This window comes from Melanerpes formicivorus, unplaced genomic scaffold (genome assembly GCF_026170545.1).
Source record: "Melanerpes formicivorus ecotype bairdi unplaced genomic scaffold, bMelFor1.0.p_v2 SCAF_5, whole genome shotgun sequence".
NCBI classification, from domain to species: domain Eukaryota; kingdom Metazoa; phylum Chordata; class Aves; order Piciformes; family Picidae; genus Melanerpes; species Melanerpes formicivorus.
Genome location: NW_027142357.1, coordinates 10,301,194 through 10,372,587, shown reverse-complemented (window position 1 = coordinate 10,372,587; position 71,394 = coordinate 10,301,194). Strand labels below are relative to the sequence as shown.

General features: G+C 44.8%; 1 protein-coding gene across 1 annotated transcript; it reads left to right on the top strand.

The window, feature by feature from the left end:
- The first annotated feature begins 45,464 nt into the window (after positions 1-45,464).
- On the top strand, positions 45,465-58,580 carry COPS8 (COP9 signalosome subunit 8). Its single transcript, XM_068138065.1, has 8 exons — positions 45,465-45,620; positions 48,879-48,949; positions 50,621-50,669; positions 52,133-52,265; positions 53,678-53,785; positions 54,227-54,289; positions 55,439-55,480; positions 57,150-58,580. The coding sequence occupies exons 1-8, from the start codon at positions 45,543-45,545 to the stop codon at positions 57,227-57,229; spliced, it is 624 nt and encodes a 207-aa protein (XP_067994166.1). The 5' UTR covers positions 45,465-45,542; the 3' UTR covers positions 57,230-58,580.
- Positions 58,581-71,394: the final 12,814 nt, after the last annotated feature.

The window sequence follows — 71,394 nt, the reverse complement described above, 5'->3', positions numbered from 1 at the left end:
TCACTTACATTTTCCATGTATCTCTTCTTCCGTGCACAGCTCCAGGCTTTTTTTCCATATGTGCTCTGGCTCTGTCTGAGTTACTTTGTGAGGTATTTCTGTTTATGCCATGCCAGACAGAGTCTGGAGATCATTTCCTTGGAAGGATAGGAAAGAAACTAGGAAACACTTCAAGTCATCTCTTCCTCTGCCACCCCCCTGAAAAAAAAAACCCACCCAACACCATGTCTAGAAGATGGCTTTGGGGAGCACCACAAAGATCTGTGATGGTTGTGGAGTTTGGAGAAGAGCATCTCTCAAAATGGTAAGCAGAGAGGCTGAACCAGCCACAGGAGACCCAGACAGGGTCCCCCATCTTGATCATGCTGGCTCTGAGGGAAACAGGGGCACTGGCTGGTGAAATGTTCTTGGGGAGAACATATAGAGATGAAAAGGAAAATGACCTTTGAAGCTGTTAGAGAGTGATGCAGTTTTCGTCATTAGAATGGCTAATTGAATTTGTATTACTCAGGAAACAGCACCCAACCCACAAGAACCCAGTCCAAACATGGTTCTTGTGTGGCTGATATAAAAAAAAACCAAACAACTAACAACCACAGCCTTTCTTTTGGGAAGGCTAGAGGAGCCCCCATGTGTGTATTCTTGGCTCCAACCAAAGCAGGAAAACAACCCTGTGATAATGCCAGTCTCTTGGCCCCACTCCTTCCTGTCCCCTTTCACAGTTTTGAGGACATAAATAAAACTCACTCTCCATCTTGCTACATGATGCAAACATTGCTCTGTGCCAGGCAGCTAATAAGAACTCATCTCTTGCTTGTAATGAGGAAACTTGACATAACCTTAAAGAGTGTTCAGGAAAAAGGAAAACGTTTCAAAGAGTGTCTGCAATGGAACATTTCTGGTACTTGAAAGGGCACAGGGCAAGTATGGTTCATGTCAGCAAATGTTTTCAGCTTCTTCTTAGGTGGGGGGTGGGGGAACAGCAAAAGATAAAAACTTTCTGTAAATGTACAATGACTCAAGGAGCAGCTTGGTCTTGAAAAAAAATAACTCATCTACTGTACCAACAAAGTATGAGTAAGATTTTTGGGGGGTGGGAATGTTCCCTCATGTTTTAGCTTTACCTATCCTGAGTGGTCAAAAGCAGCAAGCCCTTAGTAGTGTTTCACCTGGTCCAAAGAAAGCTGGCAACATTCCAGTGCTTCCTTGAGGTACAGGTAGAAATGAAGATCATAGAATGCATCAGGTTGGAAGAGACCCTCAAAGTTTATCTTGTCCAACCCTCCTGCAGTAAGCAGGAACATTTTTAACTAGATCAGGTTGCTCAGGACCCCATCAAGTCTGCCCTTGAATATCCCCAGGGATAGGGCCTCCACTACTTCACAGGGCAACCTCTTCCAGTATTTCACTACCCTCACCATGAAAAACTTCCCCATGATGTCCAACCTAAATCTCCCCTATTCTAATGTAAAACCATTGTCCCTCATCCTATCACTTCATGCCCTCCTAAAGATCCTAATGCTTGATGGACTTCCCCTGGTCCACACTTTAAGTCAACCCTTGTATTCTTGTATTGCATCCCATGTATTGGATTTCCTCAATGAGCTGGGATACCACCATTGCTGGATTATGTAGAGATCTTATTTTGAAGTTCTGATAACTACATGGAGATTTTTATTGCAAGAAGAGAATTAAAATGCCAGCTCCAGCATCAGAGTACCAGGGTTTCATGGGAGCTCTCCAAGGTCTGCCTGGAGATACCAGGTCCAACCTTTGACTACCTCTTGGAATGATAGAATGGTTTAGGTTGGAAGGGACCTTTAAAGGTATTCTAGTCCAACAATGAGGTTGGATTTGATCACAAGGCCTGAGATTCCTCTTGAACACATGAACAGCTACTAGGAAAAGCAGTAGAATGATGCCAGTGTGCCATTCTTAGCTTTAAAACTGTCGATTTAGAAAGAAAATTAAGCTGGGGGATATTTTTACAAATATGATAAATATTCAGCATGATTCCTTTTGCCTTCAGAAGCATCTGATCTTTGTCCTATCCTGGTAACATAGTCTCACAGGAATAAACTTTACAACGCCAGGGAGACAAACAGATTCCAGTGGCTTTGTTGGTGGTTCAGAAGGTCTCAAGTCAAACCACACCCTGCTAGAAACCTCTTGTGTGGTCCTCAGGAGAAATCTCTTGCCTTCTTTTGTTTTCTCCACCTGGACAGCCAAATTATTATTGCTTCATTTTCAGTGAGGGTTGATAAGACACACAGAAGAGACAAGCTGTTGCACCACAGCTTTGCTACTCGTGATGATTGGAAAGATGATTAAGAAAAAACCCCACCATATGAAGCTTGAGTAAGATGAGAAGAGTTTTATATGTGTAGTGCCAAAGCTACTTCCAAAACACACACAGAGGAGGTAACTCTGCTTATTTATCTCCTCTGCAATTGGCAGGTGCTTCATATTGTTGCTGAAGTAGGTTTCCTCTTTGCGTGCAGACAGAGACTTGGAGCGATGCTATCTTACCTTCTGCATTCTGGCAGCCCTCCTGCTACCTCAGCCCCTTTATAAAGATAAAAATTGGCTGCAGTCTCCAACAGCTAACATGCTGCTGTGGTAGGAGTGAGGCTTCAAGGCTGTATTTTCTTGTGTCTCTCTGGTTGCCTCAGACTTAGTCTAACCCCCTGCAATCACTTGGACTCTTCCTTGAGAGGGTGTTAGGTTATGCCCACTTTCCTTGATCTAAATGATTTCCTGTTGGTCATCTCAGTCATCAATTCTGATGTTAATCTTGACTTAAACCCCCTCTTGATGGAAAGAACTCTAGGAGGTGTTAGCAGAGCTGGAATTACCATTCAGTGGAGAAATAGATAGAATGGACTGCCTGGGTAGGTGGCCAAGTCAGATTTCAAACTGCAAATTCCTTGGTTGCTTTGCAAGAAAAGAAGCAAGACAAAAGCCTTGCCTTTAAGTAAGTGAATCAAAACTTTCTGTGCAATCTGGAGTAAACCATTTTCCCTTGATGTTGAGGTTAGCTAATCCTTTTGAGTTTTATTTTAATATTATGTCAGTTTGAGAAGACAAAAAAAGAGAAGACTGTTGAGAAAAACCAAAACCAAACTAGTGTTTCCACTGCCTCAAGAGCCTCTTTCACTTTATAACAACCATCCAGCTGACAATTTCAAGTCCAATGCACAAATGGATTCCATCTCCAAAGCAGACTTTTCCAGAGAAGTTAAGTATTTTCTGAAAACAGCTTGCCCTGTGCCTTATTTTTCACATATGCTGTACACTTCAGAAGCCAGCTTCCAATAGCCCCTAGATTTCATCAGATATTGAGCAGCTTACTCTACATGCTGGCAGTAGAGCCGGGTTATATTTCTGCACAGATAGCAGTGAGATTTAATATAAACTCAGAATTTACAGGACAGGCAGGACAAATTTATTGTTCTGCTCAACACTTCTGATGTCAGTAGGAATTCTTCCACCATGGGCATTCTAGATGAAAACCTTTTAAAAAAATGCATTTAAAAAAAAAAATAAATATCTTAAAATGTTTACATCTGGGACATGTAGTCGAATCTAGCTTAGATGTGCATTTTATAAACCAGATGGTAACATCTTATTTACATTTCCTATACAAAACCATCTGTGCTTGAACTGGGATGATGCTGTCTTCTGCTGCAGTTGGGAGTTTGGCTGCAGGGGGTGTGGTGTCACTTTTGTTCGCATCCAGTTTTCCCCTCTCATTAGAGCTGAATGCGTAATACTAGTTTTATTTAACCTTGTTTTAATTAGAGGGTTGCAAAACTGCAGTTGGCTCTTTCTGCATCAGTTAGCTGGCACTCTGGATTTTGCTTCCTTTAAACAAACCTTAAATTACTTGCCTTGTTTTCCCTTGACATTGAACTTGCAGTCTGCCTCCTCTGTCTTTAACCCATGGTTCCTGCGTCTAGCCTTCCCCACCACTAAATAATTCCTCTTCCCTCTTAGTGTGAAAGCCTGGCTCCACTGAAAGTTTTGACATCAGCTTCAACAAGGTCAGGATTTCTCTCTGGGTGTTTATTTTCATTAAGTACTCATAGTCTGTTAGTCTGTCCAACATTTCCTTGAGCCAAGTTCAACACCTCCATCTCCACCATCTCTGTTGCTCTTCTCCAAATTATAGTGTTGGGTGCCCAGAAAGGATTGTGCTATTTCAGGTGTCATCTAACCAGTAACCTCCTGGAAATACTTCTCTCTTGCTGTTGGCTTCACTAGCTTTTTTTTTTTTAATCCTCTTTTTCCTTGTTTTGCTGGATATCACGTTGCATTTTCATCTCATTAATAAAGATGTAAAAAATGTCAGACCTAACACTGACCTCCCGATGGAATCCACCAACTCTGCCAGCAGTGTACTCTGTTGGTTGCTATTTTGCTTTTTCTCCCATCTAGCTCTTAGCCTTCACAGATCATTCCCATCCAAGCCAATTTGAATTAATCTTGTGTGATACAAAAGGACACCGTAGTGAAGGCTCCATCATGGTGAAAAGCAGATACATGTGGGAACCAGATGTTGTCCTCTATGAAAATGTCCATAATTTGAAAAGGAATTTGAAGGTAAATTTGTCTCCCTTCTGTATCAAAATGGACTATGAAATTTGCCCACATAGTTGTGTTTTGGGTTTGTTTGGGTTTTTTTTCTGTGAGAAAAAGAAATGATTCACTGGTAAAAATGGTCTGGATTACATTTTTAATGTTAATTTGAATTATCTAAGCTTATGCAAAATGAAAAAGACAAAGTACTTTGGATAAAATCAAGCCCATAAACTCTGATCAAGTCAAGCTGTACTGACAGAATGCTCTCAAAAAAGGGAAGGTAGCTCCACAGAACATCATTTCCCAGCAGAAAATGTCCTGATGAGAATGGTATTGACTAACGTTGCTAGGCTACGATAGGTAGTCTCTTCCACCAACCCAATGGAAAAGACGCATTTGCAGAGTTGTGTGGCATTTCCCATCTTAAGCATTTTGCTCTTTTCAAGTCTGCTACAGAAAATACCGAGTGTCTTCAGAAAGGAGGAGGTACAGACCATGCTTTAAGTGTTCAGCATGGAGCACGTTTTCCTGGGGGTTTCCCAGATCACGGACTTGATTTGTGTTTTGGGATAATTCAAGTTTCACTGTGGCTTGCTGGAAGAGGGTTGTGCTGGGAATCTCAGCTGGGGTCAAAGCAGCTGATTTGCTTTGGCAAGCATGGTGTGAGCGTACTTAGATGAGTGGCCAACCACTGCCTTTGCTCTGCATATGGATAGTCCTGGTCATTTACTTTGGGTGGTGGCCAGCAGTTCCTGTTAGACTTATGTTACAGGGCCATGTTTGAACTCATCTCCATCACCTCAGACATCCAGATGTGTGACCAACACATACACACACACCATGCTACAGATGCTGTATATTGGCTGCAGCTGAGATAAATATTATTTCTATATCATGATGAGGATGAAATAATATCTCTGGAGGATTTGGAAGAGAGATGGAGGATACTTAGTCTGTCATAGTCTGCCCTTGGGCTCCTTTTCTCTTTGCTTTCTTGAAAACAGGAGGACAAAACCCACCCTGCTAACAAAGGGGATTTCAACTCTTCCTCAGACCCTGGTCAGGAAAACAGAGCATGTTTGTGATGGCAGTCTCCACCAAAATGGCTCAGGGGCCAGGTTAAAGCTAAGGAGGAAATTCAGTCTGTCCAAAGATGAAAGGTCTGCATGCTGTCTTCCTTTGCCTGCAACAGTTCCCATGCATGCCTCACTCTGCTTGCTGTACCCACATGGTCTGCAAGCCAATGAGAGGCTACAGGGTGGATCACCATCAGAGATTTGGTGCTAAACTGTCTATTACTGATGACAAAATGTCCTTTGGTGGACACACAGGCTGGGTGTGTGTTTGGATGATTGCTCCCAAGCAGAGGTCCCAGCATGAAGCGTGACAAGACTGAGATGTGAGTCCGGAGAGGTGCAAAGGAGCTGGTTGGTGGTACCGGTGGACACAGGGTTGCTCTGAGGGGTAGTTTCCTAGGCTGGCTGTCATGTGGCAGAGAATGAGGAGATATTCAGGTGGACCTCAGGAGAGCTAGGTTCAGATCAGCATTTAAGCCCAGGTATCTCCGCAGACCTTGAGGCTAGTCAGTGCAGCAAAGTGACAGCAGCAGAGCCATGATGCCATAACTCAGCCAACCAACTTTAGTGACAAAAAGACTGTGTTGTATGCTATGCAAACTTTTTTTTTTTCTCCTCTCTGCTATCAAACAAAAGTTAGGGTGAGTGCACAGCTGTGCTACAGTCACTTTTACTGGCCATGTGGGTAGGTGCATCCCCTGCAACTCAGACTCTCTCTGCTGTGGTGGTCCCTAAACTGCTTAAGTTCTGAGATTGAGGGAGGGGAAGCAGGCAGGGGGCTTGCTTCTCAGCAGTCACCTTAATATACACTCCTCTAGTACTTGTTACATAGGCCCATATCAGCTCAGGTCAATGGCCCTGTGTATTATTACCCATCTCTCTATCCTACAGCCTTTGAAAAACACCCCAGTATTAGCCTCTCAAGAGGGCATACAACTGCAGGCACTCCAAGTGCTTACAGACACTTGCTGCAGGAGAGGCAAGTAGCTCTGAAGCTGTTCTGGAATCCTACCCAGCTGCTAATCCTCCCAGCTCCAAACTGGGATAACATTTCCCTTCTCTCACCCTTTACGTCCCTTGGCTGTCAGGATGGCTGCCCGCTCTCCTGTGCTGAGTTTACAGCCACTCAGCTACAATTTACACAGAGCCTGACACCGGGGGTCCTGGAGGTAAAAAACAGGAAAATACAGACTAATCTAATTGGTAAAACCCCTTCCATAAATTGAAAGTTCAGTCTCTCAGCTCATGTTTTTAAGCTCTAAGTGCATCTGGTTTCTCTGCTAAAGACTCTTGCTCTACTAGGAGATATATAATAATTCAAAATCCTATTTAATGTGGAAAAAAGACAACACTTGTGTGGCTGGATTGTGAAGTGAGTTTTGATCATATTCCTTGTCCCATGCCTGGTTCTGTGTGATGTCAAACCATGCTGTGGGATGCCAGTGCTGCTGGGCTTCCCATTGCTGCTGCAGGATTGCCTGCTGCCACACAGGTTTCATGTGCCTCCAGCTCTGCCCCATGAACAGCATGCACAATCTGGGGCATCCCAGATGTGTCACAGCATAGATGTCAAGTAATCAATACCCACTGCAATGACAATGTGCTGGCAGGCTCCTTTTCACTGCCCTTCTTTCATGTAAACATAATAAATTATGTGTGACATCCCACACCAGGTCTGTAAATAGGGTTTGCTGAAAAAGAGAGGGAAGTTTCCTGTCCAGGAAAGGCAGCCAGGGTGGAGGGTGGGCCTTTTGTGGTTCCCCCGGCCAGATGTGCTCTTCTCCCCTTTCTAATGTGTCCTTTCCGTGTTAAGTTACCCAGGGTGAGTAATACTACTCCTCACCCACATCTTCAAAAAAAAGAAAAGAAGAAGAAGAAAGAAAAGAGACCTTCTTATGCAGCTCCTAGACATGCCTGGCCTTCAAATAAGGCAGGAGCAGGTCAAATGATTGTGATTTGACTCCTTCCTCCTATTTACACCCATGCTACCAGAGCTTGACAGTACCAAAAGTTTACTCCCAGTCCATGTGATTTCCCAGGAGTGCCAACTTTGTGCTTTGGGGAAGAAGAATTTTTCGTAGACTTTTCCTTCCAGCAAGGTGATGGATCTGTGATGAGCTGGCAAATCTCAACATACTGCAAACTTATGCAGGAGGGCAAGTGATGCTTGGTGGGACCCTCTCCCAGCCCTTCTCATCTGATGGTCTGATATAAGTGTGCCCAAGTGGCCAGGAAGGCAAATGGCATCCTGGTCTGCATTAGGAATAGTGTGGCCAGCAGGAGCAGGGAAGTCATTGTGCCCCTGTACTCTGCACTGGTTAGGCTGCACCTTGAGTACTGTGTCCGGTTCTGGGCCCCTCAATTTAAGAAGGACATTGAGACTCTTGAATGTGTCCAGAGAAGGACAACAAGGCTGGTGAGAGGCCTTGAGCACAAGCCCTACAAGGAGAGGCTGAGGGAGCTGGAGTTGTTTAGCCTGGAGAAGAGGAGGCTCAGGGGTGACCTCATTGCTCTTTACACTACCTGAAAGGTGGTTGTAGCCAGGAGGGGGTTGGTCTCTTTTCCCAGGCAACCAGCACCAGAACAAGAGGACACAGTCTCAAGCTGCACCAGGAGAAGTTTAGGCTCAAGGTGAGGAAAACGTTCTTCACTGAGAGAGTTGTTAAGCATTGGAATGGGCTGCCTAGGGAGGTGGTGGAGTCAACATCACTGGAGATATTCAGGAGGGGATTAGACATGTCACTTGGTGCCATGGTTTAGTCATGAGGTCTATGGTGACAGGTTGGACTTGGTGATCTTTGAGGTCTCTTCCAACCTTGGTGATTCTGTGATTCTGAGAAAATAGTCTGGTTTTCAAATACTTTTTTTTTAACTTTGCACAAGTTCTGAAAGAGCTCCACAACCAGTTTCAAAACTGAGCCAGAAAACCCCTTTTGGCAGATCTGGCTCCCAGCCTGTTTACCACAGTTAACAATCTGCTAGCCCTGATCATCCTAAGGGCCTAGGCAATTTAAGATACCATGTTTTAGTATGAGCCTGAATTGAAAGTGGAAGCAGCCAGGCACTTCATGTCAGAATACTTGCTGTACAGTCTCTCACTCTCAGGGTGAACATCTCAAGGGCTGGAAGGCTAAAAGCCCTTCCTTGAACCTGTGAGGGCATGCCATCTATCTTGGGAATTGCTCACAGGCAAAGCAATTTTCACCATGTTCATTAGAAAATGAAATGCAGAATAGTTGTCCCTAATGTTGCTCAGGAATAAGGCAGCAACCAGCAGAAAGCAGCTCCAGTGGGCAGGGTTCTGGGAGGCTGCAGTGACGTCCCACCCTGGAGAAACCAGCAGAGCCACCCCTGTGAGGTCCCCTCCAGTTCTGAGATCATCTATTTTGCTGGCTTCCAAAGCTGACTTAGTGCTAACACGTGCTGCTTCTTGGCCTTATTTATTACTGCTACTTGACATCCAAAATAAACAATGCCTGAGGTCCTTCTACCCCTTACCCAAGACGGTACTTCAAATGGGAGCTGGGGGGACCTATACTCCCCAGGCTCCATAGAGGATGATAAATCACCTGGCATGAACAATGTCTTTCAGCCAAGCCCTAACCTGTTTAGTCTAATGGGCAAAGCGAGCTGAAACAAAAGGCTGGTTGGCAGCTCTGGATTAAAACGCTTTGACCGAAGCATCCCCCATCCTCCTCCACAAATAAATCACAGTTCAAAGGAGCTGCTGTTGCAGCAGCTGGGATATTCAGCCAAAAGATGGCTTGTGTTTCAAATCATCCCTTGCCTCTTTTAAAACACAGGAGTGGAGATGGCATCAAAAGTGGGCCTTAGCCCTGGGATGGGTGTAGGACAGCACTCTGCTGGTGGCTGTGGGTGCAGGGGGATGGAGGAGAGGCAGGAATAGGAAAAGCGATGGGACCACAACCCTGGGTTGCTGTTCTTTAGGTTGCAAATCTATCCCAAAGGGCAGCTTGATAGATTTCATTTATGGCTTTTCCTGCCCTACATAATCTCTGAGAAAAGAAGTGCCACTTTCAGTTTGTGTATCTTTCACTGACATGTGTATTTAGCACTCATTAACCACTTACCTTGGGCTAATAATTCAACTTTTGTTCCAAAGTCAAAATTTCTTCATTTCCCTGAGTTGCTGGAGCCAAAGAGACCATTTCTGACAGATTCATTTTGACTTTGTCTGAAAGTTTGCTACAGACTTTTAGTTTATCTGAACAACACTTTGCATGGTTGTTTTTAAAGCTTAGCCATAGCGAAATATCTCATTGCTTTAAACCTGTAAACAGTTCTTACCCATTCCAGGTAAATGCAAACTGAGAACATTGGTTGCTTTTTACAACAACAAAAAGATAATTCCTTACATCTAGGTGCTTTATCCAAGGTGACTGCAATTAACCCTGCTGTTTCTGTCCAAATTCTTTCCTGCTCTGATGTCTAGGGGCTTTCCTTGCTTTGTACTAGGTTCAATGGCTTCATGGTTTATTTTTCATCTATGTAACCTTTGCCAGCACATCAACTCCCAGGAATGACAGGACCTGGTGTGCCTCATCCTTGTACAATACCTGACTTTTAGATACTTTTTTAAAAAAGAAATTGAATTATTCAGATTTCTGTGCTGTAATGGAAAAATGCCAAAGTTTAGCTTTTCCTTTAATACGGAGAAATAACTGAGGTTGAGATGATTTGAATATAAATCTTATGAAGACTGACTGAGTTGTAGACTGAGTTGTCTACAACTACCTGAAGGGTGGTTGTAGACAGGAGGGGTCTCTTCTCCCAGGCAACCAGCACCAGAACAAAAGGACACAGTCTCAAGCTGTGCCAGGGGAGGTTTAGGCTGGAGGTGAGGAGAAAGTTCTTCACAGAGAGAGTTGTTAGCCATTGGAATGGGCTGCCCAGGAAGGTGGTGGAGTCACTGTCCCTGGAAGTGTTCAAGAGGGGATTGGATGTGGCACTTGGTGCCATGGTCTAGTCATGAGGTCTAAGGTGACTTGATGATCTTTGAGGTCTCTTCCAACCTTGGTGATTCTGTGAAGGAGCAGGGGCTGTTTAATCTGAAAAAGAGGAGGCTGAGGGGAGACCTCATTGCTCTCTACAGCTGCCTGAAAGAACATCGTAGAGAGGCTGGTGTTGGTCTCTTTTCACAGGTAATTAGTGATAGAACAAGAGGGAATGGAGTAAGGCTGCAACAGGGTAGGTACAGACTAGACATTAGGAAAAACATTTTCATGGCAAGAGTGGTCATGCATTGGAATGTGCTGCCCAGGGAGGTGGTTGAATCACCAACCCTGGATGTGTTTAAAGGTGGTTTGGATGCGGTGCTTGGGGATATGGTTTAGGGGTGAACCTTGTAGAGTAGGGTTATTGGTTGGACTTGGTGATCCTGAGGGTCTTTTCCAACCTGAACATTTCTGTGATTCTTTTTTTTGGTTCCTGTTTTAACTCAACTATACTTAAGCACACACTTAGACCTGACTTTGATGCAACCCTAAGCCTCTGCTTCAAATAAATGCAGGCAGGATTAGGGGAGTTCCTTGGGGATCAGCATTAGGATTGGCGCTATACAACATTATTGTTGGTAGCATGGACAGTAGGACTGAGTGAACCCTCAGCAAGTTTGACAATGACACTAAGCTTGCGATATCTAAGGGACAGGATACCATGCAGCTTGTGAGGTGGGCCTGAGTGGATTTGCATGAAGTTCAGCAAGGCCAAGGTTGGGTCAGCCTCAAACACAAATACAGGATGGGTGATGAGTGGGTTGAGCAGCCCTGCAGAGGAGGACCTGGAGGTGCTGATGGAGGGAAAGATGGACATGAGCTGGCAATGTGCACTTGCAGCACAGAAGGCAGCTGTATCCTGGGCTGCATCAAATGCAGCATGGCCAGCAGGTCTAGGGAGGGAATTCTGCCCCTCTGCTTTGCTCTGGTAAGTCCTTACCTGCAGTGCTGGGTCCAACTCTGGGTTCCTCAGCACAGGACTGACATGAACCTGTTGGGGCAGATGTTCAAGTTTCTGTGTCCAGCTCTGCTTTGCCATGATTTCTTACCTGGGCAGAAATGAGCCAAAGCAAATGCAGACTGCAGCACTGTTTTTTCCCTCCAGACTCAAAGAGAATCGACAGTCAAATGTCCTCAACTCAAACCAGAACCAACTTTCAAAGCACAGAAGCTAAATTGTTTTGCAGTGCACACATCTGGTGCAGTCCCTAGATCTCCTCAGGCAGGGAGCCATAGTGCTCATGGGATGCAGGGTGCATAGAAGGGGAGATGCCATATCCCCTTCCTGTCTGCTGGACAGGTGCCACCAGGCTATTTGGATAGGAACCTGCCTGGGCTCTGGCAAAGTTTCATCATCCCAGCTTGGGGGAATGTCTTGATTTCAGCAGGTCAGCATTTTTTTTAAGAAGTGCTTCACTGCTGAGTTAAATGGTTGGGAGGGTTTTTTTAAAATGTTATTATTATTTCCACTGCTCAGGCGTAGAATGAGGGATGTTGCACATGAATAAGAAATCCTCCATGGACCACAGGAAAACAATAAGCAGCCCAGACTGAGTAGGAAACCCAACTCAGAAAAATAAGAAGTGAAGCATTCATCCTTGGCTTGACTCTGTGCCCAGTGATGCTGCTGGCTGGGCTGTCACCAGTTGCAGTAGGCTTAGGCCAGATCTGGGAGCTTCTGAGGAAACCCAGTTGTAGAGCAATGCAGGGCTTATTTAACCCTGTATTTCCTCCACTCCCATGTGATTTTTTCCCATTAAACCCCATGTTTTCTACCCATGTGCCACATAATTCCCATTTTAAATAGCTGTGCCAGTGCCTCCAACCAAGGACTTCTCATTTGGCCTAAATGTTTCACCTTCCTTTCCTAGGAGCTCAGTGACACGGCAAGAACAGCCCAAGGGTGTGGGATGAAGAGATTTTCAAAGTCCTTAGATGCAATAAAAAATAATAAAAGTATTGTTTTACTTTTCTGACTTCTCTATACAGCAGTGGAACAAAACGCAGTGCCAGAGCAAGCCAATGAACTGAAGAGGATATTTTTCTCTCTGGTTTAGGTTATTGCCCTGGGCAGAGCTGGCGCAGGGGAGGAGAAAAGCTGGAAGGAGAACTGCATGATCTCTGAGACTGGAGACACTCATAATCATCCCACTGGGCTGCTCTGCTCCAGCTTCTGCTGCACAACTCACCCCTGGGCTGCACAAACATGGCTACCAGCAGGATCCCATCTGTGGAGCATGTTCTCTGGTTGTGTCATGCTAATTTGTGGTTTTCAGGGGAAACTATTGGAAAAGAGAGTAGCAGTGTGAACCCAAGCCAAACTTGCTAATTTAAGCTGGTGTTCCTCATTCTGGATTTCAATTGCTGTTATATTTTTGGTGGTTTTACTTAAAAACACAGAAATGCAGGAATAAGAAAAAAAAAATGAATTAGATTGTGAAGGTTTCCATTCATGACTAGGACTCACTCTGAGTATTTCAGAGCTCTGCAAGGACAGGATATCCGCCTCCTTCTCCTTCCGTTTTTTTTTCTGATACTGAATTATGGTTCATAGTGGTACTGGGTGGAAGAGTAAAAATCAAACCTTAGCATGGCCCACCTCACATCTTGAGTTTAGTCAAATTAAGCTTAAGACTAGTTTCACGTATTGCATGTTCTGAACCAACCTCTACCTGATGTCAGCTGCCTCCTCACAGGAGAAACCTCAGCACTTTTAAACCTCCTGTACATTCACCCAGGGTGTGGTGGGTAAATGTACATTCTACCACTTTCTGTTCAATGGAAAATTTTCAAGGTACAGCCTAGAACTACCACACCAGGACAGGAAAACATATGTATTTTTTGGTGCTGGTACGGCTTGTATTAAATGTAATGATGGAAAACCTTCTGTCCTTTGAGGTGTTTATGAGAGCTGGAGAACTTAGGCTCAACCCATCCTTTTTTTTCTTTTTTTGACTAGAAGTTATTGATTTTGGTGCAGATTTAAATGCAAAGCTTCCCTCAACTGGAGCATGCACTGCTGGATGGATGTCCCAAGGGGTGGGCACCTTGGCTAAGCTGTGGTGGGTAGAATTTCATGGTGTGGCACCCAGCAGCACAAGTCAAAACACAGCAGCTGAGAATAGTGTTTGTTGAGCTCGAGGTTAAGGCTGCATCTGCTCATTGAAAACAGATTTAAGAAGCAGATGAAGGATGCAGCGAGATGGCAGGAATATCAAATCTGTTTGCTCAGGGAAGGGTCATTTTCCATAACACCTGCTTGTTATTGTCTTCTGCTCAGCGTGGAGTCCTTTTACAACCTTGCATTTACGGAGCTTGGCTGGGCTGCCAAAAAAAACAGAGAGGATCTTTCTTTATGAGCCATCCCTTCCTCCCTTTTATGTTGTTAGGAATTTCCCCGTGTGTCTCCCTTTCACAAATTCCTTTTAATTATGTTGCATCCAAGTGAAAGTAATCCATCCCAGTTTGGCTTCTCCAGTGCTAGCAAAAGGAGCTCTTGGTCTTCTCTCTTGTCTGTTTTTTAGGATTTCCAATATATCAGCCCAATGGCCTGCAGAAGAAAAATGATCTCAGGCGAGAACCAATTATCACGGCTGCCTGTGCTGGCTGGGAGGAAATGTTTACCTTGAATTCTACTTAGTCGTGGGGTTTCGATTAGGAAGCAGCAGTCCATCTGCTGAACACACGCATGACGACGTGGGTGAAGTGTGATTGCACCCAGCCTAGCTTAAAGACTGCCTCCACAACTAGAGCAGCAGGGACATAGATCTGTGGGTGAGATAAGGGCTCAACACAGCAGCGACTTGAAAGTATAATCCTGGGATCTCAGCCCTGCGCTGCTGCAGTTGAGATTGCAGTACACAGAGCTGAGTTTAAGCCCCTCAGTTTAAGAAAGACACTGAGTTGCTGGAACATGTCCAGAGAAGGGCAACAAAGCTGGTGAGGGGTTTGGAGCACAGCCCTATGAGGAGAGGCTGAGGGAGCTGGGGTTGTTTAGCCTGGAGAAGAGGAGGCTCACGGTAGATTTTATTGCCATCTACACCTACCTGAAGGGTGGTTGTAGCCAGATGGGGGCTGATCTCTTCTCCCAGGCAACCTGTAACAGAACAAGAGAACACAATCTCAAGCTGTGCAGGGGGAAGTTTAGCCTGGATGCTAGGAACAAATTCTTCACAGAAAGAGTATTGGCCATTGGGAGTGTGACCTGCCTAGGGAGGTGGTGAAGTCACTATCACTGGAAGTGTTTAAAGAGACTGGACGAGGCACTTAGTGCCAATTTAGTTAATTAGATGGTATTGGGTGATAGGTTGGACTTGATGATCTCAAAGGTCTTTTCCAACCTGGTTAATTCTGTATTCTGCAAAAGCAGTGGTTGAACATTTTCCAAGGAGATTATTTCTTATTTATTTTTTCTCCTCTGGTAAACTCCCCTTTTGTCAGAATGAAAACTTTCTAGGAGAAAAATCAGCTTACAAAGAATTTTGGTTGAGTCTTTCATTTGTTTATTTCCAAATGTCTTTTTAATGAAGTCATTGAGCCATATCAGATTTTGTGAAAGTCAGAATGAAACCAAGATGTATCTGTTTCACCATTAAAAGCAGAGCTGGAAAAGAAAATTAGACAGCCCATTCCCCTGTCCCTACATGGGATTTAACATTTTCAGGATACAGATAAAATGCCAAGAAATGTTGCTGTTTCTTATGCTTTTCTTTTGTCCCCTTCCCTGCAATCTCTGTGTTCATACCACTTTGCTACTGCACATTACATGCTCTCCACTCTCTCTGGATTTTAGCTGATTAGCACAATTACAAATCTGTATTGGAATATCCCACCCTGGAGCAGAGCCCCTTGCATGAGATACCATCCAGTGGTGTTCTCCTGATCCCTGCCCAGGCTTCTGCTCTTCTCTGGTCCCAATCCCACCCATGATCCTGGCACAACCTTTCCATGGCATCTTTGTCACCTGCTTTCTAACCAGGGTTTTACCAGCTGACTGAGGATGCATTTTATAGAAATGCTATAGAAACTCCTCTATCTCTAACTCCTCTATCTCTATTAGATGTTTAAGGCAAACCCACACCATTGCTACTATTCAATCTGGCCAAAAATGGTAATTTAATGAAATGCAAACATTTTGGGAGAATGTATCAATTTCACTTACAGGAAATTATGGAAACATTTCCATCCCATATAGTCCAAAACATTCCTTTTGACCACTGCATTTGCTGTTTTTCTACCATGACTAGAACATGCAGATCAGTTGATGTTCAGATTTCTATCTGACGTTTTCTTAGTGTAAAAGTCAAACCAAACCAAACATTTCAGCTTCATTGGTAATTTGCTTCCATTTGTATTTGGAAAGAAGAAAGTTGCATATTCATACCCTTGCTCCCCTCAAGACAAATTGCTTTGGAGAGCACTTTTTCCTGACTTTAATGCTCAAAAGCGTCAAGGAAATCTGAGTCACTCGCTTGCTGTGAACTGTAAAGAATAAATGGGCTTCTCAACCCCTTGGGCTGTTTCAAAATCTCAGCCAGAGGCCTCTATTAATAACCCGGAGAGTTCCTGTATGACACTTTCTTATCCCCATCTCACAGATGGGAACGCAGCGTGGTAGTGATTCTCCAAGGTCACCCAACAGCGGAGTTGCAGTCAGAGTCCAGTCCTTCTCCTGCTACCCACTGACCTACTTCAACCGGATAAGTGCATCATCCTCTTACACAACAGCTTTTCCATCCGTGCATACCAGAAAACTAGGGAATTTCTGATGGAAATTTCCAAGGGGAATGCTCACTTTCCTGGTTGGAAGTATCTTCCTTGAGAATTTCTGCTTTTTCTCTAAGGAAGTTTGAAACTGCAGGGAAGTGGGGGTTACCTTCCAGTTCTCCGCTCCCCCACATTTCCCAGTTGGAGAGGTGATCTGTACAAGCAGAGCTAACCATACAGCTGCAGCGATTTCATAATAGATGTTTTTCTGCAAACATATGAGCCAAGAGTACAAGACTTACTACAAGATTGCTGCTAGCTGTGCCAAGGGAGTGCTTGTAAAATCTTTAGGTTACACCCAGTTATCTTGTGTTTTTGCAAATGCCATATCATGTCCTGGAAAGCTTCATGGTTTGAAAACCCAGTGAAGTCACCCTTTCAGACTCCTTTGCCTGAGGAGTCTAGTGAATTAGGCTTCTCAGACCAAATCCCCAAAAACTCAGAGTGATAACAAAGAAGACATTATCACCATCAGGTTTGAGAAACAGAGAGTTCCAAACTACTTCCTGATCTATCACCTTCAAGAGATTCAGGTCTGATTTCCCTCTGCCAGCTGTAGGGATTTGCTGGCTGTCAGTGTTACTTGACTCATAGGGGAGATAGGAGACAGATGACTCCAGTGGATTTCTGTTAGTTTTTTGAGCAGCTGCTTGGGGTGTGCTCTGTTGGAAGGAGCAGCTGGGGTGGCAAATAGGACCAGATTCTTACTCATCAAGCTACATTGTGGCTACGTGCTTGATCGCACCAACCCAAAATGAGGTTGGTACCAGCTCACAGCCTCTCTGCAGAACTGAGCATGCTCAATGTAAAGAAAACAGGTCAAGAGTACTGTATGTGAGGACAGGCAATGAGGAAAAAGGTGGAAAATCAATAGAAAGCTGAAGGGATAGTCCAGCTTTTCAGAGTGCCAGGACAGCCTCACGGCTGTTGAATTATTTAAGGAAGACATAATCATTCTTCCAATGTGTGCATTCTGCAGTGAGAGTAGATGCAACCAATCCAGTGGATCAGTGACACCAATGTGACAGTGGCCTCTGAGCATGATGGGACCCCTTAACAGGGACATCTTTGATTCTTCTTTTCTGGAACAGGCTGCCCATGGAGTGTTGTATTCGCCCTCCCTGGAGGTATTTAAAAGATGTGCAGATATGGTGCTTAGGGACATGGTGTAGTGCTAGACTTGGCAGTGCTAGATTAACATTTGAATTCGAGGATCTTAAGGTATTTTCCAACCAGAATGATTCTGTGGCTTTGTTTCATGGCACAGAATGCAGTGGCAAAAGCACCATTAAGACAGTTTTGAATGGTCTTGGGCATAAAACTCACAAATGAGCCCCTGGGAGACCCTAAAAACCATGTCCTGTAGAAGCTCTGGCATGAGTAGGGCTCTTAGGTGGCTGTCTGATTCAGGCTATTACCCTATTACAGGAGCAAGGGAAGAGGTGACTGCACCTCACCCAGGTGCTCTGCATGAAGGCAGGGCTGGGCAGAGCCAATTAGGCAGCAGTAGCTGCCTATGAATGCCTGGCTGAGTAGCAGGTTGACTGGTTGTATGAAGAAGCAAACAGGGATGGGTGGATAAAGAAAGACGTATATAGGTGAGTAGAGCGAGCTCAGAGCAGTAATTTTCTACTGGATTTTCTCCCGTTTGCTTTATTAAAAATTGCTAATCAGGATGCTGGTCTGAGCTGGAGCTTGGCCAGATGAGGGTACTTTTCCACTGGTAGAGCTTTTAGGGACCTTGCAACACAAATGCTTAGGGTTGTGGGGCTCCTAGGGGTGGTCGGAGGCTATTTAATGCATAGATTATTTACTGCTAGTTAGCACTGAGCAGGCAGCCTGCTCTTCTAGCATGGATGCAAAAAGCTGCTCTTGACACAAACTGATCCCTTCTTCAGCAAGTGCTCTTAATGGAGTGGTCTTCTTCAGAAAACATGTAGGATTTCTGTCTCTCACATTAAGGGTGTGAATTAGAAGGGAAACAATTTCCCTGTATTTTAAATAGTTGAACCTGAGTGTTTGATAGTTTGGGTGCTGACCAGAGCTTGGTTTTGTAGAGGTTGATGGGGATACAAGTGGCAACTGGAACAGACATTGTAATTTATATCAGTGCTGGATGCTCCCTCATGGATGCTCCCTGGGCTACAAATCAACATAGTACATTTTCATCACCAAAAGTTAGACCTCTCTTTGCTGTTATGCTGGTTGCTAACACAGTCTGATCGTGTGAGTGGATTCTCACAAGGGAATGCTTATTCCAGGATAGGAATAGACATCTATTTTAAACTCCTCCAAACTGAGATCATCTGCATGAAAATAGGTATTTGTATGCCAGGATAAAAGTGTCCATGTGGGAAGTTACATCAGTACATGCAGATGTCCAAGAACTTGTGCCCTAAGTCAGTTTGGCTAATCCATCCACACAAGTACACAAAGATGACATCCAGTGCACCCTGTTGAGTGAGTGAGGCTACCCATATATGAAATAGTCTCTTATAGCTCCTCTTCTTGTTACTGCTTGCTTGTATCTTTTAAAATAATAGCAATTTCCTACTTGACAGCCTGTGGCTCTGTTAGACTCCTTGTAGGGTGGCCTTCTGAAGGCTGTGTGTCTGGTTAAATGGAACAAACTGGTTACTGTTCCAGCACTCTCATGGCTTGTGGCTCTGTGCATTATATCTTGGCATTTTGCATCATCTAGCATTTAGGAAAATGGGAACCTCAGGTTTAATGGGTTCCTTTGTATCCCCAGGATGCAGCAAGGAAGGGCCTGCAAACCTGACTAAATATTCCCTGTTCCTCAGCTTTCTGGGATATGCTATATTTGTCCTAATTCATAAGCACCCCAGGTAAACAGGGCAATGGAAATTATCATGGGAAATGGGCACAGCTCAGGAATGGCATCACAGGAAACATTTTGCAGGTTCTGGTTGCTGCTACATGGATGAAATTTAGCATCATAGCTTAACTTTGCAAACTGGGGGACTTGCATCCCAAGGAAACTGAAATGAAATTGAATATTACTTGACTTGTGGGAGTGTTGTGTTTTTTTTGTTGTTTGTTCCAAAGGGAAATGGATTCTCCAGAACGGTTTCCCACAGAAAACTCAAAGTTTGCAGGAATTGCATTCGCCTGCCCAAAAGAGCTATTTCAGTGGAGAACTCCCAGCCAGCTCTGAAGCTCAGTTATTTAGGGGTGAGCCAATGGAGAGATGTCAGTGATGCAGCCAGCTATTGGCTAAGTTAGCTGCAGTATTTGGTCTCTTGCATATTGTCTCTTTAATAGAAACAGAAGCATTGACAGACTTGGTGGTTATTTATATTTTGGGAAAATGCCCCTAGTTTGGGGGGAAACTTTGTCATTCCCTTATGGCCAAGGAATGATATCTTCAATGCAATAATTTTTCCATCTGATTACTACCATAAAATAGTATGTTGAGGTGGCAGAGGCTCTTTCTGTGTCTTATAAGCTCTCTCCTAGCTTTGCTGTGGAACATGGCCCTAAGTCATGATTGTTTGGGCACAGCGTGGGGCAGCATGTGGGCAGCCACCCACCCATGGGGTCCAGGCTGCAGTCCTGCCCCCACACCACCTCTTCTTGAATTCCCTAATGATGACCTTACTGCAGCTATTTCCATGGCTGTAAATCACCCTGCTCACATGAGGGGATGCTGTTAATTGGGTCATACAAAGACACATTTACAATGTGGAGTAACAGTACAAAATATTCCTACTTGACACGACATGACATTTCCACTCAGCAGGCTGTCTGTAAATCACTGCCAGCTCCAAGTACCAGGCAGACAGGCTCTTCCCATCCACCAGCAAAGGTTGTGGTTATCTGTGCTGACATGCTGAAAGAAGTGAGTGCTCAGAGCCTGTGAGCCAGAGCCTGAAAACTAACCACTCCAAGTGGATGAAAAAAAAACTTGTCTGTAGATGCCCAAGATGCTGAGCACCCTGATATTCTGTGTTGGTGGTGCCATGGTTTCTACTGGGAAAAAAACATCTTCTAGCACCTGAAAACATCATTTATCCAGGAGGGAATTTGCTCAGGATGCATTGGCTGAGGATGGAGCAATGACTTAGGTGTGTGGTGGCCTCCAGCTCATTGTCCTTGTCTCTCTGCTACTTTGGGTTTTCATCAGTCTTTAGTCATCCCTCATCTGGAGAGGATCAGGACAAGTGATGGTGCTGTGGCTCAGACAGCTCCATAGCCTGGAGGCAGCCCTCACCTTTTGTATGTGACCTGGAAAGCTTGGAGGGGAAATGGGAGACAGGTAGTTACACTGGCATTTGCTTAATGGAGCCGGCAAGTATGGCCAGACCTGTAATTTCCCAAAGATCAAAGGCACAGCTGAAAGCAGCTCTTTAGCACTGAGCCAGAGTGTTCCAGAATGCATTTCCCGTACCATTTATTTCCAAAGAAAGGCCAAACTGACCTTGCATATCTCCTAGGGCATCACCAGAGACACCTCCCTGTTCCTACCACTTGTTGACCTTCAGAGTTTCCAGCTGAGGAGATGTCAGCCAGATGTAGGGGCATCCTGATGGGGAATGCCCAATAGTTTGGCTACCCTTACCTCAAGAAAGGGTGTCCAAGTTCAGCTGTCCAGGAGCTTCTTAGGTCTAAAAGCTACTCAGTGTGGTTTCCCACATGGACATTTCAGCAGAACAAGTTTTGGAACATCTTCAGCCCTTTCTGTAAAACTCTTTTGCAATCAATGCTTTCAGGAAGCAGTAAGTCTAGGTTGAGTGCCAGGGAAGTACTGCTAAAAGAAAACTGACAGTTCATGAATTATCAGTTTAAACAACAGATAAGTGAGATACCCACCATGGCATATGGTTATTTTCCCATTTCCTGGCTTTCCAGTCGTTTCCAAGGCTGTTGCTGTGCAAATCCCTTGAGCAAGCATCTCACAGTACTGTCCACTTGCTCACTACATGGCGTCCAAGAGTCGGGACATCCAGGCACCTCTGTCTTCTATTCAGGTCCAGCGCTTCTGGCTAGCCCCTTCTAACGAGGATACCTTCCAAAATTTATGGCACTTAATCTCTTGGCTGTATTCAGTATAGGCCTGTGGTTTTCCTCAGAACAGGAAGGAACATCCATGACATCCACAAGCAGCACACAGGAAGGCAAAAGGCATGCCAGAAAGGGCTTTTTCTCTCCTAGTCCATCTTACTGAACAGTGCTTATTGATGTGTGCCTTCTTCCACCACTTTCTTGCTTATACTATGTTTCTAGCTGTCTTGGTTGACTTTCAGCACAAGAATTTCACTGTGGGTTTTTGTTTGTTTGTTTCTGTGTTGTTGGTTTGGGTTTTTTTTTTGCTGGTAGCCAAAATAGAGCTGGGTTGGTTTCAGTGATGCTATCTACCCTACTGCACAGTGCCGTTGGGTGGGCACTCTTTTGGGGAAGCATTGTCAATGGCAGGTTTCAGGAACTGGTGGGAGACTACCACTTCCAGGTCAGAGGAGCCCAAAGGACTTGCATGAATACAGCATTTGCTGCTGGTGCTAGTTTGTAGGTGGAAACCTTTAGCTTTGAAGGGTTCCCATGGCTTCTCCAAGGCAGGGCAAGTCCAGAGAGTGATCAAAACCCTTGCCATGGATGCAGCAATTGCTCCTTATGCTAGTTTGTAGGTGGAAACCTTTGGCTTTGAAGAGTTCCCATGACTTCTCCAAGGCAGGGCAAGTCCAGGGAGTAATATCAAAGCCCTTGCCACAAGGACAAAACTTGCTCTGACAGGCCTAGGGCAAGCAAAATGCCTGAAGGCATGCTTGCCTGGAGGCATGCTTCCTGCTTTCACAGAAGCTGTTGAATATTCAGGGTCCTAAACCTTCTGGGTGCTCAGGGCATGCTTTCTTTGCTGTGGATGCATGGGATGCCCCTAAGTGTGGTCCCACAAATGGTGGGAGGACCTGGCACATCCTGAGTCCCCATGGACATCCCATCTTGCTGATTTGTCAGGGCATGGCATCCCTGAAACTGGAGCTGCTTGACATCACCTTGATTGTGGTGGGTTTGGGTGACTGTCTTGCTTCTCATGCTCCTTCACATGGCTGATGAGACAGCCCTGGTTAAAATTACCCTGGTACAATGCCTTGGGGCTTCTAATTTTTTGATGCTGTGTATGGAAGGCAGCTGTCAATTAGCAGCTGAAAAAACAGCCTGCAGTGCTAATGAGAGCAAATCTAATAGAGACCTCTTCCAAATTGTTTCCACCTATTTTTCAGGCTTTTAATTGCTGTCATATTAGAAGGATGCCAGAAGGAAAAACACAGGGGGAAAAGCTCCATTTGGAGGTAGATTCCCCTCTGCCAGGATTGACTTAGACACAGCCCTCTTCCCTGAATTTCATTTACAGGAGTTTCTTGAGTTGTTTCCAAAGTTACATTTGGAGCTGGGTCCTGGCCAACTCTTGCAGTCCCTCTTTCCCTGTAGCAAGGATGGGGCCAGGGTGTTATACCAGCCACCACAGCTGGAGTAAAGGCTGGGGGCAGATTCAGTCTTCCACCCACCTGCAGTGCTTGAATTTTACTGTTTTTAATTTTTTTTTTTAAAGGGAATATGATGTACTGAAACAGCAATGGTAAAATACTTAATATTTCTGAATTCTTACCAAAGAAAAGGCTTTCTAATTATTGTGTGATGGAGTCACTGCATTAGCCATTGCAGGCAGACAGTGAGAGGAAAACAAGACAAAGAGCAAAACATGGAGAGGGCATCAAGAACAAGAAAACAAAGTGATTTATCAAACTCTTTTCTATAGACAGAGAAATTTACCTCTAATCCTGGCATGTATTTACACATATCCACTTATCTATCTCTGGCAGTGGATGTATTTACCTGAGGGGCTTTTCTTAGGCTCACTGTTTGAAATGAGGGGTGAATGGCTGCTGTCTCATAGTTACAGCTGTGGGGTTTTTTTGTGGAAGGATTAATGCTTCTCGCATGATACAGGCAGCCTAAGATGTATTATATCTCCCAGCATTCATTTTCTTCCTCTCAAAAGCTTGTGGGTCCTTAAATATAATTAGCTATGTGCTTGTCTGCCTACATCACCATCACAGTTCAAAGGTATCCATCATCTGAGGACCTGCTTGTTTTAAACCTGCTTGGGACATGCTTTGTCCAGCCCTTAGCTAATACAAAAGCTACAGGACTATGGAGGGCAAGGGAATATATACAGTTGAAGATCCTTGAGAAATAAAGATTAAAAGCATGTGTTATAGGGAGATAAGGGGTTGTGCTCACTCCTGGTGTTACCCTGGGGTACACTATAGGAGATGCTTGACTTGGTAAATAGGCTGATTAAAACACAAACAATACAAGAGTTGTCAGAGGAGGCATCTGGCTAGGCTTTTGGGCTGACACATGCTCTTTATTAACCTATTTCACAGTTAATAAGGTACCCAAGAGTTTGCACAAGTATGTTAATGCCACAAAAGTGATCAGAGGGCTAGAACATCTCTGCTATGAGGGCATGCTGAAAGTTGGAGCTGTTTGGCCTGAAGAAGAGATAGCTCTGGGGAGACCTTGTTAAAGCCTTTTAGTGCTTAAAGGGGCCCTATAAGAAAGATGGGGACGGGCTTTTTAGCAAGGGCTGTTGCGAGAGGACAATACGTGATGTTTTAAACTAAAGGAGGAGAAATACAAACTAGATGCAAAGAATAAATTTGTTACAATGAGGGTAGTGAGCAACTGGCCTAGGTTGCCTAGAGAGGTAGTAGAATTCTCATCCCTGGAACCATTCCAGATCAGGCTGGATGGGGGCTCTGAACAATCTGATCTAGTTGAAGATGTTCCTGCTTACTGAAGGGGGTTGGACAAGATGACTTAAAGGTCCCTTCTAACCCAAACCATTCTATTCTTTGCTGCAGAAGAGAACGAAGGGTTCCTCTGGATGAAGGCAGCATCACCACAGGGTTTATAAATATAGAACACTGATAAGATCTTGAACCAAAAAAGTAGATATTGCAAAAGATTGGGCTAAGGGCGAGCCAGTCCAGCATGCCCTAATACAGCCATTACAAGCACATTAGAAATGACTTAGAAGGCTTCTGACAGCAGCCACAAGACCATGCGCTGTAGTGGCTCTGGCACTGGCATCTTCCTGCTGCCAGTGGCAGATAAGGAAGCCCAAAGCAAACACATTCCTCTCCATGCTGGTGCTACAAGTTCAATGCCTCTGCAAGAGCTCAGCCACTCCCAGGGTCAGCTACAAGCCTCAAGGGATGCTGCAACCCATGAAGAGGTTCCCTGGGTAGAGCATGTTTTGCCTGGCTCCACTGTAAATCACTCGGAGGGAAGGGGACAGGAAGGGAGGGGATGCTGCTTCCTGATGCCATGGAGCCTGCTGGGATAGAGTCACATTGATTGAAGAGTCTTTCATTATTTCAGTCTGTGGGACAGTGCATGCTGGTGCCAGGGGCTGAAATCTCATCTGGGGAGGCTGCTGCCATGAGTTTTCCAGTGTGGGGCAGCCCCTCCCTGGGGACATGGGGCCAGGCCATCCATGCAGTGGGACACGACCTCTGCCATCTGCTGCTCAGGGCGTCAGGATCAACGCTGGTGGCAAGGATATAGGCGTTGGGTCTGAGAGGCACCAGGGCAAAGGGGCAGCACATCTTTTTGAGGCTCACCTAGGAAAAAAAGGAAGTATTTCCTCCTGGCTTTGCCATGACCCTTGCCCCATCCTGCATTTCCCCAGCATTGCTTAAAGAGGGGCTAATGGACCAAGTGTGTCTTAAAAAACTTTGGAACAGTAGCAGCTTGGCAAAATAAACTTTCTCCAGCTGCACTGGTCTGGAAACAAGCCTGCTCAGCTGCTTCCTGGGCTGGCCCCTCTTTCTGGACCTGCCTCACAAATCTGGGCCAGATTGGAACAAACCAGGGATGATCCTGACCAAGGGAACATGTTGTTCAAGGAACACAGGGTTCTGCCTACTAGGGCCCTGGAGGAGCACAGGGGGTGGTTTTGACTTATCAAGCCTCCTCTGGAGCCAGCATGGACTGCTTCTCAGCACAGCCAGGCTGGGATGGCCTGGAACTCTGACCTGGCTGTAGTTGGACGTGTTTGCTATGACATGATGGCCAGGGTGGAAAATCAGACCTACATAGCCAAGGAGAGCCAGGCACTCAAAAAAGGGGCTCTGTTGGCCTTACCAGGACAGGCACAGCCCTGGATGGGAAGGGGAAAATGTCAGGAGAGGGCTCTAGGCTTTATTTATGTTCAATAAGTGCCAAACAGAATCAGGGAATAGAAACCCATGGGGTCAGAGAAACACTAGGAGGCAGCTCAGAGTGGAGAAAGGTTTCAGGTATATGCTGATGTTTTGGGTTTGTTTTACATATGGTTGTGGGTGTTCTTTTGCACCTGTATTTCCAGTTCTATGCTCAGCCATCTGCTTTGTGATATTTCATACCTCTCTGTGGTCAGTGTTTATTGTGGACTCAGGTGTTACCAGTGAGCTAGAGGAAGAGAAACTCCTGGTAAGCAGGAGAACGGGTCTTGGAGCAACAGAACTGCTCCCTGGTGCAGAGGGGACATCCAGGACAATGCATGCCAAAGAGACTTGAATGCTATGTGGGTACACCCAGGGGTGCCCATATTTGCACCAAGGGCCAAGAACAGCAGGAGATACACAGTAGGTGATTAGAGTCCATCCATCCCCAAAAGAAGCTGTGTCAGTGTTGGTTGGTTTTCTCCCTCTCCCCTGATGAAGAAGGTGCTGAATTAAATGTGAGGTGAGGGCTCTTTACTCCTGTGGAACACAGAGTCTAAACCTAACTTTTCCCAAACTGAGATGAAGCAAGGATTTTATTCAACCAAGGTCCTGGCAGCCTTCCTGGGGGCATCTAGTCAGAGGCATCAGTGTCAGCTGTTATAGTCCTCCTTTGCACACAGTCCCCTTGCCTACAGAGCTGGAAAACAATTCAGTTACATCCTTCACTTGGCCACCCACCTTTGACTGTGCAAGCAAGAATGCAAGCAAGCAGACTTGGCACCCTGGCCATGCTCTGTCTTTACACCAGGGACTGACAGCAGCATCAAAACATCTCATGATTGCTGCAAGAAGAGACATTCCTGCAATGCTTGGGGCCTGATGCAGTCTGGAGGTGACCAGGACTCTCAGCCTTGGGAGCAGGCAGCATTGAGGACAGTTCTGCATTGATATGTAAACACGAATTCATCTTTTTGCCTGCCCTTCTGGGGATTTCTGACCTGTGCCAAAATCAGCCTCAGGCTTGGACTAAGCCTTATCCAGCACTCATTTGCAAGCTGAGCTGCTGAAGAACCACTTAAACCCTTAACCTTGCTGGCAAACATGGAGGAATGGGCAACCATGGCAACCCCACAGAGGAGTCAACTGAGGTACTGCTGGACCCTTGCAAAAACACCTTGGCAGGTTCGTCTGAGGCAAACAACATTTTGGTGTGTGGTGAACATGGGCTGAATGAGCTGCCCCTCAGAATTGCACCAGGGCTGTTGCTGGTCCCATTGGAGCAGCCCCTCGGATCCTGTGATTGCCATTGCCCATGAGAGCAGCAGAAGTGCTGGAGGAAGCATCTGCCCAGATTTTTCTTTGCTTTTTTTGCCAGATGTAATATGGGAGATGATGATCTCCCATTGTCTGAGACATCTTCCTCTGCCTATTAAGATTATTCTCTGTAGAGGATTGCTCAATATCAGCCTCAGGTAGTTTCAGATGTGATGGAGAAGAGTGTTAAAAGACCTGCTGGTGGCTTAAGCCTGTGGTGAAAATTATGATGTGTTGAAGAGATGCCTGCACAAGGAGTGCGACTTGTTGGGAGATGGCTGTGCCATGATCTCAGACACACTTCATGCTCTCCGCCACCCGGGAATGGCATAAGGTGCTCATCCCTCCACCCATCCTCCAGGCTGAAGCCTCTGCAGGTGTTAAAGACATCTACTGACTAGCCTCCTGCTAGTGTTTTTCCATCTGTCTGTGCTCAACAGATCGTATTTTTCAAGCTGTAAGATGAGTGTGAAGAGTAAGGGGGCATTGCTGGGGCACCCAAAACCTAAATAACCCACAAGTGGAAAAGAGTTGGGTCTGGGACCGCACAGCACCAGAATCTTCCAAGACATGGACTTGGAAGTGACAGCTCTAATGATGTTCAGTGAGGAGAAAAAAATGCAGCGAGCCCTCCAGGCTTATGTCAGTGGAGCAGCAGGAGAAAAAGTGATTTCTTCCAAGAAATCAACTTAAACTTCCAGTCCAAATTACTTTCTGTGCCTTTGCTCATCTGCTGTTGAGCAAGAATCTCCAGGAGGAATGGTTTTCTTCTCAAGAAAGGCAGGGGTTTCACAGGGAGGGGAAAGATGTGGGCAGCAGCCAGGTTTGGGGGTTGTTTGCTAAAAGGTGGGGCCTTCTATCTCAGCCTGAAACCTAGAAATCTTTTTACCTCATCCCACATAAAATAGCTTCCCATTGTTTATCCCAGGTGCCCTCAAGCTTGCCAGGATCCTGATGAAAAAGATGTCAGGGAGATGACAGTTTCTTGCACCATCTCCAGGCTCCTGGGAACTCTCACCTCAATCCTATCCAAGCACAAGTGCCTTTACATCTCTTCTGTGCCTGGATCGAGGCTCCCATGGGCGCACCTGTAGTCAGGTCTAAATCTCCTGCCCTTCATTAAGGGTTAGGCATGTGCTTAAAGCCAGGTGATGCTGGATGTTGTCCACCTCCTGCCGTGCCCTTTCCCTGCAGGAAAAGGCTTCTTGTGTCAGTAAGTCCTTCTGGAAACATGTTGGGGTTATGTCATCTCCCTCACCTCATCTGTGGGTGTAAATTGGCACAACCCCATTGACTTCGAGGGAGCACTTGGCTCTGAATCCACTTCTATAATCAGCTCTATAAATGAAAGAAGAAGGAAAATGATAAATGACACTCAAAGTTATCCAGCCAGCCGGGGTAGATTACTCACAGGCACTGTGCATAAGTGACCTTGAAAATAAATTCCAGCTAAATTCTTTTAAAAACTTAAAGGGGGGGATGGTAGAGAGGTGGAATAAATGAAGCTTAAAATTCATACTCCCAGACTTTTTAACTCCTATCCAGCAGAAAAGGGAGCGGTCAGTCCCATGTGTCCCCTGGAAAGGGCAGGATATGATGTCAATAATCAGTATCTATCACCTGTGAGGGTTTCCAAAAGCAATCAGGGCTCACCAGCCCTCCAAGGGTGTTTTGCAGCCATTTGGAGGGAAACTGGAGCAGATACAAGGGCTTTGAAAATCCAGCTCTAGAAATGTGCTTCATCAGGACAAAACAGAACTTAATTAGGGCCGGCTGGAAGGTTTTGGTTTTTCTTTTCTTTGCAAAGCTCCTCTCGTGCAAAAGAGATCTTTGGTCAGAATGGGAAGATTATTATTGGGGATTTTAGAAATGAGGCTGATGCTGTCATCTAACAAAAAAAAAAAAAAAAAGAAAGACAAAAAAGCTCCTTTGGGGGCCTTGAAGTGATTTGGTTATTTATTAATTTGACTGCCAATGAAACATTTTTTTACAGAAAACAACCCTGGAAATGGAGCCTTTCCAGGCATGGTGGGGGTGATGGATGGGTGGATATTTGGTATGAAAGTCAGTTAAAAATTTTCAGCCTCTCATTCAAGCGGGAAACTTCAATTGCTGGCACAGCAGTTGATCAGTTCACCCTCGTGCTTTGCACTGAACCAACCCCCAGCAACCCAATAAAGATAAATTTTTAATATATATTACTGGTTATATGTAGTTTAACAAACACATTCCTCCTGCTCTTTTGCCTTGCTTTCCACAGAAGACACTTTAACAGCTTGAGTGATGTCGCATTTACGGTGCACAAGCCGTTTTGCTAAACAGCATGATGAAAGTTTGTTCAGGCAGGAATTTCATTAACTTCAGGGTCCTTGTTGCACTTGGCGGCATCGGGCTTGGCATGAAGGAATAATGGGTTCCAGGGCCTGAAATTTCCATTATTTCCCATCCCAGTTTATTTAAAAATCACTGGATGGGTTGCAAAAACTGCTGAACAATGAACAAACTGTTGTTTCTCATTATTTGTTGCTGTGCTCAGATGTTTGATGTTTCAGGGCTTCCTAAGAGCACTTTGGGGTGCCACAGAGGGAAATTAATCCTGTGAAACAATTCCTAAATCCTAATTTTGTCCTCATAAAGCAATATGTTGAGTATTTGTGAATGGTATCTTCCAGTACCTGAAGGGGGCCTACGGGAAAGCTGGAGAGGGACTGTTTATAAGGACATGTGGTGATAGGACAAGGGGCAGTGGTTTGAAACTAGAGCAGGGGGGATTTAGATTGGGCATTTGAAGAAGTTCCTTACTATGAGGGTGGTGAAAGACTGGAATAGGTTGCCCAGAGAAATTGTGGATGCCTCATTCCTGTAAGTATTTAAGACCAGGCTAGATGAGGCTTTGAGCAACCTGGTCTAGTGGGAGCTGTCTCTCCCCATGACAAAGGGTTTGGAACTTCTCTTTAAGGTCCCTTCCAACTCAAGTCATTTTAAGTTTCTCTCAGAACTGATGGTTCTTCTGAGCATTTGGTGAGCATTTGCACCATGTCTCTTTGGTTCTGCTTTGCACAGAGCCCCACAGACATTCTGCTTCAGAGAGGGGGAAACTGAGCCAGGGCAAGGAACATGGGACAGACCTGGACATGGGATTCACCCTTCTTTTCCATCCCCAAACTAATATTTTCCATGTGCCTGTAACCAGATCCTTCTTGAAGTATGTTCATCACCAAGATGTACCTGTATCTCTTCACCCCCAGCTTTGCATAGTCTGTGGGAAGAAGGTGGTAGCAACGAGTAGTACAGAGCCACTGGCCTTATGCCTCCCAGCTAGCTCCCACTCGTGGGAAATATGTTTAAAAACCCTTCATCTAAACCAGCTTTGCTTCCAAAGCACATCTGTCTGGTCCATCCAGAGCACGCATTTGTAGGGGAGAGATACATAGGACCTTACAATGGCCATGTTGTCAGCGCCCTGAGGCTGGCTCTGCTACACTCACCAGCCTTTTTTTGGGTCCTTGCCCCGTGGTTAGCATAAGTCAGACAAGGCTCCAAAGTAAATAGTCTCCTCCTTTGCTCACCAGCAGGTCATATGTGTGGGGAATGCCACACACTGTAAATAAGTGGCTAATAAAAGTGTAGTGTTCTTCTTGCAGAATAAATAGCTCCAGGGCTTAAATTAAATAGTTAAGTGAAATATGGAGATGCTGAGCGTATCCCAAAATATTCCCCCTGAGAATAGCTCCTGGGCGGTCCCACCTTCAGCAGCAGTGGAACTGCTCCTCTCTGCTGTATTTCCTCCCCCAGCCCTCTGGAAAGTATGGATGTGCTTGTAGGGTGGTTTCAGTTTAGTTTGAGACACTGTTCCCCATTCAGAGTGTTTAAGTTCCAGGTGCTGTGCAGGGAAAGCTGTGAGGAGGAAAGAGAGCAGGGTGGGAAGTGCAGAAAGTAGTCCCCATCAAGGCCACAAGGATGATTAGAGGGCTGGAGCACCTCTCCTGTGAGGACAGGCAGAGAATTGGGATTATTCAGTCTGGAGAAGAGAAGGCTCTGAGAAGAACTTATTATGGCCTTCCAGTATCTTAAGGGAACCTACAAGAAAGCTGGGGAGGGACTTTTTAGGGTGTCAGGTAATGATAGGACTGGGGGGAATGCAACAAAAACAGAAATGGGTAGATTCAGATTGGATGTTAGGAAGCAGTTCTTCACCATGAGGGTGGTGAGACACTGGAACAGGTGGCCCAGGCAGGTGGTAGAAGCCCCATCCCTGGAGGTTTTTGAGGCCAGTCTGGATGCGGCTCTGAGCAACCTGATGTAGTGTGAGGTGTCCCTGGGATCCTGGAGGTCCCTTCCAACCCTAACAATTCTATGATTCTATGATCTTTAATGGTGGTGGCTTATTTGCTGTCTTCAAACAGGTGTCGTCAGAATTAAGATATGATGGGTATGACATCAGTGGCAAAACACAGATTAGCACAAGGAGAGCCTTTCCCAGCAACAGTGTCATTCAAAGAAGTTGGGGGTATGGGGATTTGGGAATAATTTGATAAGATTATATGTAGAATCTCAGGACTGTTTCTTTTGGGAAAGACCTATAAAGATCATTGAGTCTCACTATTGACCTAAGATGACCATGGCCATTAAACCATGCTCCCAAGTGCTGTATCTACCTGTGTGATGAACACCTCCAGGGACAGTGACTCCACTACCACAATAGAAAGAAGGGGAAAGAACAACTTTCTATTTAATTTTTGAGTGGCTGTTTTTCCACTGGCATTGCTCTCTGGAAGCTCTTACAAACCAGGAAAAAACAACAATAAAAACCCAATAAAAAACACCAACCAGCCCAAAAGCATCGTCAGAAATCCTGGCATCAAAAGGTAATTCTGCTTGCAATGTTTGCCAGGCGAAGGATTTAACTTCTCAGCTCTCCCTACTGACAACTGGGAGGTATCTTGTGTGGCAAAGAGGAGACTCAAATGGAGTTAGCAGTTTTTGCCAAGGGCAGATGGACTTTTGAGTTTTTCCAGAGCTTAGGCCTTTCCTCAGGGCTCGTGCCATATTATGTGCCAGTTCAGGGGCAGAACTGAAAGGTGAATTTAGGGATCTTGTTTATTGGTTTCTTGCTCCAGCCCTTGGTCTAGAAACCATTTGAGGAAAATCTATCAAAAAAAAAAAAAAAAAAAGAAAGTACTTGATGCTTATTTTCATAAACTCTTCCAGTTCTCATTTATCACAGGATCATTATGGTTGGAAAAGACCTTCAAGATCAAGTCCAACCATTAACTAACCCTACCAGGGTCACTACTACACCATATTCATTGAGCACCATATCTAGACAGCTTTTATATGCATCCAGGGATGGCAATTCAACCAGTTCCTCAAGCAGCCTTTTCCAGGTTTTGATAACCCTTTTGGTTTAAGGAGTGTGTATGTTTATGTAGAAAGCTGATTGATATTGCTCCAGTCTTTCAAACAAGTATTCTTCAGTGATATTTATATTCCTTTTAAATTCAATGGCCCAGCCTGTGCTACAAGCCCATCTCCCTGGGCTGCCACCACATTACTAATATAAAAGGGGTTGTTTCCAGCAAGAGAGAGAGAGAGCAGGAGTGGGGTTGATATTCCCCAAATCCCACACGTGCATCCTCCCATCATGCTAATTAGGAAATTATTCAGAAAAGCCAAATCCCAACTTCAGACCAAGATGAGCCAGTAGCTGTGCCTCAGTTTCCCCTCCTTCAAAGGACAGTCATGGCAGCAACCTATTTCTCCTGGAGGCAGGGCTGTGCTCACAGAGCAGGCTGTGGCAGTGTGGGTGATGTGTATGAGTGGTGCTAATCGCCTGGCGAGATGTTAGTGCTCTGGGGATTCTTTTCCAGCTGGCTGTGTCCAGCCTTATCCTTTCCGACAAGGAGGCAGACTTCCAAGGGGGATTACGCTGGCTGCAACTTGCTGCTCCCCTTGCCAGCTCTTTGCAAACACTCCTGCAGGATGTCCTGTGGCAGTAGAGGGCTCATGTCTGTCTAATGATGGGAAACCCACCCTTAAAGACCTAAACATAATCTCCTTTTCTGTCCTTTTGTTTCTCATCTGTATCTAACAATGCTTAGTCCATTGATGCATCCAGCCCATGTATGAATTGAACTTACTCTGGCTGAGGCTCCTCTTAAAGGCTCAGGGTTTAGGCTACTCAAATTACTTATTTTATAGGTGGGTTTTGCTTGCTTTGGAGCCCTGCATCACAACAGGCAGAGGTGGAGAGCGGCTACAGCAAGTGGTAGCAGTTGTCTCCCCTCACCACAGGCTGTAGGCTTGATCTTGTGTCCCAGTGAACATCCTTCCCACATCCCACCACACCTGAGCTGGGTCCTTTGCACTGACCACCAGGCAGTGACACTTATCTTGGAACATGGGTAATTCACTCTGAAACCAATGCTCACTGGCATAGTAGTGCAGAACAGGTGGTGGGCTCTGGAAATGCCCAGTGTGGTCCAGGTCCCACTGATGATATTTGTCCAATGAAGGGCAACAAAGCTAGTGAAGGGTCTGGAGCACAAATCATATGAGGAGTGCCTGAGGGAACTGGGGTTGTTTAATCTGGAGAAAAGGACACTCAGGAGAGACCACCTTTCTACAACTATCTGAAAGGAGGTTGAAGCAAGGTGAAGGTCAGTCTCTTGTCCCAAGTAAAAGGTGATAGAACAAGAGGAAATGGCCTCAAGTTGTGCCAGAGGAAGTTGAGGTTGGACACTAGGAAAATTTTTTTCACTGAAAGGGTAGTCAAGCCCTGGAATAGACTGTCCAAGGCAGTGTTGGAGTCAGCATCCCTGGAGGTATTTAAAAGACATGTAGATGTGGTGCTGAGGGACTTGACAGTACTGACTGGGTTGTCAGATGGACTCAATGATCGTAAATGTCTCTTCCAACCAAAACAACTCTAAGATTCTCTTTTTTCTTTTTCTTTTTTTCCCCCCTTTCTTCTTCTTTCTTTTTCTTATTTTTTTCTTTTTTCATGCATCCAATTCCACATCCTGCAAAACCCTAAGATCCCAAGAAAAATGTCAAGAGCCAGGTGAGAGGGTGGTGGGGATCTGTAGGGGTGCAGTGGCCAGAACATTTTCCCTGCCACTTGTCCTTTGGACATATGCAGCACAGCAGGTCTGATCCCCGTGCTTACATCCCCATGGAGATAATACCCCCCTATAACCAAGGAAATGGGACAAGACCCTCCTCAGCCTGGACAGATAGTGGGGACAGAAGGAAGTCTGTACGTGTCTAGGCTTGCAGCAAAGATGCTGCAAAATTATGATCTTCGAGGTGTGTGGGGTCTTCAATATCACACTGTTGCAGAATGCAAGGTCATGTCTTGTGCAAGACAGGAGGGGAGTGCTGGGGACATTATCTCTTCCCAACACAGGAAGCCACCAAGTGATGGGAAGTGACCTCTCCATCACAGAGGCTTGGGCTGAAAGCCTGGGGCATGCTTGCCTGCATCATGAAAAAATTAAACTGTGTGGTATTCTTGATTTCTTTTCCAAGTTTTTTTTTCCCCTCTCTTGGTTTATATTCTTCTCTCTTCCTTTTCAGACCCGCCTTATTACAGTATTTATGGAAAATAATATGACAAAACACCAGAAAGGGCCTTTGAAATAGTACTTCCCCTTGCTGTCCTGCAGACAAAGACTTGTGGAAATTAGGCATGGAAAAGACTTGCAAGGTTGGGGTTTGTTCTCTTGCCAAGGCAAGACTTATCAGGGTGATACAATCTCCAGTGCTTTGGTTACTCAAGATTTAATAGACCCAGGTATATTGTAGCTGCAGGAACAAAATCTCAGGCATTCCAGGACAGGCACATGGAGACACAAGCATGTCTTCTCCTAAAGACAGCCTCGTGGCCTAGGCTTGGCTTTGGGCTGCCATTCCATGGCTCCTTGGGGAACATAGTGGCCGCCAAAGGGGTTGGCTCAGGCTGAAAGGCACTGTGGGAAGCTGCAGCCTTCCCTCAAAGCTAAATTCTGCTTTACTGATGTTAATGGAAAGCCAGAAAAAGTCTTTTTGGATGAAAAATCAAATCTTGTCCCACCATGTCCTTCTCCAGTTCTTAGTTTGCAGAATAGAAGTTGGGCCACCAGCCCACCCAGCTCTGTTGCTAAATGTGACTTCAGTTTCAGCTTTGCTTTCTCACTGCAGGCTTTGAAAGAGCAGATGCTCAGGACAGCTCATCCTTGGATGTGGAGAAGTCTTTAGTCTGATGTTCCTGTGGTGGCCCAGATGCAAGGTAGGATCTGTCTCAGGTGACAGCTTGGGGTGTTTGGAGTGGGGGCTAAGAACCCAGGGAGGCTGTGATGTAGCCATATAACCTTGGAAAGGCTTAGAGGGGAAAGCTAACATTGAAAATGGACAACAAACTGCTGGGTACAGCAAGGAGTCAGTATCTCACTCTTGCTTCTTCCATACTGAGAGCTGCTCAAGGTTTGAACTAACAGTGATAGAACAGTGATAGATGCCATTGAGCTAGACATCAGGGACCATCAGGTTGAGTGCCTGTGGGTGAGAATTAGAGGGAAGGCCAACAGGGCTGACATCCTGGTTGGAGTCTGTTATAGACCACCCAACCAGGAGGAAGATGTTGATGAGTCATTCTATAGGCAGATTAAGGCTGTCTCAAGATCGCCTGACCTTGTTCTCATGGGCGACTTCAACTTGCCTGATATCTGCTGGGATCTTAACATAGCAGAGAAGTGGCAATCTAGGAGGTTCTTAGAAGGCGTGGAGGACAGCTTCTCATCCCAGGTGCTGTGTGAGCCTACCAGGGGCAAGGCTATGCTTGACCTCCTCTTCACCAATAGGGAAGGGTTGGTGGGCGATGTGGTGGTCAGAGGGTGCTTAGGGGCCAGTGACCACGAGATAATTGAATTCTCAGTATTTAGTCAAGCTAAGAGGGGTAGCAAGAAGACCTCCACTCTGGATTTCCGGAGGGCAGACTTCAGGCTACTCAAGGAACTAATTCAGAGGGTTCCTTGGGATAAAGCCCTTAAAAACAAAGGGGTCCAGGAGAGCTGGACCTACTTCAAGGAAGAACTGTTGAAGGCGCAGGGACAGGCTGTGCCAATGTGCCGGAAGATGAGCCGCTGGGGCAGACTGCCAGCCTGGATGGTTAATGAACTTTTAATAGAACTAAGGGAAAAAAAGAGGGTACATCATCTTTAGAAGAAAGGTGAGGCAACCCATGAAAAATTTAAGGATGTTGCTAGGTCTTGTAGGAAGAAAATTAGGGAGGCAAAAGCGTATTTGGAGCTTAGACTGGCCTCTGCTGTGAAGGACAACAAAAAGTCCTTCTATAAATACATTAATAGCAAGAGGAAGGGCAAGGACAACCTCCACTCCTTGGTGGACATGAAGGGGAACGTTGTAACAAAGGATGAGGAAAAGGCAGAGATACTTAACACCTTCTTTGCCTCAATTTTTACTAGCAGGACAGAATGTCTTCCAGACAGCTGGCCTGCAGAGCTGGCAGAAGGAGCCAGGGAGCAGCATAGTTTTCCTCTGTTCCAGAATGGGGTAGTTGGTGATCTGCTCAGCTGCTTGGATCCCCACAAGTCCATGGGACCAGATGGGATCCATCCTAGGGTGCTGAGCGAGCTGGCAGACGAGCTGGCCAAGCCGCTCTCCATCATTTTCCAGCAGTCCTGGCTCACTGGCGAGGTCCCAGAGGACTGGAAGCTGGCCAAATTGGTGCCCATCCACAAGGAGGGCTGGTTGGATGAGCCAGGGAATTATAGGCCTGTCAGCCTGACCTCAGTGCCAGGCAAGATCATGGAACAGGTCATCCTGAGTGCAATCATGCAGCACTTAGAGGATGGCCAAGGGATCAGGCCTAGCCAGCATGGATTTAGGAAGGGCAGGTCCTGCCTGACCAACCTGATCTCCTTCTACAATCAGGTGACCCTCCTGGTGGATGTGAGGAGGCCTGTGGATGTAGTCTACCTGGACTTCAGCAAGGCCTTTGACACTGTCCCCCATAGCAAACTGCTGGCCAAGCTGTCAGCCCATGGCTTGGACGGGAGCACACCGCGCTGGGTTAGGAACTGGCTGGAGGGCCGAGCCCAGAGAGTGGTGGTGAATGGTGCCACATCCAGCTGGCAGCCAGTCACTAGTGGAGTCCCCCAGGGATCAGTGCTGGGCCCTGTGCTCTTTAACATCTTTATTGATGATCTGGATGTGGGCATTGAGTCCATCATCAGTAAATTTGCAGATGACACCAAGCTGGGGGCAGGAGTTGATCTGCTGGAGGGTAGAGAGGCTCTGCAGAGGGAACTCGACAGGCTGGACAGATGGGCAGAATCCAGTGGCATGAAATTTAACACATCCAAGTGCCAGGTTCTGCACATTGGCCACAGCAACCCCATGCAGTGCTACAGGGTGGGGTCAGAGTGGCTGGAGAGCAGCCAGGCAGAGAGGGACCTGGGGGTGCTGGTTGATGGTAGGCTGAACATGAGCCTGCAGTGTGCCCAGGCAGCCAGGAGGGCCAATGGTATCCTGGCCTGCATCAAGAACAGTGTGGCCAGCAGGAGCAGGGAGATTATTCTGCCCCTGTACACTGCACTGGTTAGGTCACACCTCGAGTACTGTGTCCAGTTCTGGGCCCCTCAGTTTAGGAAGGATGTTGACTTGCTGGAGCGTGTCCAGAGAAGGGCAACAAAGTTGGTGAGGGGCTTGGAACACAAGCCCTATGAGGAAAGGCTGAGGGAGCTGGGGCTGCTTAGCCTGGAGAAGAGGAGACAGGGGTGACCTTATTGCTCTCTACAACTACCTGAAGGGGGGTTGTAGACAGGCAGAGGTTGGTCTCTTCTCCCAGGCAGCCAGCACCAGAACAAGAGGACACAGTCTCAGACTGTGCCAGGGGAGGTTCAGGCTGGAGGTCAGGAGGAAGTTTTACACAGAGAGAGTGATTGCCCACTGGAATGGGCTGCCCGGGGAGGTGGTGGAATTGCCATCCCTGGAGGTGTTCAGGAGGAGACTTGACAGGGTGCTTGGTTGCATGGGTTAGTTGATTAGGTGGTGTTGGATGATAGGTTGGATGCAATGATCTTGAGGGTCCCTTCCAACCTGGTTTATTCTATTCTATTCTAACAATAGGAAATGGCCTGAAATTGCTGCAGGGGAGGTTCAGACTGAATATTAGGAAGTATTTCTTTACTGAAAGAGTGGTCAGGCATTGGAATAGGTTGCCCAGGGAGGTGGTAGAATCAGCATCTGGGGTCACCATCCTGGGGGTGTTCAAGAAACATGTGGCCATGGCACTTTGAGACATGGTTTAACAGCCATGGTGGTGTTAGGCTGACAGTTGGATTCAATGATCTTAGAGGTATTTTCCAACTGAAACAATTGTATGATTCAAGGATTGTATGATTTCTATTGCCCCTGGAAGTCATGGTACTATTCTCTGGCTTTTTGATCTCACTCATAGGATGCAGGTTTGAGCTGAGCACTGGAAGTCAATGGGTGAACAAGCCACGCATTTCCTCTTCCAGTCTCACAAAAGCACGTCATCAGAAGCAGCTTTAATCCCCCATCTGCTCCAGGCCAGCCCTTTAGCTGACAGCATCCTTGCACAGGATGCAGATCAAGGTGGAAGAGGCACTCTTCTCCCTGTGCAGAATGGGAAGCATCTCTCCCTCAGGGTCCCCCAGAGATGTGCACAGAGGGTCCTGTGCGGTGACCCGCATCCTGGCCGCCTTGTTTCTCCCTCGCCTGCATCCCAGCACAGCTGGATGGAGAAGCCAGCTGTTGGCAGGCAAGGCTGCAGGAACAAAGGGGCCATTGCAGTGTGGACTTTGAGTAATCGAGAGCAAAGCCCAGCAGCTCTCCGCAAGCGTCGGGGCCGTGAAATCCAATTCGCGCCCCTCTGCTCGTGGCGATGGAGAAGGGACCCTGCAGGCAGCGCGCTCAGGCGGCGGGGAGGGACAGGTGGCTGCAGGCTGGGAAGGAGGATCGTAACAAGGCGGCATGGACACAAGATCTTCTTTGTTAGGATGTTACCAAAGCAGAAGTGTGACTGCGGGAGAGGTTTTGGCACAGCTGCCTGAACTCCTTACCTCCTGGAGATCAAAGGCCTCCGTTCTAATTGCGGCTTTGATTACGCTCACCCAAACGCTGGCCCCCGTACCCCGGTGGCTTTGCGGGGCCAACAGGTGTCTCTTAACATGCCTGCGATTGCAGGAGATTAACAGATTTAAAAGCATGACCCAGGGGACACGGCAATGCATCATGCTCCCGTTAAGACGGGGGATGCTGAGCCAAGCAGGGAGGCTTCTGCAGGAGCATCTTCCTCCCTGGCACAGGAGGCTCATCCCATCTCGCAGGTGGCCAATGCCGTGGGACAGCTCAGGGTACAAATGTGCCTCCAGCCAGCCTCATACAAGCTGAGAGGCCAAGAGAGACCACAGGGCCCTGAGGAGGTCCTGGTGTGAGACCGTGAGCAGCATCTCTGGGATGTCTTGAGCATCAGATGGAGAGTAACTGCAGCCTGCAAAGGGATGCTCCATTCCCAAATGCTCCAGCAAGAGCAAGGGACCTTCCCTCCATCCCCCAAATGCTTCTATTCATACCCCTCCCAAAATCCATGTTGGACCATGGAACCCCCTGCTCCATTAACCAAATGTCCCATAATAAATAAGGACCCTCCACTTGATCCTACCATCTGGGATCTTCCCATTCTATGTCCTATGCTGGGTGATTGAACCCCCAGAACACCCGATCCGGGACCAGGGATCCTCACACTTTATCTTGCCAGATTTGGGGGATTCCAGTTATTTCCAAGTGCAGGAGCAGTATGATGTGGGATACAGGGAGGAGACATTACATTGCTCAAAGATACCAAAGGTCTTTGCCATAGAGGATTAAAATATGCAGAGAACAAGAGCCACTGACCCAGGAGCCAGGGAGTGGCCAGAAACTTGGCTAAGGATCTCGCAGAACAAAGCAAAAACAGGAAAATGCACAGACGTGCCTAGAAAGTAATAAAAACAAAGTTTAGGTTAAATACACACAGAGTCTCTTTTCCCCTTGATGGGTTCAGAAAGGGCACTCTTTGCCTCTAGAGCTGCTGGCAGAAGCCATCACTCTTGCTTACTCCCAGGAAAAACAAGAGGAGGTGGATGGTAGTGTTTATGAGTGGACAGAAAGGAGCTCAGCTGACTCTGAAACCTCAGCTCATGAGGCAGATGGACACATAGCCTGACAGGCAAGGCCAGGTGCGTGGTCAATCCTCCACACCTTGTACCACACCAGTCACTTTGCTAGGGCTGCTGTGGTCTCCTAGAAATCCTCCAAGCTCCCCAGATTTCCTGATTTGGGGATTTTCCTTTAATTATACCACCATGCTGTAGTAAAAAACTGTGTAACTGAGTCCTCAATTTGGAGCTGATAAAACAAGGATTAAGGATGGGAGAGAAAGGGGGGGGGGGGGGGGGGGGGAAGTAGTAATATCCCAGAGAGCTTCTTGTTTATCACAGTTGGAACCAACGCCCCCATCAAAATGAAATGATAAAGAAATGATTGTTTGGGGAAAAGCCCTGATAATTTCCCCTCTGCTGCTCACTGTTTCCTTTCTGCTGGGCACAGCTCCTAAACCCGAGGCGTCTGTCCCCTTTGATGGTTGGTGTACAACAAGCTTTGATGTCATGGAAGGAAATAATGTATTTAGATATAACCTTTGCTCAGAGCAGGCAGAGCTAATATAAATCAGGGTACTGAGAGGATCAGGAAGGGTGTGGAGAGGTTCAACTTGACCCTTTACCACCATTCTCTTTAAGTTTCACATTAAATTAACCTTCCTATTGTTCCATATCACTACATTGCATCTTACTTTCCCCATTATGATTCTTTTGTTCCACTGCAAAGTTTTGGAAGCAAATCATTAAGGGAAACCTCTTACAATCATCTTTCCAAAGTGTAACTCCAGATCATGAGGAGCACATGGAAAATAAAGTCTTGTCATGGCATCTCTGCTAATCTTCCTTGGAAATGCCTTGGTTAGGGCTTTGGAAACAACCAGTAACTCATTTGAATTATCCAGGATGGCAGAACTGGAATCTATTTCCATCACTGATTTAAAATTCATGCAACATGCAAGGGAGTTACTGAGATTTTTGTGCCATCACCACCAGGAACTGTATAAAAATCACATTACATTTACATAACACTTCTGCAACAACTGGCAGCCACATCTTAAAGTGCTTTTCCAGCCCATGGGCCAAAGAAAAATCAGGATCTTCTCAGCTGAAGGAGTTTTCCCATTAATTTAACCTGGATGGCTTTGCCAGAGGACAGATTTTCCAACATGCTCAGCTGTTTTCTGAGCCTGGCTGCTTTTTTGGGTTCCTGAATTGAAGGGAAGCTCCTGAATAAAATTAATGACCCTGTGATTTCCCAGGATGCTAACTCAGCAGGTCATGGTTATTGTCTGGAGGTGCTGAATTGATGCCGCTGTACAGGGGCCAAGCTCATCCCATACCAGCTCTGGACAACCCAAGGAACAGCATCCAAACCTCCCAGACTTATAATAATCTTGGAAAAATGGCAGATTTGTTGTTTTTTGGTGATGCAAAAAACCTAAACTATGAAAAAAAAACAAACCAAACAAAACCATATTCCCTTCCCCTCCCTGAAAAGGTTATCACAGCTTTGGAAAAGGAGAAAGGGAAGCTGGTCTCTGTGAGAGGTACCCAGGAGTTTCTTTCTTTGTGAAGGGCTGGTTTTGTTGTAAGTTGACTCTTTAATATTTTAATTTTTCAGAATTAAAATACACTCAGATGTCTTGGCCCATGACCACATGACAAACCTCCTTGGGGAAATATGTCTTAACCAAGCTGCTGGTGACACCTCTTCAGGCATGGCTGTGCCGCCTTTCCCTGTACTGACTGGGAACTCAGGCCATGCTCCTTTATTAATCATCTCTGGCTTATCCTGAAACAAATATTTGGTGTCTTTGGACATTCCCAGCAGACAACATCACCTGGCCCATCACTGAGACATCAAATAAAGACCTCTGAAACCATCTTCTACGCCAGGGCTGAGGAAAACTGTGTTGGCAATTGTGTGGAAATTGCTCTTGCTCAAGACACAGTCTCAAGCTGCGACAGGGGAGGTTTAGACTCGAGGTGAGGGGAAAGTTCTTCACCGAGCAAGTCGTTTGTCATTGGAATGTGCTGCCCAGGGAGGTGGTTGAGTCACTGTCCCTGGAGGCGTTCAAGAGGAGATTGGACGTGGCACTTGGTGCCATGGTCTAGTCATGGGGTCTGTGTTGATAGGTTGGACTCGATGATCCTCGAGGTCTCTTCCAACCTTAGTTGTACTGTGATACTGTGAAGACAGGAATGCTAGAGAGGCTGCTAGAGCCTCTCACTCAAAGGGGGGACCTCCTAGCCATGCTACTGGGGTTTCTTTTTGCTTACAGGGCAAGGAAGAGGTCTGAAGATTCTGCTGAGCTGGTCTGGCAGCATCCCCAGCTCTTACAGCCACAGGGTTTGCATCTCATGCACACAGAGGAAACAAAATATCATGGTAAGCCAAAGCAAAGCTCCAAAATTGGTGGTACAGGGCAAGTTTCTATCAGCAGAGGGATTTTTCAGCTTGGTAGGTGACCTCATGGGGAAGCACATCCCCTTCAGCAGCTGAAACATACATTGCAGCTTGGTGCAGCAGGAGCATGGTCAGCACAGCACCTTGGGCATCACGGGGATATGTTCCCTGGGGTGTTAAAGAAAGGTGAGTGGAGAGGGATGGAGAGAAAAAAAATTTAAAAAAAGAAAAGAGAGGAGGAAAAAATTTTTAAAACGAGTGAGAGAGGAAACAGCTTTTCCTGCTGCCCCCACACCACGGCATTGCTTCCAGAGAGGTCCTGCTAGCTTTGGGAGGCTCAGATAACCAAACTGGAAAGCAACGCTTCCTTTGTTGTCCCCAAAGCTTAATGAAATCCTGCAAAAAGAAATATGGAAAAAATGAAGAAGAAAAAAAAAAAGAAAAGGAAAAAGGAAAAAAAGCCTAACTGCTCTCAAATGGAAAGTTTCTTGCATGGAAAAGACCCTGTGATGTTTGAAGGCAGACACAGCCCCTGCGCCTATGTCTTTCTTAGCAGTTTTTCTTGCAGCTAGCGCCCTCTTGCGGAAGCCTCTCATCTGCCCAATTTTTAGGCTTTTTTCCCCCAGATGAAATTATTGCCCTGCAGAAAGGAGCAGGTCCAGGCCCAGTATGGCTGATGGTGCTGGAGGCCAGTTCGCACCTTCACATCCAGCACTAGGAAGGATGACTGCATCAGGATGAAGGATTGCAAGCCTATGACATCCCACTGCAAGAGGAAGCCTTCCCAAATCGATATGCTCCATGGTGGCAATACAGGCTGCTCTGATCCTAACCCTGCCAGCACTAAGGGGAAGTCTCCTGCCAGCACCAACACAAGATGCTGCCTGCTTTGCTCTCTGCTTCACCTCTAAAAAAGCACAAGATAATTGGGAATTGGAGCAAAAGGTGAGGACAACATTCTTCTCAGGTGTCTGAACATCAAAGTGATGCCAGCATGGAGTTGAGGGCAACAAAGAGCAATCAAGGTCGATACAGCTGGTGGGGATGGAAACAAGATGTGAGACTGGTTGCTGGGAGCAGCAATGCCTAAGCTGGCAGAGCAGCAGTGCCATCGCCTGGAGCCCTCCTCCGGATGCTCTCCTTGAGGCAAATCCCACAGCAAACACAAACACAAGTTATTTTTATTGCTATACAGTCAAGATCTCTCATGGAGATTCCTTGGAAAAGTCATCAAGTTTTCTGCCAGCCTTTCTTTATGCTGACGCATGGAGGGGCTGAGCATCCCTTTTATTTCCCTTTTTTAACCCAAAAGCTTGGGGAACATCTCTGGACCACCCTGCCACAGCTGGGTCAGGCTTGCACAGGGCACTCTAATTTTGCACTGGGGTGGTGGACAGCTGGGGAAAACTCTCTGGTGAAGGGCTGGAGGATTTCCTGGCCAGATATGAAGAATAAATGGTTGGGGGGGATACAAGGGTGAGAGGGAGTGCTGAGGTCAGGCTTTGTTCAGGGGATACAGGGCTGCAGATGATGGTGGAAAGCAAATTCATATTATCAGAAAGCAAGGGTTTTCAGAAAATAAGCCCCTCAGGTAAATTTTGCCATTAAAAAGAAAAAAAAATGTTTTGATCTGTGGCCCTGCTAGTTGCAAGTATCTGGTGAATATCCTGTCATTTTCCAGCCTCAAACCAAGGCTTCTGCAAACATATTCAAACCCCGTCCTTCAGGAAAAATCAGTTTAAAAAAATCTGTGAAACCGTAAATACAGTTCCTGAGCCTGATCTTGGGGAAAAGCAGGCAGGACTGGAGGGGTCTCTGCAGATGGAGCCTCACTGAGGGCAGGAACCAGAGCCATGGGAACAGGTGGTCCTGCTTATAAAAGAGCATATATACTGTTATGCACTAGTTTAGCATTTTAATGTGCTATTTTGGTATACGTGCTATTTTATAGGAGTTCTATGTACACATGCAGAAATTATGTAACGTTGTATATCACAGAGTGGAAGGAGATCATCCAGTCCAAACCCCTCTGCTAAAGCAGGTTCACACAGAGCAGGTTGCCCAGGATCGTATCCAGGCAGGTTTTGAATCTCTTCAGAGGAGACTCTACAACCTTTCTGGGCAGCCTGTTCCACTGCTCTGTCACTCTCACAGGAAAGAAGTTTTTTCTTATGTTTAGATGGAACTTCCTGTGTTCCAGTTCGTGTCCATTGCTACTTGTCCTGTCACTGGGAAAGTCCGGCTCCATCCTCTTGGCACCCACCTTTCCATCACTTTTGCAATCCGTTTGTCTGAGTGTTTATTGTTGCCAGGGGTGGGGAAGGGGGCTGCCTCAACCCAGCACACTGGGGCAGAGCAGGGTGCTTTGCAGGTCAACCCCTAATCTGTACTGGTGCAGGTGCTTATTCCTTCCCAGGGGCAGTGCCCTACCCGTGCCCTTGTTGAACTTGATGAGGTTCTCCTCTGCCAAAGCCCAGCCTGTCCAGCTCTCGCTGAACGGCGACACAGACTTCTGTTGTCTCGATGTGCCAGCTACTCCTCTCAGTTTGGTATCATCGGCAAGCTGGCTGATAAGTTAATAAAGAATGTCGGACCTCTGCATCTCGTAACAGACACAAATGAAAAATTAAACATAAATGTGTTCATTGCACACAAACACACAGAAATAATGGAGGGCAGGGAGGGAGGGGAACGTGTAAGGGACCACCCCTTATACCACCCACGTTCAGCGCAGAACCCCCACCCTTGGGGCTGCTGACCCCGCCCCTCTCCCCTTTGCTCACGCCCTCCGGCTGGGCGAGCCGCCCTAGGTCCCCGCCTCGCAGTCCTCCAGAGCATAGAAGCGAACGGCTAGAGAGGCTGCAGGCGGCACCTGGAAGTGTGCGTTGTTCGCGACGGAAGTGACGTTAGGCGCGGCCGCCTCCTAAGGGGAGGCGGTTCTGGTTCTAGCTGGCGGCGGCGGCGGGCGGCGTGAGGGGAAGATGCCTGTGGCGGTGATGGCAGAGAGCTCCTTCAGCTTCAAGAAGCTCTTGGAGCAGTGCGAGACCCAGGAGCTTGAGGTACCGCGGGTCTGGGGGCAGCGCTACGGGATGGGCTCGGAGGTCCCGGGGCCTGGCTGAGGCCCCGGTGAGGCTTCGTGGCTCGGTGCCGCCCCGCAGAGCTGGTGGTTGGGCACCCAGGCGTTTCTGGCTGTGAGGGTTAGAGGTGACGGTAACACTGGTCTCGGTAAGTGCAGGCTGTAGCCTGAAAGTGCTGTTTCGAGAGTCTGACCTGACCCTGCGAGGAAAGATATTCGTGGTTCTCTGGTTACTTCTGTGTGTGGTGGTGGTGAGTTTGGTGAGCATTCAGTGTTGAAACTTCTCACGTGTGCTATAGTCCGCCCGAAAGCAATAGAGAAACTCGCCAACTGCAGGAAAATGAGTGCGTTATGATATAATTACCAGGGTATTTTTGGGGTGTGTGTGTGTGTGTGTGGTGTGTGAGAGAGTAGTTGATGTATTCCTGTGTTTCATGTGACTGGGAAAGATACTGCTGCAAAGGGGAGTGGGGCACTGAAACAGGTTTAGAGAATTACTCCTACATCGATGGTGCGTGTAGATAAAGAGCTCACACTGGAAGCTTTTTCTGAGCTGTTTTCTATTCTGTTGCTTGGCGAGTTTTCAAGTCTTGACTGTGTGTACTGTTGGTGCATCAGACTACAGCCTATGGTAAATCTGCATAGCACCACGTTAATGCTAAGAGCTCTTGCTGGGCACATCCATAGTCTCTCTATCATCCTGCAGAATTTCCAGTGCTTTCTAAATGTAAAACTCCAGTGTCCCACAGTACTAGTTTAAAAGAAAGAGAAAAATTTGAATTTTCTGCTTTCATGTGGTCTTTAACAATTCTGATTTTTAACTCTTGCTATCCTAGCAGTTGAAGGGAGAGTGTGATCATTTGCTACAGCAGACCTTTAGTTCTGTCAAACTGTACAGAGCAAAACATAATCCTTAAATGGAAGGTATCCCTGCTTATGGATGTGCATCATCAAGCTTCGGCTGATGTTTCTGTACACTATTCATGTGCTGAGCCCATGTGCCTCTTTTGTTCTCAACATGGTGCTGCAGCTTTTTGGTATGCCCTGAGTTCTGTACAATCATCACATAATATAGGTTGAATGGGATCATTAAGGACCATTTAGTCCAACTGCCCTGCAGTGAGCAGGGACATCTTCAGCTAGATCAGGTTGCTCAGACCCCTGTCTAGCTTGATTTGGAATGTTTCCAAGGATGAGGCTTCTACCACTTCTCTGGGCAATATGTAACAATATTTCACCACCCTCATTGTAACAAATATCTTCCTTCTATCTTTTCTGAATCTCCCCTTACTTTTAAAACCATCACTCCTTGTGCTGTTGCAACAGACCCTGCTAAAAGATCTGTCTCTGTCTTTCCTATAGACCCCCTTTTAAGTACTCAAAGGCCATAGAAAGGTCTCCTAAGAGCCTTCTCTTCTCTAGGCTGAACAGCTCCCAGTAGTCTCAGCCTTTCTTCACAGGAGAGGAGTTCCAGATCTCTGGTAATTTCTGTGGTCTCCTCCGGACCTGCTCCAAAAGTCCATGTTTTTCTTGTACTGAGTACTCCAGATCTGGACACAGTGCTCCAGGTGGAGTGTTATGGAGCTGGAGGGAGATTGTTTTGCTGAAAATGAGCTGACTGCTGCCTCACGCAATGGACGGATGACTGGAAGGAAGCAGAAGAGTGCCCTTGGACTGTGTGGGAGAGTCAAGTGTGGCTATTCCTTCATGCTGGCCAGTCTGAACCTGATTTGTGATGGCTTTGCTGCCTTTTTAGGCTTTGTGGAGTGGCAGGAGGATTGTGTCAAACTGAATTTCAGGGATGGAGCCTGGGAGGCTTTGGGTGTTGCTTCTGCAGCCATCAAACAAAGTTTAATATGGCCTTCTCAGTTCCCTGCTGCAGAGCATGTGGTATTGGACCTTGGTGGGTACCTGGGAATTGTTACACAGCCTCTGCATTTAGTCTGTGCTCTATCATCACAGACTCCTGGAGTAAATGACAGCAGATGCAGTTCTGATAAACTGTTCTCAAAGGACAGTAAGTTGTTTGCTGTGTATGACTGCATCCAGGTCGAGGCCCCATCCCTGGGGGTGTTTAAGAGCAGGCTGGATGAGGCTCTGGGCAGCCTGATCTAGTGTAGGGTGTCCCTGCCCATGGCAGGGGGGTTGGAACTAGATGATCCTTGTGGTCCCTTCCAACCCTGAATGAAACTATGAAACTTTTGTGGGCAATCTGCTGACTGCCTTTGTGTCAAATCAGGAGTTGATATGCAAGCCGATTTCCTTGCAGGATAGATGCAGCTACCTAACTTCCTCCAGTAAGACTGCAGGTTGTAAATCTGGTTGTTTTGGTGGCAATTGGTTTTCCTTTTTGTGAATGTGTTGTGGTACAGAGACTTTCCAAGGGTGAACTTACACAGTTTGGACAGGTGATATGAACTGACTTAGCTTTGTTTTACTGGATGAAATCCAAGGAGCAGTTGCAGAAAGTGTTGTATTTTTATGTGGGTAAGCCTTGGAAACAGGATAAGCACAACTGAGGACTGTCTGCTCCATGGCACAGTTAATTGCCTGCTTTTGACTTGGCTTAAGCCTGTAAATCACACATGTAATTAAATCGTTGCTGCATAGTTGGCTTTCTGTGAGTGCTTACTGCACTTTCCTCTGATAAATTGCTAAAACCTTACTGGAAATCATTTCAGCTTTTAAAAAATGGCAGGCTTTCCAAATTTCATTTTAAATTTTATTTTAACATCATTTCAATGCATTTTTACTGTCTGTGTGATTTGTGAAGCCTGCTGAAGTGTGGCAAGTATCGAAGATTAGACTGGATTTTTAGGAAGGGCAGCTCAAGTGAGCGAAGCAGCTTTACTCTGGTAGGGTGCCCTGAATTGAACTGAAGTTCAGCTCAAGATAAATGAAATTGTGAGTGCCTCATCTCTTTGTGAGGGACTGAAGCAAGGTGGCTACTACTTTCATGAGCATAAGCTGGAACATTAGAGTAACAAAAGATGTAACCTTACTTTAGTCAGGCAGCAAAACAAAGGTTTCTAAGTAAAACTTCTGGTGTGTGCAAATTGCTCTTTCATTGATACAAATGCATTACAACTGTATAGCAACTCTGACTCTTTGTGGTGTAGAAGAAAAAAATAGTTAGCTGTCTTGAAGTGTTTGGTTTCCATTAAAATTGGCTTCCAACTATATTCTGTAAGAAATCACTCCTAAAATAAATAACCAAATTATTTGTGCTGTTCTTTTTCAGGCCCCTGGAGGAATTGCAACCCCCCTTGTTTATGGCCAGCTTCTAGCTTTATACCTGTTGCATAATGACATGTAAGTGGCTTGTCTTAATCTTTAACTTCAGATACTGAATTTGTCACTGTTAGCTTGGGCTCCAGTTGCCAGAATATTAGTAATTGGTGGTGTGACTAATTAAACGCATGTCGGCAGCGCTGTGGTGTAAAAACAATTGAAAAAGTCATGGAATTATGTATTTCACCCCTTGCTGTCAGGAAAATTACTTGCTTTTGCCCACCCTTTTGAACTGTAGGGAAGCAGACTGGCTTTGGAAGGAAGTTCTGTAAGTAGTGAAACTGACTCCTTGGAAAGTGTTGACTACCTAGGTGTTTTGATTTGTGGCTTCTAAAGGCTGCATTTGTTTTGAGTGAGATGCACCTCTGCTCCTTGTGGTTGAATTATAGCAGAATAACACTAAACTGTCCAGATTAAAAAGGAGGGATACTGTTGGCTTGAATGAGCTAAATCTGCATGAAGCTGTAATTCTTTTGAGTTCAGTCTGGTATCTTATTGCTACATCCCTGTGTGAACTTGATTCACTGTGTTTGGGGTTTTATTGCTGATTATAGTTCAGGCAGAATAAACAACACTACCATGTTTGATTGTCAAGCCAAAGTAAGCATTGGGGTGGGGGTTTTGAAGATCTGAACATTCTCTTGCATAGTAGGTGTATATTCTCTCAGGGCAAATTCCCTGGATGCTGATACTGCTAGGTTAAATGCAGATAACCTTGGTTCAAGTCACTTTGAAAGTCAGAATTGTGCTTTAATGAAAAGCTTTTGAGGCTTTTTCTCTATTTTGCATCTGAAGTCTTCCTGAGAATTTTAAACTGCTTCAGTTGGACTTCAGTGCTCTAAAGATCAACGTGTAAATATTTCAGTACATTCAAATCTCCAGAATGTGTGTGACAAAGCTGGGCTGGGAAGAACAGTCTAAATCTTTGGTATTCAGAGTGAGGTGTGGGCACATGAGGAAAGGAATTCCTAATAATAAAAAAGGAAATAAATGCCATTTAAAGATATTTTTATCCTTTTAACGCCCACATGCTGTGTGCATTATGGAGCACGTGGATGTAGTAGTACCTGTATGTAATGTATAAATATGCAATAGATCAGGGGTTCACACTCAAATGTGGTTTTGCTGGAAGTGTGTGATCCATGTTTGGAAACCACTAATCTAAATGGGCACTAGCACTATGAAAAGTTACTGTCTGTACATGTGTTCATCAAGGATGGAGTTACACTAAAACAGTAAAACTAACATCTGTGAGATGCTGCCCGGGGTAAATAAATGAAAACCTGTTTCTGAACTGGTGTTAAATGAGGCAGTTAATGAACTATTTGTTGTATTGTGGCAGCCAGGTTTTCTACTTGAGAGTCTTTTTTCTACTTCAGTAGACAGGGAAGAAATCATAGAATCATTTTATTTGGAAAATATCTCTGCAATCTATTCCAACCATCGATCTTACACCACTGTGGCCATTAAACCATGTCCCAAAGTGCCATGTGTTTCTTGAACCCCTCTAGAGATGGTGACTCCACCACCCTGGGCAGCCTATTCCAATACCAGACCACCCTTTCAGCAAAGAAATTTTTCCTGGTGTCCAATTTAAAGCACTAAGTCTGTAAATGATAGCATCTAAACAAACCTTCTGCTATCTCACTGTAGCAGATACTTGGTTACTGAGAAGTACTTTCATTTTTTTAGGAATAATGCAAGATATCTTTGGAAAAGAATCCCTCCTGCTATTAAATCTGTAAGTACTTCAGAAAACGCTGCTTGGATCTTAACCAGTTCCATATAACCTTGCAAATAATGACTTTCCCTCCAAGGATTCTGTTTGAATAGCTTTTGGGCTGAATTCTGTGCTGTGAACTGCTTGCCCAGCAGATGGCGTAGTGGACTTTAATATCTCTAATTGCTCATCTGTTACTGCTTTTACTTTACACAGAATCTGGTGCAGCAGAGTTCAGTTAATCCTTAGCCTTCGTCATAGAAATGTTTATCATGAAGGGTAGTCATTTGTAGAAAAGCAGTGGGTGAGGCTGTATTCCCCATGAGTGTACAGAATACCTTGTGCATTGAAAAGTGACTTCAGATAAGATGTATTTTCAATTGGATTACATTTCTGAAGCTGCTTGTTTTGCATGGCATCTGAATCAAAGGTGTGTTTTGAGGATTTAGCTAAATACAATACCAGTAATGCTTTAAGACTTAGTTGTTAGGATTTTTAGCTTCAGATCATACATTTTACAAGGAAACAAGTGTTCTGGAGTCTTGTGTTAAGAATCCTCATGGTCAAGATGAGACTTATCAGATGGTTCTGAAGTAAGTTCCTTTCTCTTTCAAGTAAAAAGTAGGTATACCAGTGGAATTAAGTTATCTGAACCAAATTTTCCTTGGCCTTTCTCTACAACCTGTTGCATTTGTTGCACAGTGATATTCTGTGAATAATCTGGCTGTTTTGGTGTAACTTGTATTTTGCATGAAGCATCATTCTGGCAGGGAGAAACTTGTTGCTTGGCATATATGTACTCATAGCATCATGTGTAAGTGATGAATCTCCTGGTAATTGAACCAACTAGTAAATTAATTTCAGAAACAAATCTCTTCTCATTGGAATTGAAAATATTACTCTGTGACCCAGTTTGGTGTTTGGTTACTGTTCTTGCATGGTCTTTTGGAGTCTAGTTTACCAAATGATAATATCTAACACAATGCATTGAAGTAGCCCTTAAAACCAATGTTAGGAGAGCAGTATGACACTGTTCAATATGTGTGACCTGTTGTCAGGGTTGCAAGACTTTAAAGTTGAAAATTGCCTTCACTGTGCAAACAGCTGCTGCATTTATAAAGGCTCTGCTGAAGAGGCAAACACCTCTCCAAGGAGAAAATAAAGCTATGCCTGTCTTTTACCAACTCCAGTCAGTAGCCTGAGTGTAGATCATGTGCTGTTTGAGCTGATGTGTCAGCCTGGATTAATATAACTGACCTGTGAGCAGACTTTGTGGGTGGTAAAGTTTTGGCAGAGGATAGATTAGGGAGCTTGCAAGGGTAGCAGCTGCAAGAAGATTTCCCAGTGCTTGTCTGTTCCACTTCACAGGTGCTGGGATGTATTCTTGTAATGGGGAAGGGAGTAAAAATGAGCTTGTGCAGTGTGGTCACTGTAGGGTATCCACTGTTCTCGATTAACTGGGGTTGCTTTTTTTGTCACTTCAGGCAAATGCTGAACTGGGTGCAGTTTGGTCAGTAGGACAAAGAATTTGGCAGAGAGACTTTCCAGGAATCTATACAACAATCAGCGCGCATCAGTGGTCTGAGACTATTCAACCAATCATGGAAGCACTTAGAGGTACAAATTTGGCTTCTGTAGGTAGCATGGGAATACATGTGGTGTTAAGTTACTTCTTTGTGCTCAGAGATAGACATGCAGTCAGATGACTACTTAGGAAAATCAGAAGTGAATAGGGAGATTATTGGCATGTTTTTTTAGGTTTTACTTAAAGGATTTTAGGTTTTAGGTATCAGGTATAGATAAGAAGCTCATTGCAAAAACTCCAGAAACAAACTAAGCTGTCTGTTGTGTATGCAGTTGTATGTTCTTTCATATTGTAATTTCACGTGCCATGTCTTGCTATGTAATAGCAAAAATCATAGAATCAACCAGGTTGGAAAAGACCTCAGAGATCATCAAGTCCAACCTATTATCCAATACCTCATGACAACTAAACCATGGCTCCAAGTGCCATGTCCAGTCCTTTTTTGAACACCTCTGGGGACAGTGACTCCACCATCTCCCTGGGCAGCACATTCCACTGGCAAATGACTCTTTCTGTGAAGAAATTTCTCCTCACCTAGAGCATAAACTTCCCCTGGCACAGCTTGAGACTGTGTCCTCTTGTTCTGGTGCTGGTTGCCTGGGAGAAGAGACCAACTCTCACCTGTCTACAACCTCCTTTCAGGTAGTTGTAGACAGTAATAAGGTCTCCCCTGAGCCTCCTCTTCTCCAGGCTCAGCAACCCCAGTTCCTTCAGCCTCTCCTCATCGGGCTTGTGCTCAAGACCTTTCACCAGCCTCATTGCCCTTCTCCGGACATGTTCAAGTGTCTCCATGTCCTAAAAAATAGACTGTGAGTTGTCAGATCTTACCAGACTTCTAACCAGAAATCTAAGGAAATTGGTTTGGCATTTCAGAGCCTTGTGACACGGAGGAAGAGTGTTTTTTCTTTAAATGTGGCTTTTTATAGACCATGTAACAGTAACGTGCAAAGTCTTGCTACTAGAGGGCAGTGCAGACTGCTGAAAAGGCTTCCAAGGTATTTCACAATAACAAATTCTCCATGGCTTTAAAAACAACTGATGTTTAGGTGCCTCACTATCAAAACAGATGTGGTGAAAAACATGAACAGTTTAACTGGGGTTTTTTGGTGGATTTTTTTTTTTCTGATTTGACCCTACTTGAGACACAAATTTAATGCAAACAGAAAGCAGCATTTCCTAAACTGTTTCACATGTTGGTAGTAGTACCCAAGGTGCTACAGACTGCAGTTGGAAGTTAAATGTGGTCTCTTGGGAATAGAGCAAGACATTGTCTCTGGCTTCTGACTGTGGCACTTTGAATTGCAGGAAGGGACAGGTAGCTTCTAAAGTGCTAGCTTTAAGAGTGGTAGTGGTTTTCTGAATGTCAGGATGGCACAAATTTTCTCAGCTTTTCTAGTTATGGAGATTGGTCTACCATCTGCTGACAGTGTTTGTTTCTTCTTAGATGCAACTAGGAGACGAGCCTTTGGGTTGGTTTCTCAGGCATATACCTCAATAGTTGCAGATGATTTTGCAGCCTTTGTTGGGCTTCCTGTAGAAGAAGCTGTCAAAGGTACTTTTTATTTGTTGACTAAAATGCTTTTATACATAATGGGGGTCAGAGAGCTGTAAGTGATGGTAAATAGAAGCATGTATACAAATGCTGAGACTTGATGGGGCAGTGAATAGAGAAAAATGTCTTGGTTGTGCAGAACTTTTTTAATTATTTGCCACTAGTTACCATTGGTTATTCTCCCCTTCTATGTGTGGAGATGTTAACACAATTTAGTGGTGAGGGAAGAGCAAAGACAGTGGATTAAGCTAGTTCCATGTGCAATTACTTTCCTATTTGTTGAACTACATGCCAAGCTATAGGCACTTTTAGAAGAAATAATCCTGGAGTTATACCATACAGGCAATGAACTGAGATACTTTTCTACTGATCTTAAATATTGTGCACTTCTAACAAACACATAAAACATCTGCTCTTACAACTGTAAAAATACCTTTTCAGGTGTATTAGACCAGGGCTGGCAAGCAGACTTCTCGACTCGTATGGTAATGCCTAAGAAGCCAGGTAGGTGGAGCTGTTATTTCACTAGATACCGAGTTTAGCATTTTCTGGTGACGAGGTGTCAGTTTGTAATTAAAATTTTGCACAGTCTTCTTGAAATGTTTTTATATAGAGGCTTATGCTGCTTAGAAACATGGAATGTTTATAAAATGTAGGAGGCACAATGTAGTGGATTTGGTTTGGGGTTGTAAGTAGTTTGGATTAAGCTACATCCTCAAACTAACTTTTTAAACAAAGGCAGACAGGATGTGCAATGGTTTCTCCTGCTCCTCCTCTGCTGCTGGCTCTGACTCAGTGGAACATAAGTTGGATGACCTCAAATGACATGTCCTAATCTAATAAAGATGAGTAAAAATTACACTATTATGAACCTGAGAATTTTTTCAGGAGTAGAATTTTTCTGGGCAAGGTTCTAGTGGATCTTTATGTTCTGAGGAGGTCCAGGTACTGGCCTAATTTCCTTCGCTTTAATTTATCCTGCTGGCTGTATCTTTTCTTCACTCTTGTGGTATTGGTTACAGAGTATCTGTTCTTGCAAAGCTCAGGCTGCAGAAATACTTGGTGTGTTGTACTGTGGCTGAGGCAAAAATAAATGTAAGGCTGTGAAGGCAGGATGAAATGACTGCTCTTAAACTGCACGGTGCTGCTCTGGAAGAAAGAGCCAAATTACAGCATTCTAGAAGAGCAGCAACTATTAGGCTAAGAAAATACACTGTTTGTGTGGGCAGCATTTTGAGGTGCTCAGAGCCCAGAACGTTATAATAAACGTGTTCCAGGCAAGGTGTTGAAAAGTATCCCTTGAGCCACATAACCAACCAGAGCCCTGAGCTTTTGTGTGTGTTAAGGGGTGTGTTTTTTTAAATAGTTGCTAAATATGCAGTGCCTACAAGTACTGGGAACCAGATATGTGTGGTTCTTTTCCAAAAGGGAGTGCAAGAACTACTATTGAAGCAAAAGAAATAGGCAGGAGACTAACCTGTTCTGAAGCTCCATGTCTAAACAGCTTTGAGTATTCTGCTTTTTAGCTATGAATTAAACCTGTTCTTTTATGACCATTTTAACTTTAGTTAATGACCTTTTCATCCAGTTTTGACTTGCAATGTAGAACTGCTTAAAATTGGTTCACTGGGCTGTGTTTTTTTTCCCCTTCAGGTGTGCTGGAAGCTTCCTTTAACAGATTTATTCCTTCATCAGGTACTTTCTGCTTATGTATAATCTACCTACAGATACTGAAACTTGTATGATTAACACAATTTCACCAGCACCGGAAAATGGGAGTTGGGTCCTAGAGAACTGAATTTTGTCATTCTCTTCTCAAAAAAACCTACCCCAATCAGGTGCTGTGTGAACATCTTTTCCTTTGTCTTTTCCCTTATGTTTTAAGGAATGCCTGAGATTGCCATTTCCATAGCTGAAGTAGGGAGCAGACTGCAGAGTAGGGGTAGACTGGCCTTGTAAAATAAACAAACCCAAAAAAGCTCCTGGAACTTTCTGGTCAAGTGGAAATACTGTCAGTCTTTTAGTCATACCCCAGTGTAAGGGAAAAACAAAACCCCAACCCTGGAGGCTGCTGACAACTGGAACTTGTTACAGCTCTTTGTTGTTAGTAACTCTTAGGTACCTAATGTGCAGATAACAGAAGTAATGTCAGCTGAAACTGCACAGATAGGAGATACAGTTAAGATATCATAGAATCAATAAGGTTGGAAAAGACCTCAAAGGTCATCAAGTCCAACCTGCCACCCAAGACCTCATGACTACTAAACCATGGCACCAAGTGCCACATCCAATCCCCTCTTGAACACCTCCAGGGATGGTGACTCCACCACCTCCCTGGGCAGCACATTCCAATGGCTAACAACTCTCTCTATGAAGAACTTTCTCCTCACCTCGAGCCTAAACTTCCCCTGGTGCAGCTTGAGACTATGTCCTCTTGTTCTGGTGTTGATATTTGGCCATGGTAACCCCATGCAGAGCTACAGGCTGGGGTCGGAGTGGCTGGAGAGCTGCCAAACAGAGAGAGACCTAGGGGTGCTGATCGACAGCTGGCTGAACATGAGCCAGCAGTGTGCCCAGGTGGCCAAGAAGGCCAATGGCATCCTGGCCTGCATCAAGAATAGTGTGGCCAGCAGGAGCAGGGAAGTCATTGTGCCCCTGTACTCTGCATTGGTTAGGCTACACCTTGAGTACTGTGTCCAGTTCTGGGCCCCTCAGTTTAGGAGGGACATTGAGACACTTGAACATGTCCAGGCCTTGAACACAAGCCCTATGAGGAGAGGCTGAGGGAGCTGGGATTGTTTAGCCTGGAGAAGAGGAGGCTCAGGGGTGACCTCATTGCTCGCTACAACTACCTGAAGGGTGGTTGTAGCCAGGAAGGGGTTGGTCTCTTCTCCCAGGCAGCCAGCACCAGAACAAGGGGACACAGTCTCAAGCTGTGCCAGGGGAAGTTTAGGCTTGAGGTGAGGAGAAAGTTCTTCACTGAGGGAGTTGTTTGCCATTGGAATGGGCTGCCCAGTTTGGTGGTGGAGTCACCATCCCTGGAGGTGTTCAAGAGGGGATTGGATGTGGCACTTGGTGCCATGGTTTAGTCATGAGGTCTGTGGTGACAGGTTGGACTCGATCTTTGAGGTCTCTTCCAACCTTGGTGATACTGTGATTGCCTGGGAGAAGAGACCAACTCCCTCCTGGCCACAACCACCATTCAGGTAATTGCAGACAGCAATAAGGTCTCCCCTGATGCCCCATAAGACTGTTTAACAGCCTGATGCATTTAAGGTTTTCCTTACTGTTGTGGTGGATGGTACTGGGGATGGATTTGTGTTCTTAATTTCATTAATGATGCTGTTTGGTTTTGTCTTTGTAGAACCTGCTCCAGTTCCACCAATTCCAAATGAGCAGCAGCTGGCCAGATTGACTGACTATGTGGCTTTCCTTGAAAATTGATTACCCTGCTCCTGTCTTCAGAACAACTTGGGAATCCTGTGTACTGACAATTTTAGAAATCTAAGAGTTATTTTGTATCTATTAAAAAGTTGCAGCATCCCCTACTCAAATGTGTGTGAAATATACAGTGTACATTAGCCCAATTCATGTTTTGCCAAAGCCAAGCTTGCAGTCGAAACAATCTTTTTAACTCCTGTAATATTTATTCAGTAGGTACACAGCAGTATTACATAGCAAGGGGTTTTTATTGTTTCATAGCAGGGAGAGGCAGAACTTTCCAGGTATGTTAGAGATGGAGAAGGAAAAAAATGAGTACTGAAGCAGGTTAACTGTGAGGAATTTCAGTTGTGTGCTCTGCTGGTGAGGGCTGCAGTGCTTATCACGGATCAATTGCATGTTGAATGAAAGTACTAAGAGTGAAAGACTGCCCTAATTGTATCTGCAAAGAGGAAATATTTTGATGAAAAGATAATTTAAGGCAATTTACAGTAACTTTTGCAAGTACATTTCTGGCATATTTGTTCTTTTGGGTGGTTTATTTTTTTATTATTTGGTCTTTCTGGATGGTTAATTTTTGCTTTGAGAATTTTTCACATTGAGCCTATTTTTTACAGCAGAATAGTTAGAATCATTTAAGTAAAATAAATCTTCAAGGAAGAGTTTTTTACTTTTGGAAGGTTTTATGAGTATTGTGGTACATCAGGTACTTTACTGGCTAACCATGCATCATCTTGAGGCTTGTTATGCTGTTGTTTGGGGTTTTTTTTTTCCCCTATATGCCAGGCCAGGATCTATAAGAAACAAACTCTTACCTGTCTGTAAGCTTTTTGGATTGCCTATTTAAAAATTGGATTAGGTGTCCCTGGGTAGAGACCGATTGGGATGGGGATGCCGTGCTGCAATGTCAGTTTGAAGAATGCTTTTTCTATATTGGAGCACTGCTGTGTTAATTTTTGAGTTGAGAGTGAGATTTAGAAGCAGAAAGATGACTTGTATTCCCAGGCTTCTTATTTGCATTATGCTGGTAAAAAGGCTGTGGAAAAACAGTGGTGCTTTAAAGGGCAGTGCATGTCTCCCCCCCCACCCCCTTTCCAACATCACATTCAGTGGTTTCATTGAAGATGGCAAGTGTGCTGTATGTTATGATTGTTTTTTCCAGTGTGCACTACCTACTGTACATTCTCTTGTTGGGATGTGTTAGCAGGGAGGAATTATAAACTGTGCACTGCTGCTTTGAGAGCTCCCTTTGTATGTAAACACTTAAATCAAAATGATTATTTATTTGAAACCCACCTAAGACTTGGATTTCTAAATTTATCTTCAGTGGTATTAAAGAACCTGTTTACACTGACCTTGTGTATTTGATTTTGAATTAATTTCTTTTGTATTGGAATATAGTTTTTCTGCTTTGGCTTTTTAAATGTATTCTTACTGGTCTAGCTTGGATAGGGCTGATGAAAGATTAGTGCAATGTATTATGCCTGGACAGGTGTTTTGAACAGCTTTGTGTGCAGCAATTGTATAGTTTTCATAGGACATTAGAGTTGGAAGGGACCTCCAGAGACCAAGTCCAACCCCCCTGCCAGAGCAGGACCATAGAATCTAGTGCAGGTCACACAGGAATGCGCCCAGATGGGTCTGGAAAGTCTCCAAAGGAGACTCTGCAACATTCCTGGGGAGCCTGTTCCAGTGCTCCTTGACCCTCACAGTAAAGAAGTTCCTCCTCATGTTGAGCTGGAACCTCCTGTATTATAGTTTATATCCATTGCCCCTTGTCCTATTGCGGGGTGCAACTGAGCAGAGCCTGTCCCTTCCCTCCTGACACCCAGCCCTCAGAATTCTTATAAACATTTACTAAATCCCCTCTCAGTCTTTTATCCAGACTGAAAAGCCCCAGTTTCTCTCAGCCTCTCCTCATAGGGCAGTGCTTCAGTCCCTTAACCATCCTCATAGCCCTCCATTGGACTTGAGTAGATCCCTGTCCCTCTTGAACTGGGGAGCCCAGAACTGGATGCAGTATTACAGGTGAAGTCTCACCAGGGCAAAGTAGAGGGGGAGGAGAACCTCGATCTGGTGGACATACTTCTCTTAATGCATCTCAGGATCCCATTGGCCCTCTTTTGCATTAAACATCACTGGTACACATGTCTTTAAAACAGTCAAAGGTGTATAGAATTTTAAGAGCTCATTGAAAAATTCCCCTTCTGTGTATGTGTTGTGCAACTCTGCAGTTGTCTGTAGCACAGGTGAAGGAGTGTGCTTGCAGCAGTGAAGATTATGCATGATTGAAAGATTACTAACTTAATGGAAGATTGCTCCTCTATTACCATTAAGCAGAAGTAATGTGGATGGTGGTAATCTCAGTTTGTCTCAAACTATGTATCCAACCTATGTAAAATATAGCAACTTTGACTCCATTTGGTTCTAACAAGCTCATAATTTTGCCTTTGTGAATAACTTTATAATCTCGATTTTGTTGCCTTGCTTACCTAAAACATGTATCAGTGTTGAACATAGCTGTGGCAGTTTGGGCTGGGTGCCTCCTGCTGCTGCCATATGGGGTGCACCTCTGGTGCCCTGGGTGGACACAGGAAATAGTGTGTTTCATACCCATAATGTCCTGCTCCCTATAAATCTGTCTTCAAGGTCTCACACTTCCTCTTTCTTCCCTCATCTGCTCCTGTGGGAGATGCTCCCTATCTGGTAGTGGAAGGGGAGTTATCTCAAGGCCTCTTGGGCCTGGCTAGGCCTAATGCCAAGAGGAGAAGGGGGAAAGGCAATCTCAGATCTAGCCAGATGAGATTAAAATAACAGTAGTGCGGGGTGGGGTGGGGGTAGAAAGAGCCCTGGGGGTTTTGGGTATACCCTCAGGTAGGGAGAAGGGAAATGCTGGGAGGCTTCTGGGTATGCTTCAGGATCACTTTTGTCACTGTGCTTGTAGTCCTCTGTAAAACACTCGCTGCCTTTCCATTTAAACTTTCCATCACTTCTGCAATCTGTTTCTCTGAGTCTCATTTTTCTGCCCCAGTGGGAGGTAAGGGAGGATCTGCTCTCAAACTCCCACAATAACAATATTACAGTGACTTACGGTAGCTTCCTCGCTGAAGAATGACTGCCTGCTACTTACCCTTAGCTAGTCCTTTCTTCTTCAGTCTACTGGTTTGTGTAGTTTTGGTAAAAGGTTACTGCATTTGTTACATAGGATCTGTGTAAAGGATTTCAGTTTATGCTTCTAGTGCTCTGGCAAGCCTGCCATAGCTTTGTGCTTCCCTGTCCAGACCACTCTTTTGCTAAACAGGTTGTGAAAATTATTTCCTGAAGTGAGATCTTTCAGCATTTGAATACTTACCTAGACTGCTTTTGCCTGAACAAAGAGGAAGTATTCTTGTGGTTCAATTTGCTTTATAATTGAAGCAACTGGTGTGGGTTTTGGAGTCCATCCAGGTGCTTTTCCGTCCACAGTGCTGGAGTGGGAGGACCTTTGGCTTAAGAAACCATTAAGAATTCAGTTGGGAGCAGAGCTTCGTGAAGGATTAGAGGAAAGAAATTCCATTTCAGCTTAGTGTGTTCCATTTTCATCTGCATCCCACATGTAATTGAACACACTCTTTGCATTTTATTAGCCTCTCCTATGTAGGTCAGTGATGCTCATTTATGTGCAGTTTCAGTCTCTGCAGAAAAGACTGTTTCAGCTCAAAGGTGGTTAAAAAAAAAGGAAAAACTGGGCATGTAGGCAGAACAGTAGAGTATCCTCATGAAATCTTCTAGTGACTAAACCTAGAAGGATTTCCAGGATCTGATCAGAGCTCTTACTTTGAGGGGGAAAAGCAAACAGTATGCACATGTAGAAAAATGTCTCACTGGACATTGCAGAAAGTAACTGATGCTGCTGTGATGCATTTTGATCAACCCTGCTGCAGACACCATGCTTAGATAATATTCTCCCTAGTTTTGATAATCTGGGTCATTCTGAAACCCAGTAGAGGTGTTTTTTTCTGCACTGCAGATCTAGACAGTGTGTGCAGAAAATGGACAGTCCAATTTCTGAGCACTTGGGAAGTTGTTTTTAAAGTTGAAAAGGGCACCAGCTCAGCCTAGTGCTAATTATTCCTCTGGTGGCCTGGGTTTATGAAGGTGACTGGCTACCATACTAGCAGGAATGAGAGGCATCACTAAGCTTTATGCATCTCATTAGCTGCTTTTCTCTATCTGTAAAAGCTTGCAGGGCTTTCAAATCTGAATGTGCAGTTTGATCATGTAAGTTACTCCTAGGAGTTCTGCTGAGGCAAGGAGTGAGCTGATAGTGTCATTTGGTTTATATGGTGTTTGTGGGATAAAAACCTATATAAGACACAGGAAATCTGGGGAAATATCTTGGGTGGGTGGTGTTTTTTCTATTGGTGTCCTACCCTGGTGGAATTAGCTGGGCTGTTTTCCAGCCAGGATGTTGGTATTTCCTTACATCTAGAAAGGACTATCTGGGCTGGCTGGCTTGGCCTTTCCAGTGCCAGTGCCACAAACAATTTGAAGCATCTGACATGCACGGCCTGGCTTTCTGCATTGAGAAAAGCAGTAACAAGGCCCTTGTAAAGGTGTCTGAAAGTAGTAATATGTGTTCATATTAAGTCTAAGAGTGACTACAATAAAAGTTAAGATTTTACTGAGTAGGCTTAGTTTTGTGAAGACTAGGGCTTGGAAGATGTTAGGATAAAATAGAATAAACCAGGTGGGAAGAGACTTTAGAGATCATCGTGTCCAACTCATCATCTAACACCATCTAATCAACTAAACCATGGCACCAAGCACCCCATCCACTCTCTTCCTAAACACCTCCAGTGATGGTGACTCCACCACCTCCCCAGGCAGCACATTCCAATAGGCAATCACTCTCTATGAAGAATTTCTTCCTAACATCCAGTCTAAACCTCCCCTGGTGCAGCTTGAGACTGTGTCCTCTTGTTCTGGTGCTGGTTGCCTGGGAGAAGAGACCAACCCCCACATGGCTACAACCTCCCTTCAGGTAATTGTAGAGAGCAAGAAGGTCTCCCCTGAGCCTCCTCTTCTCCAGGCTAAGCAACCCCAGCTCCCTCAGCCTCTCCTCATAGGGCTTGTACAAGTCCACAGTGAATCTTTTTTCATTAGGTCCCAGGTGATGTCAGAAATCTCTTCCCATTTGCTTGCTTAAGTACTTCTTATCTGTAATCTCTTGAAAGTTTTCTGTAATATGCTAAATGATTGACAGGCTTCCTACATGCTGCTTATGAAAGTTAAAGCCTAAGTTTATTTGCTATCATTTGCTATACTTGTCTGTCAGATGCAGTGAAAATAGTACATGGTTATTCTACCAAGATGCCACCAAGTAGCCAAATACTGAAGTAATAATCTGCTCTGCTTTGACTGCAGCTGTCATGAGGAATATCAGTGAATACTGGTGGATGTGCCTTGTAGTTCTACATCTTGAACCTGGTGCACCGATGTGTGTTCTTGGCCATCTTTGGCCATTCAGTTTCACCTGGCTAAATGTGGACATTTAAAGCAAAACAAATCACACAACAACAAAACAATCAGAAAACCCCAAATAAATAAAATAAAACAAAACCCAAAACAAACCCCAAAGCCCCCAAACAAATAACCAAACCCAGCAAAACATTTGCCTCTGTCTAGTGTCAAACAAAACATGGTCTTGCAATTGGCTTTCAATGGACTGTGACAAGTGAAAGGCAAATGAGCTGCTGGTTTGTAATGGGAAGCAAACTTACAATTTTTACATTCTCAGGTCATACCAAATAACTTGAAGTTTGCAGCTTTTGTAAGCTACCCATGTTGAACATTGGAAAGTTATATGCATTCCTGGTTTCAGGGGTTGCTTGTTGAATGCTGGAGTCTTCTGCGCTGTCAGGAGAAAAAACTTCAGGTGAGTTGCTAGGGCTGTGTGTGCTGCAACTTAATGTAATGGAGTCAGAACATGTTAAAGCATAGTGATCAGGGTGCTTACAATTGGTTTGAAAGCATTACAGTAAATGTGGGTGTCCTCTTGAACACTTTCTCAGGCAGTAAAAACAAGAGACTAGTAAGAAATTAAGATGTTGTGGTCTTTTCCAACCTTATTGATTCTATGTTGAGAAATTAAGATGTTTTCAGAAGTAGTTTTCAGAGTTTGTTTCTTCTGTGTGAGCCTTCTGTTTTGCTAGAGTAAGAGACAGAGTAGCCTGTGCAGAATTAACATCATGAATCCTGACTAGCATCTTATGTTGTGTGCTAGAGCAGACCATCAAAACTGACTGCTGTAACAGTATGTGATGAGAATCCTTCTGAGGTGACAGGACTTGGTCTCTGATTCACAAGGTACAGCACACTCTTTTAGGTGCCTAGTATCTTGACATTTTTGAAGTATGAAACCAGTTTTATTTCTTTGGTCTTTAGCCTTTCCTCAAACTGCAGCTTCCTAATCCATGGATCATCTTTGTGGCCCTTCTCTCGACCTTCTCCAGCCTGTCCACATTAAAAACCAAACCAAACAACAAAAAACCCACAAACAACCCCCCAAACCCACAAACAAAAAAGCACCCCACAACCACAAACCCAAAACAAAACCAGCAGTTGTCCAAAATCCTCAGCTTCTGAGAGTGACAAAAGCCAACAGTGCTAAGCATCATCAAGGAAGGTATTGAGAAAAGACAGAGTAATTTTCTTCTTATATAAAACTTGGTGCACTTGCACAAAAATTCACTTGAGTATTGTAGTTCTGCCTTCCACCTCTTGAGAGTACAGTAAGAGAAGATGCAGAATTGTACATAGAAGATCACAAAAGGGTCAGAGCAGCTGACTTCCAGGTACAGACTGAGACTGACACTGTGGGGACCCTCCAGCATTGGAGAGTATGTATAAGGAAGGTATGTTTGAGAATCATGAAATCGTGAAGGCAGTGGAGAAGCTGAATATGAAGCTTATTTGGCAAATGCCACAATTCTAGAGGTAGGATGCACTTAGATGTTGTTTTAAAGCAGGTGAAGGAGCTTAGTTCTGCATGGCATGCTGTGAGCTTCTGGGACTTGCTACTGCAGAAGGAGGTAGAGGCAGAGCATAGCTGTGTGCTGTCAAAGGGATAACAAATTGACAGGCAACTGCTCTGTAGACAGATAGTAAAAAAAGAACAGACAGAGATGTGCCTTGTTCTAGTGGATGCTGGATGAGTCCTGAGGAATGAAAGGATTATTGAGAAGAATCAGATCTACAGAGCATCTCCAGTTGCCACCATGCTAGGCAGACTGTTGGGCTACACTGATCTTTGTTCTGGACCAGTGTAGTATTTCATATGTTCCCAACTTGAAGTCCCCTTCTCACAAGCATTATGTTAATTTTCTCCTCTTTTACTATCCCCCAAGCATTTTTTTCCACGTTTTAATTGGATGACAAGAGGAAGGGTCTGTGAATTCTTCAGTGTAGTTACAAAACAACTGATACTGAAACAGGAGTTGTGAGTTTCTAATGCTCTTAGGGATATTGTGTATGATGAAGTGTTCATTTTTCTGTCACATCTGAGAACCTCCTTTTCCTAAGCAGAATGGGGATTCCTTTTTGAATTTTAGGCAAATAGCAGCATCTTGCTGTGTGTCAAAAGTGTCAGGGGATGAAAAGCTTAGTTCAGAACTTTCAGACCTCAATGCTCCCCAATTTATGTGGCATGTCTTAGCTCAGCACTTTCATTGCCTCCCACAGTCCTCTCATGGCCCTTTAACATCTGGTGTATAAAACTGAGGATTAGTAAATGCTCCCATGAGATTGTGAACAGCAAATTCTACTTTCATATTAACATACTAGCTGATTTGATTACAAGAACAATGTCTAATTATGAGGGAGTGTCCCACTTGTGCTAACAGTTTGGATCCATGCTGAAGGTCTTGCCTTGGTTTAAATTTCCAGCCCAGTCTCTGTACTGCAGGGTATTTTGTGTAACTTCAAGTACAGTTAGTGTGAGAACCTTTTGTGTGCTCCTCTGGATAGTTGGAGAGGAAACTTTAGGTCAAAGGGAACTGCTCAGACGCTATCCAAAGGTTTGTAGTATCTCTGTTAAGTCCTAGCGCTGGGGGAGAAGTGCAATCACAGGAAATTATTTAACCTTTTAATGCGAGTTATTCAGGCTGCTTGTCAAGGAATCACATTTACTCCTTTCTCTTGCTTTCCCTTACTCCTCTTTTATTTATTTTTTTTTCCCATGTGTTTTGGGGATGGGCCATCTTCTGTGTGCAGTATCTAGTATCAAACATAATGGAGTTGACTCCTGGGCTGCTTAGGTTCCAGTTAACATTTTATAGAAAGTGAGGAAGCATGTGGGAGTGGAACTGGGAGTGGGAAGAATTGTCCGATATGCCAACAACATTTTGGTTTTTTTCACCCCTCCTTGTTGCTCAGTGACTCATCCAAATCACGTGTTGCCTGTCCAGTTGTTATTTCATTTTGCAATAGCTGGTTTCCATGGGACAGCCTTCTAAAATTATAATCTTCTGAGAGGAGGTTATCTACTCATTCTTTCATGCTTTTTGGCCGCCTGTCTGGCTGTCAGCTGATTTAAAAACTTCAGAGGGCACAGCTGAGCTGTTAGTTGACTACAATGGGATCTCTTTGGATGCTGGAGGTGAGCACACCTCTGAGAACAGCGAAGAGTTTTGCTTTTTTTTAATGTAAAAAGGCTATCTTAAAGATTGCAGCAGGAATGGCCTGAGGGCTGGGTAGTTGATGTGTAATTTTGAAACCAAACTGTCAGCTAGTTGACAGTCTGAGGTTGCCTGAAGCAAGATGAAGCAGGGAGGTATTTTTGTGCTCTCTCAGAAGTTTAAGGGAAAACTTTTTTACTCATTCAACAAGAATAGAATTTGTCATAATGCCTTTAGCTAAATGCCAGAGAAGCTACAAAGACCACCAGCATTACTAGAACTGTGTGAAAGTTCTAGGACTCTGATTTGGAGAACAAATCATGGAGGGTTATTAAGGTGGATAAGCCTCTTTGCCTCTGTGTTTCAGTTCAGATACATTTTTGCTACCTAGAGAGGGGAGGTTCATTCACCTTATGTGGTTTCTGGGTGGTTTTCCAGTTTAGTCACAGCGGTGTTTGTCTACCTTCAGACATATATATCATCACAGCAGTGTCTCCTAACTAGTGCTAACTTGGAGTTTAAAAGATGCTGAAATCAGCCAATCAGCAGGGAAGAGGATGATGATAGTAAAGGTAGCTTGCTTCTATGAGCACTTGAGCAGGTCATAGGAAGTCTCTGAGCTGAGGAAGGAGATGTTCTTTCCTGATCTCTGGAAGGTGAGAGGCCCATGCTGAAATTTCATGCAGTTGAAGGCAGCATCTGTGGTTTTGTACAGATTCGGTTATGGAGTGCAAAAAGAATATTGGTGACTTTTGTGTTAGCAGCATCAATTCTTAGCTAGGAAAGAAGTGGGCAGAGGTGGACTTTATTGGCCAGTTAAATACCTTTGTACCAGAAGGAGGGTGAATGTTTTTGCAATATACTTATTTCAGTTTGAGATGTTTTTTGTAACACACAGTTGAACTTCCATCCCTTGAGAGGTTCTTTTCTTTAGTAGAATTTGTGGGTGAAACTGGTTTGCAGACCAAACATTGTTGAGTTTTTTCCTGTTTTAGAGGTTAAAATAATTGTGAAACAGGTAGCTCTTCCTATCCCTATGACCAGCCCAAGTACCCAAATTCAGCCAAGGCTTTCAAAAACTCAGCAAGCTTCAGTCTGAATTGGCAAACTTTAAGGATGCATGACCATCAGCACTTGTTGCAAAAGCCTGAGAAAGCTCAAGTTCTTCGCTGACAAGTAAGCCAGGTACAGTTGTACTAAAGGATATCCTTTCAAATCACCCTGTTGAAGGATCAGACCCTGTGGCAGCAAAGCCTGGGGAAAGGGGAAAAATAGTACTACTCTTGTAGCTTATGAACCTGTATGATCTGTAAATAAATAGGCCCCAGGGAAGTGATAGGTGATGTTGCCAACAGCTTCCTGAGTAAAAACCTCTTGAGGCTTCCACCCTTTGCCCAGTTTTTTAGACTGTGCTATTTCCTCCTCACAAAAAAACTAACTGTAGAGTGGTTAACCACCTGCTTTGATGGATCACTCCCAGATGGGCCTTGGAGATTGAGGCTATGTGCATGAAGCAAAGGGACACAGAGTTATGTGCCTTAGCTGCGGTCTTTCATGAGTCTGTGTAGCCTGTTAACCCTTGCTCAGAGGGCTTCCCCTTCCTTGATTTGTGGGAGGTTGCAGGCATGTGCTATAAACAATTTCATCTGCTCAGGTGCTTTTTCAATGGAGCTTCTGACTTTCTCTTGAATCAACATCACCTTCATGGAGTCCATTTGCAGACATGTCAGGGTAGGGGTGAGTTATTTTAAGCTATGATGAGGCAAGACATGCACAGTGTGGTGCAATCCATGACTTGCAAAGTTTATTTATTACCACTCACTTCTGTTTCACAGGAGTAAGAGCTGAAGAGTGGTGAAGAAAGTGGAATAAGTTTAGGTTCTCTGGAGCAGGTGAACTGCAGACACTCATGATGGTACAGAAGGTCTTGCCCCACTGAATGTTATAGGGATACTTTTGTAGGTTTTTCCTGGGGGGCAATAGCCCTGCTTCTGATGGAGGGCATTTGGTAACTTGAAGATGTGAGATCTGCAGCCTCGTTAAGTTCGGTGTAGTTATTTGATTAATGAATAATTTGTCTTTTAAAATAAAAACCAAAACTGGGTTCTGAGTATTAACCTGGTGATGAGCTCAGTGAATGTTGGTTTGGCTAAGTATAATAGCCAAGGAACAACCAGATCTGATCACTGAAAGCAGGCTAATGATCAAATGTGGTTTATGGGGCTGCTTCTCCTTAGGTAGTGAAGCTTGCTGAGAACTTGCTTTGGTGGCAGAGCTGTAACACCTTGTCATTCTGTTGATGTGCTCTGACACAGCCAGTGCTGCTGAACCTGGCGCAGAAAACGTCTCATGCCAGAAGAGGTGCACACTTGGCTGTGTGATTTATTTTACTATATTTGGCTCTCAAGCAGTTTATGCCTCTTCTGGATATGGCACAACTCTTTTCTTACCTTTGAGATCTGAGTGAGCCTAGGTGCTTGCATAATCAGAAAACACAGGGCAAGTATCACTTCTGTAAATGAATATTACTCCAATATCGAGATAAGTATTGTTTGGTGATAATGTGATCACATCACTGTATCACTACAACTATTCTTCAGAAAGTCATTTGGAGATTCCAGAAGAGGACCACAAAGATGATCAGAAAACTGGAGCACCTCTCCTATGAAGACAAGCTGAAAGAACTGGGATTACTCAGCCTTCAGAAGCAAAGGCTCCAAGATGACCTTTAGCAGCCTTACAGTACTTAAAGGGGACCTACAAGAAAGATGAGGACCTTTTATCAGAGGGTGTACTGATAGGACATGAAGGGTAATGGTTTTAAACTGAAAGTAGATTTAGATTAGGTATTAGGAAAAAATTAATCACTGTGAGGGTGCTGAAATACGAGAACAGGCTGCCTAGGGAAGGTGTGGATGCCCTCTCCCTGGAAGTGTTAAAGACCAGGTTGGATGGGGCTTTGAACAGCCTGCTGTAGTGAAATATGACCCTGCCCATGGCAGGGTGGTTGGAACTAGGTGTTCTATCTTTAAGATCCCTTCCAACCTAAAACATTCTATGGTTCTATGAGGTCATCCTCTAAGCACTATCTTACACTGGATGCTTCTAAATGTAGTCTTAGCAGTTGATTATCTCTGTGCTTGTACATTCAATACTCATTTTTCTCCTCCCTGGTAATTATCAGAATTGGGTTTTTTTTGATTGATGCAGTCAGTAATTTTATAGTTAAGGCTCAATTTATTTTTTTTCCCCCTGAACATAGGAGAAGGTTTTGTAGTGGCACTGTTGCACAAACAATGTTTTCTGTGTGGACTGAGAAGATTGCTGTCAGCAGCCAAGATCTCTCTTGCTAAACATCTTGAAGATACTGCTAGGGAGTATTGTTCTCTCTTTTTGAGCTTGCTCTCCTGACAGAACATGATGAGTGATCATAGTGAGAGTATAAGCACAACAGCAGACCCTTTACTAGTCTTGTTAGTTCTTGGATGTGCAGGCATGGATGGAAAAGATGTGCAGAAAAGGTATAGGTGGGAGTTGCAAGCTGACAAGTCTGTTTTCTGGAGCAACTCCAATGTAAAAGAGCCAAGACAGCAAGATTAGAATCAGAAGAAGAAACTTCAGGGTAGTAGAGAATTCATTGTTTCCATGTGGACTCTGTTGAAGGAAAAAAGTCGTGATACAGGTGGTGAACCTGAAAAGCAAAAACATGACAAGAGAGTTTGTATACTCATGGGCAGGGAGAGAGAGAATATAATTGCCTTGTCTAAAATTCTGCCTGTTTCCTCCAGTAGCCTTTTTGGAGTGGAGAGAACCAAGTACCCAGATATTTGTCTAGTCAAGAAGTCAGTTCTGAAACCAGAGCTGGGTGATGGAGAATTTTACTGCAAGGACTTGAGTTACACTTCCCTTTGAGAAATCTTAGGGACAGCCAAATCTTTGAGTCCTCATCCAGCCTGCAGCTCATGCATTCACCCTGCAGGAAGAGATGTTGATGTAAAAGAAAACTGCCCAGCTTGAGGTCTGCCCTCAAATGAGAAGTGAAAACTTGTTGAGTAGAAAAAGGCTGAACAGCAAACCAGTGGATTACAGTGTGGTTCTGGAGTTTGTTTATAGAAACAAGACCTAGCCTGGCTACATTCAGAGCAACCAGATTCTATGTAGAGATTTTTCTCCTCTGCATTAGCAGAGGGAAATGTCATCTGTGCAGCTTCTCCCTGTTCCTGTGCAGATAGGAAGGCAGGGTCCTGTGAGAATTTATCACACACTCTGTGAGATTCAGATCATGCACAGTCTTTTTGGACCTCTGGGGAGCAGTTTCATGTGCTTGCTTTGTTGAGAGTTAGCATGTTGAACACTTGGGTTTTATAACTTGAGAAATGTGAAAGAATTATATTCTTACATCTGCATGCTCACCTGGCTTTTACTTCCATTTTGAGACATCCCTTAGTACTTACTTGAAGATGTTGTTGTCACAGTGCTGGTGGAAACACTCCATTTTTTGTTCTCATCAGCTCAAAAGCTTTTCCATTTTTCTGAAGTGCAGGTAATTCCCCACAATAATGCAAGTGCAGAGGGGATGTTTTGAGAGGTTTGAAAACACTTCTTGTGAGTAACTGATTCACATAAAGTATTAGGGATTTCACTGCCAGACATGCTACAAAATACACAATTTCATTTCTCCTGTACTGTTAGCTGAAGCTGGAAATACTCTGCAGTGATAGCAAAAAGTCAGTAGGATATTTCAACTGAGCTAATGTCTGGGGGAGGAATGGAAGTCTTTTCCTTTGCTGTCTTAGATCCATGTTTGTGTTAAATCTTTTGGCCTCAGCAAAAGGCTGGAAAAGAACAATGTGTTTCTGTAGTTTCTTAGGACTGTCGCGCCTCAGGGGCAAGAGGTCTCTCATTAAAAACCATTTCCCATTCAGTCTATCTCTTCAGGGTTTCATCCATCTCCCACTGTAGTTGGTTACAAGTCTTCTGACTTGCATGCAAGTTGATTTGGATCAAGATATGATATTTCAGCTGTGTGAAAAAGTTTAGTAGAACTAACTGATTAACACTTCAAAACAAGGGCTGTATGAGCTCTGCTATGGCGAGTGAAATGGGTTTATTTTTCCCTTCCATTAGCTGCAGGCATGAGCAGTGTTAGAGCTGACAGATGATCAGATTCTCAACACTTGGTTTAGTCCACTGGGAAATTAATAATTTCCCTTTTTATTTCCATCAAAGGATATCAACTTCTATCACAGTTCTTCCATTTTTAATAAGCAACTTCACTGCTTTGCTTTAGGGAAAAGAAAAAAATAAATGGTTCAGGATGGGTTGAATGATCCCACTGTGAGTCTCTGACAGGCTAGAAAGGATGTGGGACTCTGGTCAAGCTGAGAGATTTATTTGTTTTTCCCTTTTAGCAAATTCTTAGTGTAACTTGCACTTATTCCATTTTCCAATCTTTCTTTGTATCTGAAGAGCTTATAAGAAAGCCACAACTGCTTCTTCACTAGAACAAAA

What these genes read in the sequence shown, in the direction of transcription:
- COPS8 (XM_068138065.1), top strand. Translation starts at nt 45,543, where the DNA reads ATGCCTGTGGCGGTGATGGCAGAGAGCTCCTTCAGCTTCAAGAAGCTC. An exon ending in TCCCTCCTGCTATTAAATCT is followed by an intron (nt 50,670 to 52,132) that starts GTAAGTACTTCA and finishes TTGTCACTTCAG; the next exon opens with GCAAATGCTGAACTGGGTGC. An exon ending in TGTAGAAGAAGCTGTCAAAG is followed by an intron (nt 53,786 to 54,226) that starts GTACTTTTTATT and finishes ATACCTTTTCAG; the next exon opens with GTGTATTAGACCAGGGCTGG.